The sequence below is a fragment of the Adiantum capillus-veneris genome, chromosome 3 (assembly GCF_014529385.1).
Source record: "Adiantum capillus-veneris isolate H3 chromosome 3, ASM1452938v2, whole genome shotgun sequence".
Classification (NCBI taxonomy): Eukaryota; Viridiplantae; Streptophyta; class Polypodiopsida; order Polypodiales; family Pteridaceae; genus Adiantum; species Adiantum capillus-veneris.
This window is the reverse complement of record NC_140933.1, coordinates 67804284-67876372: the sequence shown is the minus strand read 5'-3', so window position 1 is coordinate 67876372 and position 72089 is coordinate 67804284. Positions and strand designations below refer to the sequence as shown.

At 39.4% G+C, this 72089-nt stretch overlaps 1 protein-coding gene across 1 annotated transcript; it reads left to right on the top strand.

Annotated features, from left to right (window-relative positions):
• The first annotated feature begins 38517 nt into the window (after nt 1–38517).
• LOC147461048 (transcription factor MYB61-like) lies at nt 38518–68361 on the top strand. Its single transcript, XM_086500009.1, has 4 exons — nt 38518–38850; nt 39420–39549; nt 67085–67936; nt 68021–68361. Exons 1-4 carry the CDS (start codon nt 38751–38753, stop codon nt 68208–68210), a joined length of 1272 nt encoding a protein of 423 aa, XP_086356135.1. The 5' UTR covers nt 38518–38750; the 3' UTR covers nt 68211–68361.
• Nucleotides 68362–72089: the final 3728 nt, after the last annotated feature.

The following is a 72089-nucleotide window of genomic DNA, read 5'->3' as shown; positions in this document are numbered from 1 at the left end:
TCCAATTGTCCTCAATTAATCAACCAATGATGCAACAAAATCACAAATCACTCTTGTCATAATTTCTAACTCAGAATGTTGTATTTTAAAGCACTCTAATTTAGAACACACCAAGATTTTGAAGATCATTTGCGTCTATGGAATTTGTTTGTATTATTTTACTTCATTTGTCGAAGTCCGTTTACGTTTTTGAATTTTGTTTGCATTTTTTAAGTCTATTTGTGTTTTTTCTACCAGTTGCTGCTAGCTCTAATTACCTCACATTCTCTAGCCGTGCCTGACCCTCACACACCTTGGTCTAGAGGTGCATAGAAATCTGGACCACTAGGTAATAATCTCGTCTTTATTGGTCAATATATGCCTATATTGGAGGGTTCCACATAAGTACACACCCACATCTACATGATGATGCATGTACAAGATTGTTGCATTTTTTTTGGACAAGAACATTGTTTATATTGTACTACCACTGCCTGCATTTTTATTTGCATATGTATTGCATTACTGCCATGTTGCACTCGTTTGCATTTCTCTCGTAGCCATCTACACTAATTTACTCAAATGGATGCGCTTAATCTTGGTCGAGGAAGGGTTGTCGTTTTACAGTTAAGGAGCACCAAGGAATTTTGAAGTCAACGACACTACCAAATGGAATTGCAAGCTAGTGGATTATTTCTTCAATTCGGAAATTATGCGCCAAAATATGTTTTTTCTTACATTTAGACCAATTTTTCGGTAGTCGCTAAAGTTGTAAAGATCTAAAGCTAAGCCTTTTTAAAAGGAGCATGATTTACAAAATGAAATGGTGCATTGGGTTGGTATCAGCTTGTGAGGGAGAAGAGAGGCATGGGGATCCATTTCCAAGGGCTGTGACCATTTCGAGAGTTTTATGTGTGTGTGTGTGTGTGTGTGTGTGTGTGTGTGTGTGTGTGTTCATTTGAAGAGTTTCATGAGGCTTGCTTTAGAGGAAATCGAAGAGGGAGGTTCTCTTGTTGCAAAGTCGAGAGGTCAAGGAATTGAGAGAGAGAGAGAGAGAGAGAGAGAGAGAGAGAGAGAGAGAGTTTCTCTGAAACACAAGAAATAGAGAATTAAACACCATATTGGTAAATTTGGGAATTTCCCAATCCCCACTTTCAAAAAGAGCTCAAGATTTGACCACATGGTCAAATCTTTGCCAAATTTTTGAGAGTATGGCTCGAAAGACCTTTTCGAGTACTACCTTGTGGAAGGCTTTGGTCTTAAAAAAAGTTTGAGATCCGTCCATATGGCCAAATCTTCAAGCCATTGGTGATTCCCAAACTAGCTCTAAAGTCTCAAACTGTCTAATATGTTATTATTAGAGAGAGAGATGCTCTCTCTATAGAATTGGAGGGAGAGAAATCATATCTTTGTAGCACAATGCAAAGAGAGAGAGAGAGAGAGAGAGAGAGAGAGAGAGAGAGAGAGAGAGAGAGAGAGAGAACTTGGCTATGATTTCTCTGCAAAATCTAGTGGAGAGAGAACCATTTGTAGGGGCTACCAAAAACAGAGAGAGAGAGAGAGAGGTTTCTACCCTGCTGGGAAATTGAAGCGAGAGAGAGAACAAAAGGGCACCCCTTCTCTTGCTTGTAGTCTATAGTGAGAGAGAAGGAGAGCCTTGCTATCCGTAAGTTATCGTCAAGAGCGAGAGATAGGGAATCCCGTCAACATGGAAAGTCCATGCAGGGACCGAGACCATGATAAGAGAGAGAGTCTCTCTACAAAGCATAAAAATAAGAGAAAGGGTTTGTTAGCCCTTTGTTGCACGTTGAAAGATATAGGGGGAGAGACTAAAAGAAAGTGGGAAAAGTGAAATTTAATTAAAGCACATAAGGGGGACTTCCCATAGGTGCGAAAGAGGAGAGAGATCTTGGCTCTCTGTATAGAATCGAGGAGTAAAAGATTGCAGGGTTGGCTTGCTTTGAGGAATAGAGAGAGAGAGAGAGAGAGAGAGAGAGAGAGAGAGAGAGAGAGAGAGGGAGAGGTTTTATTCAAATTAAAAGGAAGAGAGTGGCTCACCACCCAACAGTGAGAGGTTCTTTCATTCTTGGCTCATTTTTTTAAATTGTAGACTTCAAGTTCCACTACAAAAGCGAACACCGAAGTCGTGACTACTATCAAACCTCTCTAGATATTTACATGCTTCACACACTTTTGTTTCCATATAGCCATTCATAGGAACTTCCGTGAACGTTTGTAATACAAAAATAATGAAGTTTTGTAGAATTCAACTTCAAGGTCTTGAGGGTCCTTTGAACCTCGCCATCAAATTTTGACCTTTGATGTAGCAGTTTCAAGCTAAGTTTTCTCTCTCTCTCTCTCTCTCTCTCTCTCTCTCTCTCTCTCTCTCTCTCTCTCTTACTCCATTTTGGCATAAAAACAAAGCAACCATGTGTAAAGCATTTGTGCTTACATATCATAATACAAACACAATTTGTGCCTATTCCCATTGTGTCAACTCGTGTAATCATTTTCTACACCATATTGTTATCAATCATCGTGCTCGTACCCTGCTTGTCATTTGTGGGTGTTTGTCTATACTGCAGCCACTCCAGCACTCCCTGACACAGCAGTCATCTAGCGCACTATCTTTTCTCTAGGTCCTCTCTACCTATCTCATTGGGCTTTGGGGTTTCTACTGCACTTTCTCTACTATGGTTGTTGGGTATCTGTGAGGGTCTTTGGGTCTTTATCCTCTTTGCCTTGCTCGTCCAAAGATTGAACAGACAGTGGCACGCCCGGTGGGACTCAACTTGCAGCATCTATGTGTTCTAGTGAAGAGCATGTATCCTAAATGGAGTTCTTTTTAACGAAAAAAAGAAATCGTCAATTCTTTTTAATAGAATGTTTTGTGCAATTTTTCTTGTTTCAAATATGACACTTCTCATTGTCACCACCTTAGTATGTGCATGTAAACTTGGACCCAAACACCCCTAAATCCCTCTGTAATTCCCATAAACGTGAGTGTTTTAAGTCATTTTTTAGAGGCCCACACTTGAGGTCATTGCAGAGCATCAAGGATCATTAGAAGTGCCAAGTCATTTCATCATTATCATGCTAAGGGTCCGGGGAGGTTGTTCTATTTTTTTTATCATCTTGTGAGTGAATGGTTTTCACCTATTTGTCCTTGATATCTTCTAGCTATGCCCAATGGATAAGGCACCATTCTCAACTGTAGTTCTAGGTTCGACAGTAGTAGCAGGCTAGTTTTCCCCAGAGGAGGCCACTGTTGGAGTTTAGTTTGGACTGAGCAAGAGCATGACCACATGAGCATTTCACTTAAAAAGAGTTTCTTATTTATCTCCTATTTGCTAGAAATACTTGCACTTGATCTACCTTAAGGAGCGGTTTTGCAGGCAATGAGAGCATAAAACCAAATGCAATGAACTTTGGAACAATCATAAATGATGAGCCAAAAATGAATTGCTTGAAGCTACTAAAAGTACATTTCAAGTTGGCGACGAGCACGGAGCGACACTAAAGAAGGATGCATGCTTGTAGTTTGTTTGACTACAATATCAAGAGGATGTTATGCCAAAATACCTTCTGTTGTTCCTTGCAAACTCTCGCTGTTCTTTCTATGTATGAACGAGGTCCATGTAGGAGTTTTTCTTTTATAGCTATAAATGTATGTAATAAAGGGATTTTATACGGCCATTAAAAAAAATACAAGGGGTCAAGCTGTGGCGACCTGAGAGTGGGTGTCGATTGGTTGAGAGGGCACCGCCGTTTGATGCTAAAGGAGGAATCGCTGGGGGGTGGGGGGGGTGGGTCGACGATCGCCATGAAGCATGAGGAGGAGTGAAGGTGGAGATGCCGAGAGGGCTGAAGCCCATGATGACGAGGCCATTTTGCATGTCATGCGGGAGACTGAGCCGAGATGAGAGAGGGCGAGCTTGCTAAGGGGGACCGCGACGGAGTCGAGATGAGGAGGGTACGCTGCAGGCCATTGACGCTGAGAGCAAGCCATGTATTGAGAGAACGAGATGGAAGGTCGCCATGGCTGAGAACCAAGAGTAGGAGGAAGGATGGGTAAGCCATCCTTTTGACAAGAGAGCCGAAAGCAAATGGAGAGAGGGGTTCTCTGCTGCAGTCCGAGCAAGAGGAATTGAGAGGGAGTTGAAAGATAGGGAAAGATAGAGAGAAGCCCCGTGTATGCAGATCGACAGAAAGGGAGAAGAGTTTTTTTTTCCTTTGAAACCAAATCCCTGTTTGATTTAGTAAATCCCTCTAGGGAGGATCCCCATAGGCAAAGTAGGGGTAAAGAGAGATCCCCTCTGAGGGAGATAGAGAGAGGGTGATAGTCGGAGGCGCACTTTATGGGCCACACTACACAATTGAGAAGGAGACAAAAAGAGAGAAGTTGTGAATAGAATTTGAGCAAAGGAGAGTATTCCTCCGAGACCGCAACGATAAGCGACATCCTTTCGATGCATGCATGAAGAAAATTTTTGGCAAGATTCAGAGTTGAAGTTAGTTTGAGTTGTGGACATACCAGTGTGCTCATAATTACTTTTGGAGAAGTATTCTTGAGTATATGCTGCCAAAGCACTGTGTGGGTTTGAGGAGAGTGGATGTTGAGTGGGACATAAGGAGGACAAAAGTTCACAGAGTATAAGTATGAAGAAGTAGCCATCGGCATGATGCCACGCCCGAAAAACTACAAATATGGATAAGTTTCTCTCATAAATTTCGATGTAAACTTGACATGATGATAATAAAACACCTAAATACACACATTTATTGTGTCTCTCTCTATATGTCGATAATAAACACTATTTTTTCTAAAATGGATGCACTTGATCTTGGTCGAGGAAGGGTTATCGTTTTGCAATTTAGGAGCACCAAGGAGTTTTGAAGTCAAGAACACTGCCAAATGGAATCGCAAGCAAGTGGATTACCTCGCCGATCCAGAAATTTTGCACCAATGTCTGCTTACATTTAGGCCAATTTTTGGGTAGTCACTAAAGTTGTAAAGGTCTAAAATTGAGCCTTTTTAAAAGGGCATGGTTTACAAAAATGAAAGGGTGCATTGGGTTGGTATCTGCTAGTAAGGCAGAAAAGGGGCATGGGGCTCCATTTTCAAGGGTCGGCTGCATACAAAGCAAGCTGTGAGCATTTCGAGAGTTTTATGTGTTTGTGTTCATTTTGAGAGTTTATTGAGGCTTGCTTTAGAGGAAATTGAAGAGGGAGGTTCTCTTGTTGCAAATTTGAGAGGGTAGGGAATAGAGAGAGAGAGAGAGAGAGAGAGAGAGAGAGAGAGAGAGAGAGAAAGAGAGATATTTTCTCTCGTTGAAACCCAAGAAAAAGAGAGAGTTAGAGAGAGCGAGAGAGAGAGAGAGAGAGAGAGAGAGAGAGAGAGAGAGAGAGAGAGAGAGTTCTATTATCGTCCTCGGAGGTCGAATATGACCTATGGGACCAAAGGAACACGTCACGTGGCGAGAGTGGAGGTAATAAGTGACTCTCAATGCTCAAAAATGACTAAAATGAGCATTGCAATAGAGAGTCCACATCGTGGTTGGGAGAGGAAGGTATGTAAGGAGAGCTCATGACTGAATATATGGGGAAAGAGGACCTAATGTGGTCAAAAGCTGAGCTCTTAAGTAGTGTGTGGTACTCACTCTCTCGCACTTGACGAGGGCATAAGGTGCAAAGTCGATGAGACTCCTCGCCACTGCACCAACGTCCTGTCTTGCAACGTAGAGAATGGGAGCTAAGACGAATGGAGGCAATGGTGCGGATCGCACTCAATGGGATGGGCCTAAGGATGTAGGAATGGGTTCGGCTACCTCACTCGGAGAAGAAGAGAGATTTGTAGTTTGGGACAACGTGTGTGGTGTAATGGCTGAAGCGAGAACGTTTGGAATTCTCCCAAGCCGTGATACATTCACGTTGTAAGAAGGCCTCATTAACTTGGGAGTCGATCGACGCATCCTTGACCAAGTGACATGCATCCCATCTTCCAAACCATTTCTTGATGTCAAGCATCCACCCCGAACTTAGTATTTTGCTCTTGCATGTCTTTTAGACCATTTGACTTGCTTCATATGCGATTCTAGGAAGTCGATACAAAGGGCTACGTTGTGTCTTAACCATGTACTCCACAACCCTTTGCATGCCCAAGACCTCAATAGGAAGCGATCCGGACTCAAGAAGTAAGAGCATGCAGGGTGTTCGTGTCTTGACTTGGAAAAAGTTGGTGAGAAAACGCTTCATTCTCAAACTCTTTCCAAGTAGACTTTTCGATGCTTCCACCCCACACCTCCACTCCATAAAGAAGCACCGGTGTCACTAATGTGTCAAAGAGGTACTTTTTGAGAGCCCAATACTTGATCTCTCCAGTATTGCACATGTTCTGAAATGCATAATAAGCCCGCTTTCCGGCTTCCAAGAAGCGACGCATTGTGCAATCTTCCATTTATGGTTGGATGGAACCTCAACCAAGGTACTTGAAGTGATCTACTAATTCATGTTGCTCATTTTTGTATACAATGCATGGATTTTTGTCATTGAGGGTCTTTACAAGCATAACCTTGGTTTTGGATCCATTCACAATCAGCCCGCTATGTAGGCAAAAGCGTTCCAAGACACTCGTAATCTTTTGTGCATCTTCTAAGGTATGTGCCAAGAGCACTACATCATCCGCATAAAGCAAAAGCATGATCATCGCATTTTCGATCTTAACCTCTTCTATGCCTTCTTGCTACATAAAATCAAGAACTATGCATTCCAATTCATCAATGAGTAGCCCAAAGAGGGTTGGGGAAAGTGGCATCCTTGTTTGACACCAATAGTGCTTGTAAAAAATTCTTAAATTCTATCTCCCATACGTAGTCGATATATCACTTTTTGGTAGATGCGAAAGAATGCATGCATAAATTCTCTCGGCACTTGAAGGCTTTGCATACGTCTCCAAAGATATCCTCGCGGTACCATGTCAAAAGCTTTTTTGAAATCCACAAAGCAGCAATACAACTATTTTCCTTTCAATCGAGATGCTTCCATAAGAACTCGAAGAGTGACAAGGTGATCAGTAGTGCTATGATGCTTTCGAAAACCTGCTTGGCCAAGCGTAGGTTTGCCATTCTTTTTAGCCCATTCACTTGTCTTCATCTCCATGATACATTCAAATAACGTTTCCATCAAAGAACCACGATAGTTGTTCACATTGTTTACATCTCCTCCTTTGTGCAAAGGTTTGATCCAATTTTCACTCCAATCATGAGTCATGCCATGCTGAAGTGCAAGGTTAAACATATCGCATACCCAATATCGTGGTTTCTTGCTTGTCCATTTAATCATTTTAGCCTTGACACCTTGAAGGTCCCCTGCGTTGCGAGTAGTAAGTTTCTGAAGTGCGCGACATACATCTTCAATGGTAAATAAAGGAGGCATAAATGGAAGGGAGCTAGAACACTCCATCTTATCAACATTGGGTTGCTCAAAGAGGTTCTTGCAATGCATATACATATCCTCAAGAGTCATGTCACCAAAGCTCGCAACACGCTTGCCATTTAGATTTTGCCAAAACTTGCCACATGCATGTGCTTTCTCTTACGCTAAAAGAAGTTGTTTTTTGACTTCCCACCTTCTCCTCTTCTTTTGAGCAAGTGCTTTGTATGTGTGTGAATGTTCCAAGTAAACTTCCTTGTCTTTGCTTGCATCCAACCTTAGCAATTGTTTTCAGGCTTGCCTAGATTCCATGTCAAATCATTTCTTCTTGGTATTTGGTGCTACCCTTCTTAGACCTTTTGCAAGACATGTGTTTCACCGAAAAGCATTCCTTCGCACAAGAGTAAATTACTTCTTTGAAAACTTTACACTTGCATTCTAATGTTGGGCCCTCTTGATGCTCTATCATGCTTAATATTTGGTCCACCATATTAGCATATATAGGTGCTCGTTTGAAGTCTAGATGTAGGTACAAATGATTCACATCGTGATTGGAGGCTACATGCTCGGGCCTTTTACCACACTTGAGGTCAATACATAACATTCTATGATCCGATTCCGGACTCCATTCACCAAGTGTAAAGCTTTGTATGCATTCTAGAGTGGCTTCTGAAAACAACATATAGTCAATCACGCTATCACCATTCTGCTTTCTACAGGTAAACTCATTGGTGCCTTTCCATAGAGATACACCATATGTGAGAGAGAGAGAGAGAGAGAGAGAGATGGAGAGAGAGGGAGAGAGAGAGAGAGGTCGCTCACGGTTGCTACCTGCTGGGAAATCAAAGAGAGAGAGAGAGAGAGAGAACGAAAGGGAATCCCTTTTCTTGCTTGTGGTCGATAGTGAGAGAGAAGGAGAGCCTTGCTACCTGAAGGCCATAGCCAATTGCAAGAGATAGGGAAGCTCGTCTATAGGGGGAGTCTAAGCAAGGACCAAGACCACGCTGAGAGAGGGACTTTCGGCAGAGAAAAAAAGAAGAGAAAGGGATTTTTATCCCTTTGCTGCACGTTGTCAGAGATAGGGGGAGAGAATAAAAGAAAAAACGAGAAAAACGCAATTCAATTAACACACACACAAGGGGGACTTGCCATAGGCGAGCAAGAGGAGAGAGAGCTTCACTCTCTATATAGAATAGAGGAGAAAGAGATAGCAGTGTCGATTTCTTTGAAGAATCCAGAGAGAGAGAGAGAGAGAGAGAGAGAGAGAGAGAGAGAGAGAGAGAGAGAGAGAGGGTTGCATTCAAACTGAAAGGGAGAGAGTGGCTCACCACCAAACGGTGAGTCCTTCTTGGCTCATTTTTTACTTGGAGACTTCAAGTTCCAGTACAACAGCGAACACGGAAGTCGTGACTACTATCAAACCTCCAAAGAGATGGTGCAATGACAATACCAAAGCAAAGATTGCTTTACCTCTAGCTATTTACACGCTTCACACACTTCCCTTCCATACAGCCACTCATAGCAATTTCTTTGAAAGTCTATATACAAAAATATTGAAGCTTTGTAAAATTCAACCTTTGAGGGTCTTGAGGGTCCTTTGAACCTTGCCATCAAATTTTGACCTTCAATGTAGAAATTTTGGGCTAAGTTTTCCCTCTCTCTTGCTCCATTTAGGTATAAAAAGCAAGCAACCGTCTATGAAATTATTTGAGCTTATATCATAATATAAACACAATCTGTACCTAGTCCCATTGTGTCAGCTCGTGTAATCATTCACTACACCATTTTTGTGTCAATCATCATCATATTGGTGCTCGTACTGTGCTTGTCATTTGTGGGTGTTTGTCTATACTCCAAGCACTCTAGCACTCCTTGACAGCAGGCATCTAGTGCACTATCTTCTCTCTAGGTCCTCTCTACCTCTCATTGGGCTTTGGAGTTTCTATTGAACTTTTTATACTATAGTTGCTGGGTATCTAGGTTGGTCTTTGGGTCTTTGTCCTCTTTGCCTTCTCGTCTAGATATTTAATAGATAGAGATCCATCCCCAAGTTTCACAACATCTTTCCTGCTTCCTCTCTGAAATCTGGCATCACATTATCAACTGGCAATATGCACTCTTTGAGCAATCTACACAACGAAAAAAATGCGATACAATTGTGTAAGTAATCTATCTGATCATTATACATTTAGAGCTTTTTATTTAAGTAAACACGTTGAAATATATCACATGAAAAGTGTTGTGACATTGGTGTCACTCCATTAAAACTTTGCCTGCCTCTTGAGAAGAACCAGAAGCGCCTTCAAATGGACACATATGCTCCACCATACAATGGCATATCAGCTTCATTTTTCATGTCATCATAGACAAGCCTTTCCGAATCTATGATTGTCTTGATCATTTCATTGATCTCGGGATCAAAAATAGCCTCGTTGAGAATGTGGTATGCATGATCACCCTTCCAGCTATCAGAGGCTACATCCGTGGCCTCACGTATGCTACTTGATCGAAGCGTCTACAAACACGTCTATTGGGTTGCAAGATTGTTGTCTGTTGGCCAATGTCATAGTACGACGAGTTGTAATTGGCAACAACTCAATCTATAATAGATGGATCAGACTCGCCAGATTCATAAACGTACTAAAGAAATGCGTCTTGTTCATCGGACAGCATGTTTGCGTTGATTACAAGGATATAAGAATCATAAGATCCTTGTTGAGAGATAGGCATTTCCGTTGGACAGCCCCACATCGTCGTCACTACTCATAGTGAATGTAAAACCCTATAACTTGAGCATATACATTTAATCTTCTATTGGCATCCTCCGTCTCTTATCTCTCTCTCTCTCTCTCTCTCTCTCTCTCTCTCTCTCTCTCTCTCTCTCTCTCTCTCTCTCTCTCTCTCTCTCTCTCACACACACACACACACACACACACACACACACACAAAACACACACACAAAATCCAACTTGATACGTTGTGAAATTGGTGAGTGATCCACTTTCCTCTTCTATCACTAAAGCTAAACAGATGGAGAACACTTTCAACAGCTAGTGTTATTGCCTACCCTTTATACATTCCAAAGCTAATTAGCTTCAAACACCTTTAAGCTCTACAAAAAAGACAGAGATGGTTGGGCCTCTTCTTCAACTCTAAACCTTAATCTTGAATTAAACCCTAAATCTAACCCTAAACCTAATTCGAAAGCTCTAATATTAAATCTACACCTAAACACTAACTTAAATATAAAACCAAATCTTAAACCTATGCCGACTCTCTCTCTATCTTTCTTTTCCTCTTTCTTTATATAGATATGTCATAGTATGTATGTAAAAAGACATACATTGACGAAGCTCTTCACCAACCAATGCACTATTTTCTTGGACTATTCGATCCACAAGGAGTTTATCGGACTAGTCTCATAAATCATTTAGAAGTTTTGAAGACATTTAATATAACATTGCATTTCTTATTTTCTATATTTTTTAATCTATCTTTATCTCTCTCTTTGTTTTCTACCCTTATCTCTCTCTCTCTCTCTCTCTCTCTCTCTCTTTGTTTTCTCCTCTTATCTCTCATCCCCCCCCCCCCCCCCCTCTCTCTCTCTCTCTTTTCCTCTCTCAATGTGTATGTATATGCATTCTTTGTTTATGCATAGGTGTGTACATCATTTGTACAATCAATGTGTGTGTATATGTGCCTTTTTTTATGCATGTGTGTACATTCTATCTCTCTCTCTCTCTCACACACACACACACACATAGACAATGTGTGTGTATGTGTGTGTATGAGAGAGAGAGGGAGAGAGACAAAGAGGGGAAAAGAACATGACAGGGAGGAGAAGGAAGGAGCATACTTGGCTCTCCTTCCTCTCCTTGTGTGTGTGGGGAGAAGAGAGAGAGAGAGAGAGAGAGAGAGAGAGAGAGAGAGAGAGATGCAGGTATACCTATAAATCGAGAGCGTCGAAATTCAAATTTGAGATCTGAGTTTTTGGCGTTGTCGGTTTGTTTCTTTACCCTGTCGGTGTCGCTATGCACGTCGCTATGAGCGTCCCTACACAACAAATAGTATAGGGAAGAGCATAGCGACGCCGTGGTTTTTACATTTGAGTGTCACTAGTGTCGCTAATATGCTCTTGTCTCATGAGGATTACTTAAATAGGACGATCTAATACAGACTTCCATTTTTGCAGATTATTTGCGTTTCTCAAATCCATCTGTGTTAATGAAGTTGGTTTGCATTGTTCTACTTTTTTCTAAAGTTCGTTTGCATTTCTAAAGCCTGCTTGTATTTACAAAGTTCGTTTGCGTTTTTGAACCTCATTTGTGTTTTTTCTACCACTTGCCACTAGCTCTAACTACATTAGATTCTCTAGCCTTGTGCGATCCCCGCACGCCCTGGTCTAGAGGCACACAAAGATCAGGACAACCAGGTAATAATCTCGTCTTGATTGGTCAATGCCTATATTTGATGGTTCGACATAAGTACACACCCATGTCTACATGACAATGCATGTACGTAGATCCAGTACAACCTGTAATCTAGTACAAGCGGATCACTTAATTAAATAGACCAATCTAATAGGTACCAATCTAATATAGACCGCCATTTTTAAAGAGCATTTGCATTTCTCGAATTTGCGTTTTTAAGTCTATTTGTGTTATTTTACTTCGTATGTTGAAGTATGTTTGCATTTCTGAAGTGCACAAGTAGTTTTTGAAGTCCGTTTGTGTTTTTTTCTACTTTAATTATCCAAACATAGCCACATCCTAACAACTAAATCTTCAACGTATTCGTACGGCCAAACATATAAGCGACTAGCCCTAGCTAATACCTCAACCTTAAGCGGACTCAAACAGCCCAATTGATTACCCTAAGCGATATGTAAGGTTTCCAGTTTCCGAAACCTTCAAAACTGTACTAAGCTTGAAAAACATAATGGAAAATGCTATTGCAGGACTCCAAACACTAATTATTTTGGTATTTTTGGATTTATAAGCAGAGCTTTACTATGTCTATAAATTTTCAGAATCCGATTCCGATAAAAACAGGAACAGTTACGGGACCTGGAAAATTACCATGGAAATTTAATTAATAACAAAAATTGAATGGTTTCATTTTAATCATCAGCAAAAGACTTCTTTACACTAAGGTTCTAGAGTTAAATAGGAAATTCCAAATTTCATCATGGAAAATCTGCAAAAATCAAACAGGCAAATTCTGGAAGGTATGGGGTGAGTATGGAAGTTGTGGAAACTGGCCAGAAGCAATGATGGCTGAAAAATGCGCCACTTTCAAGCTGGGGGGGCTGCTTGGACTAGTGGAAAGCTGCCAAAAGCTGCCAGATGCTCAGAAAAACCTATAAATAGGACCATTCTCTTCATATCTTGTTAGACTCGGAGCCTTGAGAATTTCTCTCTCATCTAGGGAGAAACACTACGCAGAAATCATTAGAGTTAAACCTCTAATCGATTAATCCTAACGGTAATTAACCTAATCCTTCTCAATTAGTAAGGTTAGATTAGGATAAATGATGAATTAATCAAAGATTAGGCCTATGCATGCTCCTTAAACCTCTTTAAATTAATTAATCTCTGCTGATTATTTTAATTAAGCTTAGTAATATTAAGCTAATTAATTATCCTATCATATTATGACTGAAATTAGCCAAATTAACCATGAATTAATGATAAATATATTAATTAAGCTTAGATTAAGATGAGGTAATTATCAGAGTTGCATTAGACATTCATTAAGCTAGGAAAATTATCCTATAATTTTTGAGTAATTTTCCTAATTAATTATGCAGAATTACTCTGTTTTTTGAGCTATTTAAATAGGGAAAATTAGTAAATTGATTTCAATTGATATATTATATTTATCAGTGGTTAACTGGGTGTTAAGGAACCGGTGATATTTAGGAAAAGCTCAGATAATGAATCTAGATAATTAATTATGCAGAATTACTCTGTTTTTTGAGTTATTTAAATAGGGGAAATTAGTAAATTGATTTCAATTGCTATAATATATTTATCAGAGGTTAATTGGGTGTTAAGGAACCCGTAGTAAGTAGGAAAAGCTCAGATAATGAATCTAGCTAATTAATTATGCAGAATTACTCTGTTTTTTGAGCTATTTAAATAGGGGAAATTAGTAAATTGATTTCAATCGCCATAATATATTTATCAGTGGTTAATTGAGTGCTAAGAAAGCCATAAAAATTAAAAAAATCTCAGATAATGAATCTAGTTAATTAATTACGTAGAATTACTCTATTTTTTGACCAATTTATATAAGGGAAATTAGTAAATTGACTTCAATTGTTGAGATACATTTATCAGTGGTTAAATAGGTGTTAAGAAACCTGTGATAATTAGGATAATCTCAGATAATTAATCTAGATAATTAATTAGGCATAATTATTGTGTTTTTTGAACAATTTTAATAGGGGAAATTAGTAAATGGAATTAAAATGCTTCCATATAATTATCAGTAGTTAATTAGGTGTTCAATAACCCGTGATAATTAGAAAAAGACCAGAAAGTTAATTTAGCTAATTATTTTAGCTAAAATACCCTGTTTTTGAGTAATTTTAATAGGGAAAATTAGTAAATGGAATTGAAAGGCTTCCATATAATTATCAGTGGTTAATTAGATGATCAATAACCTTTGATAATTAGGATAAGTTCAAAAAGTTAGTTTAGTAAATTATCTTAGCTAAAATACCCTGTTTTTTGAGTAATTTTAATAGGTGAAATTAGTAAATGAAATACAAATGCTTACATATAATTATCAGTGGTTAAGTAGATGACCCGTAACCCGTGATAATTAGGAGAAGTTCAGAAAAATAATTTAGATAATTATCTTAATTAAAATACCCTGTTTTTTGAGAAATTTTAATAGGGGAAATTAGTAAATGAAATTTAAATGCTTCCATATAAATATCAATGATCAGTTGAGTATTCAAGTACCTGTGATAAATAAGAGAAGTTCAGAAAGTTAAGTTAGCTAATTACTTTAGCTAAATTACTCTGTTTTTTGAACAATTGAAATAGGGAAAATTAGTAAATAGAATTCAAATGCTTCCATATAATTATCAATGGTTAATTAGGTGTTTCATAACCCGTGATAATTAGGATAAGTTCAGAAAGTTAATTTAGCTAATTATTTTAGCTAAAATACCCTATTTTTTGAGAAATTTAAATAGGGGAAATTAGTAAATAGATTTAAATTGGATTGAGAACTTTGTCAAAGGTTTATTAGACCTCAGGGAACCTGTGATAATTATGCTACCTCTAGGAAATTAGGTTAATTATATATCCCAATAAAACTACTCCAATTTTGGGAAAAATAAAAAAAGGAAATATAGTAAAGTAAATAGAAAACCTTTGATATCAATATCAGAGAAGGAATAGACCTTGGAAAATCTATTATAATTATCCTAACCTTAGATAAATAGTTTAGGTACATATTTTGGTCAAAAGTAACCAATTTTGTATATAATGGATAAGAAAACTGAAGAAATAAAATTATCTAAGTACCAAAGAATTAACCGAGGTCCAAAAACCTTATTTTTGGGTAATCAAGGAAAAATAAACGTTATTCAACAAATCATCTAATGGATTAAGTCTTTTTATAAGGCTGCCGAAATGGCCTGCAAGAGAACCAGGGGAAACCCTATGACGGAAGATGAAGATACTAGTAACAAACGCAGCAAAGCCACTAACGACCATGAAGCAGGGCCTAGCCATAGGCCCACAGAGGAGAGTTTACGGGCACCTGGCCCACAGCAGATGGACGACCAGTCCCAGGTGGTTTTCAATTATGCCATTAATAAGCTTTTAGAATTCATTTTAAGTTAAGCATTGCATACGAAGGTTTAAGAAGGAAAACATTGGCTGAAAAAGGAAGGTAACTTCCACGAAACCCACGATCAATGAGTGTAATTAGGAAAGGAATGATTGGGTTATTACTGGTTGAAATAGGAAAGAAATGTTTGACCATCCTTAAGACAACTTGTCTCAAGACACCTCTGATTCCTTGGAAATATTTTTACTCCAGGTAATGAGTAATGATGGAGATACCATCATGGAGGAGTCGGTTACCTCTGCACGTGTGGAGTCTTTATCCCGTGCTTGTTTATGTTAATGGATAGTACTTTTAAGTTTATCCTAGAGGAACCGCCCGGTTGTATGGGCAACTGGTTTTTGGCGTATGGGCGCCCGGACTTTGGGTGAAGACTTTTTCCACCCCGGTTGTATAAATAAGGAATGGGTGCCGTTTTTCACCCTTGTATAGGTGGTCTTGAGACAAGTTAGTACTGGTCAGTGATACCTTAAAATGACAGTACCTTGTCTTAAGTATAAAGATGTCTGTTTCTGAAAGAATGTCTTCAATGCTGTTTTAAAAGGTTGATTTAAGGAAATGCAGTTGAAAAAAAATAATAAAAAAGGAATCATTATTTTAAGTGTGGAAAGAATGTGGTAGTAAGTAAACAACAAAAAAATAAATCATGTGTGAGTGCGGGGTGGTAAGTGGGGATGGACTAAGGTTGTCAATCATGGACGGGTGGACCTGATTAGTCAGGTAACTATCCATTCCGGCGCACTAAAACATGTAGAAACTTCACTTGGATGAGGAATCCACCAATGGCTGTGCCCTCACATATGTTACAGGGAAAAAAGCGTTGGCTAAGGAGATCTTAATCTAAAGGATGAAGATTTAGGGCCGGAAATTTTGTTTTGGGTCCCGTTTCCATTGCGAGACAGGACTAGGTCATCTTCTAGGGCTATAAACCTAAACCATTGCCAATGGTAAGGGAGAATTCCCTGGAATTTTTCTTGTTAAAGACTTCGACTTTAGTAGACCTAGAGACCTGTCAACGGTTCCATCCCGCTTTTGGTGTCGGCGGGTTTGGAGACCTTACAAGTGGTATCAAAGCATGGTTTAATAAGGTCCTGACCTTAGAAGGGTAAAGTTTGGGAAATAGGCATAAGTTGTATTGCATTTTTAATTATAGTATATTGTGAAATGAGAATTTCCCTATCAATACAGGAAAATATCCGCCAAGCTTACCAAAAGTTTGTGATTTTCAACATCATGTTCGAGGCTGCTTGCAGCTCCAACAACTTTGTACTTCGCAAGAGCATCATGCAATTGTTAGATTTTATGTTTTCCCCTCCTCCTACATGGGGAATCAGTTGGTCACAGTTTGGCGGAATTTTCCTGATTGATGCGGGACAGTTAGAAGGGTTGACACTCAATCTAAAAAGACTCAAGTGGGCAGAAACACTTCGGACCATCGAAGTTTTCTTCTTTAGTGGGACTGAAGATCCAGATCAAACCATTGTGGTAGATGGGGTAGAAGTGTCACAAAATCAGTGGGTCTATGATCAGGTAGCCACAGTAATATACCCAGGTAGGATTAGGCCCATGAGGGTAGGCCCAAGATTTAGGGGACCAAAAGACGTCATCTTTTTTGATCCCCTGTCAGACCCACCAGTGGTAAAGAGGTTGTTGATTTAGGGAATCACACATTGTATATAGCATGAGTCCATCTTGTATATAGTATGAGCCCATCTTGTACATAGTATGAGTCAGTGTTGTATCAACCTTTGTATATACCATGGTTTTATGACATGCTTGTGTAGTTAAATTGAAACGATGTTAATGATTGTCAGATTTCTGTTTTTAGTATGTTAAAAAGTATACACATTAGAGAGCTGCATGACAAAACAAAAGTAGTATAAACACTAAAACCTCTTCATTAATTACAAACCCAGGGAATTGTCAAAAGCCTCTATACTCCCACCCAGGAAAAGAAACTACTGTTAAAACAAGTTCAACTCCCAACTTTCAAGGGAGAAGGAACCAATTTAGAACGTGATGCCGAAGCATGGCTCGACGCCATGGATGATTATTTCTTGGCAGCAGGAATTGCTTCAGAGAATCAAGCAATGTTAGGAATGTTCCGGCTCACCGGAGACGCCAAACTTTGGTGGAAACAATACTGTAGAGATAATCCTTCCATTAGTCCCTCTTGGGAAAGAATGAAGCAGGCAGTGAAAGAAAGATATCTTCCTCCAGCTCACCAAGCTATCAAGATGAATGAGTTCTTTGCCCTCAAACAATTAGGGCTTACTTTGGAAGAGTATTATACCAAATATGTGTCTTTACGACGTTATGCCCCACCAATGACTATGGAACAACAGATTGTTCATTTTTGTCAGGGTTTAAACAAACCCTTGAGTAACCGGCTGGAAGCTATGAGACCCACTTCTATTCAAGATGCTCTTCTAAGAGCTAAACCACTTGCAGCGGAAGGAAACCCTCCTGCCAGAAACTATTACAACTACAATAACTCTAGAGGAAGAGCAAGGGGGAATTATAATCAAGGAGGTCAGCGAAGGGCAGTGTCAGCTGCAGCCAATATAGAGCAGACTTTTCCCAACATCAGATGCTATGGATGCAATAGAATGGGACACTACAGAAGCCAATGTCCTGAGGGACAAAATCCTCAAACGGCTACCAGAGCCCCTTCTCAGACTTAAATAGGACAAGGGAATAATCAAAGAGGTAGAGGCAATAGAGGACGAGGCAGAGGAAGAGGTAGTGGAGCTAGAACTTATGTTGCATTAGGAGAACCTACATTGCAGGATGAGGAAGATGAAAGAGCTACTCTTTTTGCTGCCATTGATAATCCTGGAGCTCGACAACAGTACGTTGTCATCCAAACCACTGCAAACAGAGAAGGTGAACAATTTGAACTACTTATAGATTGTGGCAGCACACACTCTTTTCTCTCCCCTAAATGTTTAAGAAAACTTAAATTGAACCAATATCCTACCAAGAAATTAATAGTAGAATTAGCAAATGGGAAAGAGGTTCTATCTCAATTTACAGCTGGGAAAGTTGAGTTTGAACTAGGGGGAACCCTGACTTCATCCTACTTCCGAACTCTTCCAGTAGGAATCTATGATGGTATCCTAGGAATGGATTGGCTAATCAAAAATCAAGCCCAAATTCACTGTGCTCAAGGGAACATAACCTTCAAAAATCACTTAGGTGAAGAAATAATAGTACAGGGATTAAATGGGAAACCTAAGGCTCATTTAGTCAAGGCTAGCCGACTTCTGAAGGGGTTACGAAAAGGGCAACAGATCTTTGTAGTAAAACTTAACAAGGCAGATGATTCAATGGACAACCCAACTCCAGAATGGCTTAAAGAATTTTCGGATATATTTCCGGAAGATCTTTCGAATTTACCTCCTCCTAGAGATATAGACCACGAAATTGAAACCTTCCCAGGTAGTGAACCAATTTCAATAAGACCCTACAAAATGTCCCTCCCTGAAGCTATTGAATTAAAAGAACAGCTTCGTCAGCTTATTGAGCAGGGATTCATAAGACCAAGAATTTCACCTTGGGGAGCACCTATTCTATTCCAAGAGAAGAAGGACAGATCGTTACGTCTCTGCATTGATTATAGGGGGCTTAACCAGGTATCAGTAAAGAATAAGTACCCCATTCCTCGCATCGATGAATTGCTTGACAGGTTACATGGAGCCAAGGTGTTCACAAAAATTGATCTCAGATCAGGTTACCACCAAATCCGGATTAAGGATGCAGATATTTACAAAACTGCTTTCAACACCCGGTATGGGCATTATGAATTCATAGTGATTCCTTTTGGCCTTACGAATGCTCCAGCCACTTTTAACCGTCTCATGCAAGATATATTCAAAGAATATCTGGATGACTTTGTGTTGGTGTTTTTCGATGATATCCTAGTATATTCTAAGGATGAAAAAGATCATGAAGACCATGTACGTAAAGTACTCCATCTTCTACGCCAACATCAGTTATACGCCAAGATGAGTAAATGTGTGTTCTCCACACCAGAAGTTAGTTATCTTGGTTTTATAATTAATCCTGAAGGAATTTCAGTAGACCCCGCAAAGGTTAAAGATATAATAGATTGGCCACAACCCAAAACAGTCAGTGAGATTAGAGGATTTTTGGGCATTACAGGATGGTATAGAATCTTTGTCAAAGATTATGCAGTTATCGCCGCTCACCTGACGCAGCTACTTAAAAAGTCAGCCAAACTTACATGGGGGAAAGAACAGGAAGATTGTTTCTTCAATCTAAAACAAAATCTCACATCAGCTCTCGCTCCCGTACTCAAACTTCCTGACTTCACTCAAGAGTTTGAAGTAGTAACAGATGCCAGCGGTCTTGCTATAGGAGGAGTCTTAAACCAAGAAGGTAGACCCGTCGCCTTTACTTCACGAAAATTAAGAATCCACGAGCTGAACTACCCAACTCATGATTTGGAACTTCTAGCTGTCATCCATGCTCTAAAACTATGGAGGCATTACCTTCTAGGAGGAAAATTTCAATTAATCACCGATCATCAGAGTTTAAAATGGATTTTCTCACAAGCAACACTCAACATGAGACAGAGAAGATGGATTGAACTGCTACAGGAATATGACTTTGAGATAAAGTATAAACCAGGGAAAGAGAATGTGGTTGCTGACGCTCTTAGCCGTAAGGTTTTTCTTGGGGCTATTTCCACAGTTGACAATCCCATCCTCTACAAGGTTAAAGAAGCTTCCCTGGAAGATAAGGATTATCAAAAACTTTTACAGGTTATCAATCAACCGGATCTAAAAGAAAAAGAGAGAGACAAGATCAAGGATTATTCACTTGAAGAGGGGCTTCTCTATTATAAGTATCGGCTTTACATTCCTAAAAATACGACGTTAAAGGAGTTAATCCTTTATGAAGGACATAATGCTCCAGTTGCCGGCCATCCCGGCTATGCAAAGACCCTTAATGCCATAAGGAAAAGCTATTTCTGGCCAGGAATGAAAGGAGATATACTTCGCTACATCAGACAATGTCTTTCTTGTCAAAGGATTAAGGCTGAACGGGTCATGATGCCAGGAAAACTTCAACCTTTGGACATTCCTCAGATGAAGTGGGAACTCATAAGCATGGATTTTGTAACAGGACTTCCCATTGTTCAAGGGGGTTATGACTCCATTATGGTGGTAGTAGATATGTTGACTAAAGTCTCCCACTTGATGCCTGTAAAAACAACTTATACCGCATCAGACATAAGCCGTCTCTTTATCAAAGAAATCTTCAGATTGCACGGGCTTCCTAAGAGAATAGTCAGTGACAGAGATGCAAAATTCACCTCAAAATTCTGGAAAGCTTTATTTGAATCATTAGGAACTCAGTTATGTTTCAATACATCCTATCACCCCCAGACAGACGGCCAGACAGAAAGAGTAAACCAAGTCATTGAAGACATCCTTAGAGCCTATTGTGGCAGAGAACCCCGGAAATGGATCCAATTTCTTCCTTTGGTGGAATTCGCCTATAACTCCACTTTTCATCAAAGCATTGGGATGTCCCCATTCAATGCTCTTTATGGGCATGAGTGCATATCACCCCTAAATTTTTCTGACCCTACTACAAGGGTAGAAGCTTCAAAATAGATGTTAGAGGAAATGGATGCCCAAAGCAAAGCCATAAGGAAAGACATTCAGGCAGGCAAAGATCGCCAGAAACAATATGCTGATAAAAAACGGTCTGATCGGGTTTTCAAACAAGGAGATAAAGTGTTTCTAAGGGTTCGGCCAAAAAGAAGCACTCTATCCTTGGGAAAATACAAAAACCTAAGCCCCAGATATTGTGGACCGTATGAAGTGATTAAAGTAATCAGTGATCAAACTTATAAACTAAAATTACTTGAGCATCTCAAGGTCCATAATGTCTTCCATATCAGTCTTCTAAAACCTTACATCCCAAATCCAAATCATACCCTAGATGACGAACAAATTGTGATGCAAAAGCAAGGAATTCTTGAACTCCAACCAGATTGTACTCTCGATACCAGGGAAAGGAGTTTAAGAAACAGGGTTATCAAAGAATATTTGGTCAAATGGAAGGACTACCCTACAGAGGATGCCACTCGGGAGGATGAAGTATCCCTTCACAAGGATTTTCCCAATTTCGGTTGAGATGAGGACATCTCAAATCCTTAAGCTGGGGTGATTGTAAGGTTTCCAGTTTCCGAAACCTTCAAAACTGTACTAAGCTTGAAAAACTTAATGGAAAATGCTATTCCAAGACTCCAAACACTAATTATTTTGGTACTTTTGGATTTATAAGTAGAGCTTTACTATGTCTAGAAATTTTCAGAATCTGATTCCGATAAAAATAGGAACAGTTACGGGACCTGGAAAATTACCATGGAAATTTAATTAATAACAAAAATTGAATGGTTTCATTTTAATCATTAGCAAAAGACTTCTTTACACTAAGGTTCTAGAGTTAAATAGGAAATTCCAAATTTCATCATGGAAAATCTGCAAAAATCAAACAGGCAAATTCTAGAAGGTATGGGGTGAGTATGGAAGCTGTGGAAACTGGCCAGAAGCAATGATGGCTGAAAAATGCGCCATTTTCAAGCTGGGGGGGCTGCTTGGACTAGTGGAAAGCTGCCAAAAGCTGCCAGATGCTCAGAAAAAACTATAAATAGGACCATTCTCTTCATATCTTGTTAGACTCGGAGCCTTGAGAATTTCTCTCTCATCTAGGGAGAAACACTACGCAGAAATCATTAGAGTTAAACCTCTAATCGATTAATCCTAACGGTAATTAACCTAATCCTTCTCAAACGGTAATTAACCTAATCCTTCTCAATTAGTAAGATTAGATTAGGATAAATGATGAATTAATCAAAGATTAGGCCTATGCATGCTCCTTAAACCTCTTTAAATTAATTAATCTCTGCTAATTATTGTAATTAAGCTTAGTAATATTAAGCTAATTAATTATCCTATCATATTATGACTGAAATTAGCCAAATTAACCATGAATTAATGATAAATATATTAATTAAGCTTAGAATAAGATGAGGTAATTATCAGAGTTGCATTAGATAGTCATTAAGCTAGGAAAATTATCCTATAATTTTTTGAGTAATTTTATTAATTAATTATACAGAATTACTCTGTTTTTTGAGCTATTTAAATAGGGGAAATTAGAAAATTGATTTCAATTATTATATTATATTTATCAGTGGTTAACTGGGTGTTAAGGAACCCGTGATATTTAGGAAAAGCTCAAATAATAAATCTAGCTAATTAATTATGCAGAATTACTCTGTTTTTTGAGCTATTTAAATAGGGGAAATTAGTAAATTGATTTCAATTGCTATAATATATTTATCAGCGGTTAATTTGGTGTTCAGGAACACGTGATAAGTAGGAAAATCTTAGATAATGAATCTAGCTAATTAATTATGCAGAATTACTCAGTTTTTTGAGCTATTTAAATAGGGTAAATTTGTAAATTGATTTCAATTGCTATAATATATTTATCAGTGGTTAATTTGGTGTTAAGGAACCCGTGATAAGTAGGAAAATCTCAGATAATGAATCTAGCTAATTAATTATGCAGAATTACTCTGTTTTTTGAGCTATTTAAATAGGGGAAATTAGTAAATTGATTTCAATTGCTATAATATATTTATCAGTGGTTAATTGGGTGCTAATAAAGCCATGAAAATTAAAAAAATCTCAGATAATGAATCTAGTTAATTAATTACGTAGAATTACTCTATTTTTTGACCAATTTATATAAGGGAAATTAGTAAATTGACTTCCATTGTTAAGATACATTTATCAGTGGTTAATTAGGTGTTAAGAAACCTGTTATAATTAGGATAAGCTCAAATAATTAATATAGATAATTAATTAGGCATAATTACTGTGTTTTTTGAACAATTTTAATAGGGGAAATTAGTAAATGGAATTAAAATGCTTCCATATAAGTATCAGTAGTTAATTAGGTGTTCAATAACCCGTGATAATTAGGAAAAGTCTAGAAAGTTAATTTAGTCAATTATTTTAGATAAAATACCCTGTTTTTTGAGTAATTTTAATAGGAGAAATTAGTAAATGGAATTGAAAGGCTTCCATATAATTATTAGTGGTTAATTAGATGATCAATAACCTGTGATAATTAGGAGAAGTTCAGAAAGTTAGTTTAGCTAATTATCTTAGATAAAATACCCTGTTTTTGGAGTAATTTTAATACGGGAAATTAGTAAATGAAATACAAATGCTTACATATAATTATCAGTGGTTTATTAGATAATCAGTAACCCATGATATCCTTGTATAGGTGGTCTTGAGACAAGTTAGTACTGGTCAGTGATACCTTAAAATGACAGTACCTTGTCTTAAGTATAAAGATGTCTGTTTCTGAAAGAATGTCTTCAATGCTGTTTTAAAAGGTTGATTTAAGGAAATGCAGTTGAAAAAAAATAATAAAAAAGGAATCATTATTTTAAGTGTGGAAAGAATGTGGTAGTAAGTAAACAACAAAAAAATAAATCATGTGTGAGTGCGGGGTGGTAAGTGGGGATTGACTAAGGTTGTCAATCATGGATGGGTGGACCTGATTAGTCAGGTAACTATCCATTCTCGCACACTAAAACGTGTAGAAACTTCACTTGGATGAGGAATCCACCAGCGGCTGTGCCCTCACATATGTTAGAGGGAATAAAGCGTTGGCTAAGGAGATCTTAATCTAAAGGATGAAGATTTAGGGCCGGAAATTTTGTTTTGGGTCCCGTTTCCATTGCGAGACAGGACTAGGTCATCTTCTAGGGCTATAAACCTAAACCATTGCCAATGGTAAGGGGGAATTCCCTGGAATTTTTCTTGTTAAAGACTTCGACTTTAGTAGACCTAGAGACCTGTCAACGGTTCCATCCCGCTTTTGGTGTCGGCGGGTTTGGAGACCTTACACGATATACCATAAGCGGATAACGCTAACGGCCTGAATACCGAGACTAGCCTTTGGCCGCTAAATGATTGAAATACACCTAATCGATTAGCCCTAAGCGGTTAAGCGGCTAGATAACAAATCAAGTAAACAGTATGGCTAAGAGATTGATTACCTAAGTGGTTGGTTCTAAGAGGAAATTCCTAAGCGGTAAGCTCTAAGCAATGTGAATATTGATTTGCCCTAAGAAACTAGTTCGAATTAAGCAGCAAAGCCTTAAGCGGTAAGCTCTAAGCGATCTGAATATCGGTAAGCCCTAGAGACTTTCCTTAATTAAGCAGCAACCCCTAAACGATAAGCCCTAAGAAGTCTGAATATCGATATTTCTCCCTAAGCGAGTAGCCCTAATTAAGTGACTAAATGGCCAAATAATGAAGCGAGTATGCCCAAGAGGCACGGCTAAGTGATTGAATACCTAAGAGGATAGCCCTAAGTGGCTAACCTTAAGCGGTCTTAATATCAATTGTCCCTAAGTGACTAGTTTCAAGCGGCAAAATAAAGAAGTGGGTAGAACTAAACGGTACGGCTAAGCAATTGAATACCTAAGCAGCTAGCCCTAAGCTACTAGCCGAAGGCGACTAACACTAAGCGATTAGCCCTAAGGATTTGGCTTTCAACAACCTAAATACGGACTAATCCTAAGGGGCTAAGCGGTTGAATACTTAAGATATACGTCCTAAACTATATGAATACCAATTAGCTCTAAGCGGTTAAATGGCTAAATAAGAAAGTGGGTAGGACTAAGCCGCATGACAAAGGACTGAATATCTAAGCAGCTAGTCTTTAACGGTGTAAATATGAACTAGTCCTTAGCAGTTAAGAGAATGAATAACTAAGTGCCTAGCCTTAAGGGGTGAATCCTAAATAAGTGGATAGCCCCAAGAGGGCAACTACGTCCAATGGACATAACAACCTCAATTTTCCATAAGCGATCAACATAACAACAATGATCGACGATTTGCAAAATGCATGAAGTTAATCAAAGGTAATTAGAGCCTAACACTAAAACGTAACTAAAAATATTATAATTTACATTTACAACACTTGCAACAAGTCACAATTTAAAAAACCAGCATAATTTATTAATTTCCAAATTATTTTAGACAAAATAACAAAATTATTTATAAAATGACATAAATTAAAATAACTCTTTTTTTATGATCAAATATCATTATCTTTCTTTGTGTTGGACGAGAGAGACTCACACACCTAGATCAACATAATGTCAATCGAGGACACATATGACACGATAGGCACACGGAGGAAATCTCTTAAGCTTGTCAGGCTGAGACCATCCTACACATACAACACTCTAGAAGGCCAACTAAACCACAATCAAGAACCTCACTGCTCTCAACTACACCACCTAGCCACATACACACATACGGAAGGTAACTCACCTAATCATGCCAGATTCGTACGAAACTTAAGGAACACCATACCCTCACTAGGATACACCTGTCCCTAAGCTTCTACACTCAAAACCCGTCTGCGGAAAACGTGTAGGATGACATAGCAAAATTTTGAAAGTTCCCGAAACTGAAATTTATGAGTATCTATGCGTAGCTTATGTTGCCACAATTCTATAGACTACTAGCACGCAAAAAACAGACATCGTTTGATACACTTACGGCCACAATTAGCTCATAGATGCGTCGGCGTGTGCGCTTTGTCTCGCGTGGAATGCTTGGCGTCGTCGCGTAGCTCTCCTCGAGCCTACAGCAATGGTGCAGTCGGATCTCCAATGTGTTGAGCGAGCCGGGGGTAACGAGAGGATGAAACTCACGCTCACTCTCTTTCTCTCTCACACACAGTAGACGGCAGCGCTAAAGTTTGATTATGATTAAATGTCTTTTTACAAAATGACCTAGGTACCTTATATACTAAGGCTACCTTAGGTTTAACAAAAAATGGGGTTGAAAGGGTCAAATGGCTTTGTATTTACAATCTGGAAGTGCCATTGCACCCCGGCTTCTGAAACTAGAATAACTACTCATTACAAATGACGTTTATAGCCATAATCCGCAGCATTTCATAACTCGCAAAAGATAAGATTTTGGTATGAAACTTGAGTTATGTTGTGTTGTTGACCCAGCGGTCAACATTCCCCCCTTCCGCGTTTATGTCGTCCTTGACATGACCTGATTGTCGATGGCGATGTGGTCTTTGCTGTCGTTTTGTTGTTGTAAAGAAAGTAGAGACTATAGCCTTTGCAGTAGCTTGTCTTGTTCGTCCAATCCGATGTACATAGTCTTCACATGATTCAGGAAAATCATAATTGATGAAGAACTTTATGTCTTTCACATCCACGCTCCGAGCTGCAGCATATGTTTCTGTCATTATAGGTCTATTGCCAGATCTAAATTCAAAAAGAACCCAATGTCGTTTAACTTGACTCTTATCATCATGGATAGAGAAAGCTCCATCCATCACTTGCTCCAGCAAATCTGTCAATTCGGAGTATTTGTGATTCTCAGAAACAACTTCTACAATCTGTAGAATTGAGTGATTGGATTTCTGATCTTGTGAGCCAATGACAACTTTGTAAGGAGTTATGTTGTGTTGTTGACCCAGCGGTCAACACTTTGCTGTTGTTTTGGCTTCATGTGTTGCACTGCTTGTATCTTTGTCGAACCACAACAAAAACTATGATCCATTAGAGCGGACGTCTATCATCGGAACCATTCATCTGTTGAGATCCTCTGATTACTTTTATGTCTGCTCTTCGTCATTGGGGACTTCTTTGTTCCTGTGCAATCATGTTGTTAGTGTTGTCTGCAGCTTTGTCATTGTAGGCCATTCTTCGACTCGCCATTGAGGAGAAGTATGCTATGATCTGAAATTGGTGCTCCAAATCATTTGTCAATTGATTTGAGTAGCATTTCCTTATTGCTGATGTAGAAGGAATATGTACAAGATGATGGTGATAGGTGTCTGTAGATTAGGGTCTAAAACCTGGATGACCAAAGGGAAAAAAACCCGGTGGGGGGAAAAAAAAATTGCCTTTGGTATACGCTCTTATTGGAGTTGAGCTGTTGAACGTGAAGTACATGTTCATGAAAGGTGAGTGCTTGGGTGAAACACGGAAAGAGTGTCTGATGCAAGTGCCAATTATGGGACACTCTATATGCATATGAGAAATTTGTCAACAAAAGCATGCAATGTGAAAGAAGGAGATGATGGGCGTTCGAGGAATAAATGTAGCACATGTGACATCAAAAGATGTCTCAATAGATTCCACCATTCCAAGAAGGGTTTTCGATGTAGAAGTTTCTCCACTCGTATCTCACTGTGCGCAGTACGTGAGTGTCTTTTGGACCTTCTCCTTGACTTCACCAGACTTAAGTACTTAGACTTCGACTCTTTTGCTCACCTATACCAGCATGAGCGACACAACGTAAATATGCTCAACTCTTCCAGCTTGAGCAGTACCTAGAATAGCTAAGACGCTTAGACCACAGAGAATATTACTTGAAGATTTGGGACTAACACCTCACTCATTTTGTGGCTTAGCTACTCGACTCTGACTTGTATGACTTGTCGGTTGCATGTTGACACTGCTTTGTGACAAGTTCTTCGGCTGTTGTAGTAGCTGCTGAGACATACTTCGTGAAGTTTCATTGTTTTCCTGTACCTTCTTCTCTTTGTAATGCTCAGGCATCTCGTCAGTCTTTTCTTCATGTGGATTATGGATTTTTAAATTATTTTTTTAATTAATAAACAAAGAAAATCTTTAAAAAAAACTTAACAAACGAAAAATCATTCAAATAGAAATCCAAATGCTATGTACACTATACACATGTCCCTAGGGGCTCATATATGGATTTTGTCCCCATACTCCTCTTTAACATTACTATGAGGGCATATACTCTAAATTTCATCAAAAAATTATCACAATAAAACACAAAAATTCAATGCCTCTCACAAAACATTGCCCTCTAATAGTCATAATGTTAGGTCCGCATTCAGAATGCCTCCCCCCTTCCTATTTGGAGTCATCCTTTACGACAGGGTATCGCAAAGGGTATGTGTTGTGCTTGGGAAATTAAAAGTTGTGCCAATGTAGGCCTTGTAATGTAGCCCTATTATGCATACACAGTCAATGCATGGAAAAGATTTATGTTGTGCAAGGTGTGGGTATAAGCAATTTGCTTATTGGCATTTGTTGGCGAGGCTTCCTATTCTAAGCAATGTAATGGTCTTTGAAGCTCCTGTATCGTTGCTTGATTGAAGAGACTTGCTCTCTTCTAACTGTACTGTAATCGTAGGAAGAATTGTAAGAATTCAAGCGGCGATGCACTGACAGCAGTTTTGTTGTTCTTCTTTGGGACCCATTTCTTTGTGATTATTGGCTGTTTTGTTGCTAACGCTCGTTTGGGAACCCATACTTTCCCGTGCTTCGTTTGTGTTTGAAGAGACTTCTTTGGGATCCACCTTTTTGTTGTGTGAATCGACAGTGGTCTTTGCTTCGGCCCTTGTACGCTTGGTTGGTGACGGGATTTAGGCTTTGAGAATTGATACTGTGGTTGTTTTGGAATCCAAATGAATTCCTGACTTTTTGGTGCTTGAATCAACTTCTTTGGAGCCCAAACCTGAGTTTTGAAAGCTTGCGACTTTGTGATATTCTTACCCGTTCATGCACGCTTTCCTTGTTTTTGTTTTGGTGTTGGATCTTGTGATTTGTCATTAGAGATCTTTGTCTTCTTGATCCATATCTGTTTTTGGCCGATCTGGTTTTTTGGTATCCAGATTTGTCGAGCTTTTTGGCTTTGGCTTGTTGTCCTGTTCTTTTGGCCTGTCATGGTTGTTGCTGAAGGGGTTGGTGATAGGGATGGCCTGAGTTGATGATAGGGGATGTCCTAAGATTCATCACTATCGCTACTATCCTTAGCAAGGTTGACTTCTTGTACTTTCCCTTGATTTTTTGGCTGGTAGTGGAAAGTTACTATCTGTTTGCTCGTGGGTGTTAGTTTCTTGGAGGACTTTTCTAGAGCATTGTTAGCTCGTTGCTCTGGTCGTATTCCTCCTAGCTGAGTCTTTGCATCCTTATTAGGAACCATGTATGAGGATGCTTGTCGTGGCTGTGTCTTCACGAAGGACTTTGGAATCCACTTTTGATGCACTTTATTCGTGTAGCGATGACATTGATTCCTGGGTCGTCGATCTTCTTGAAGCTCGAAGTGTTCTACAGAGTCATAGAACTCGTCGTCTTATTCATCTTTTGATTCTCCACATTTCTTTGTTTCCTCCTTATTTCGAGAGCTTGTTTATGTCTGGTTCTCTTCGTTTTCTTGGATTACACTCACTGCAAAATAAGGAACGACAACATATCCATTTTCATCACAAAACTTTGTTGTGGGAGCATCCTCCACGGCGCACACGTCCAGAGTAGCCAAGATGTGTTCCCATCCAAAAGGCTCTAACTCTTCTTCAGGAAATGGTTTTGGGATATAGTCCTTATCCTCTATAACCCGCTCTAGGATACATTCCTCAAGTTTCAAGCTACCACATTGTGAAGTTCCACACATCCACAGTTCTTTAGGCTTACCTAGCCAAGCTAGAAGTTCTGATCCTGCTACTGTGGCGGAATCAAACTCCTCAACCGGTGTTCTCGTCACATCCCTATAGCTATGGTCCCTCTAGTTTATCTTTGTTATGGTTTCCATATGTCTCAGGTATATATGGTCATAACCCCAATCTTGGACCATTTTCAATTGTTGCATGAATGGTCTTCCCAGAATGATTTCATAGTTGTTCTTCTTGCCAAAGTCGACAACAAAAAAAGTGTGTTCATATTCAATGCCACAAGAAGTAACAAGTACTTTTTCTAGCAATCCTAGGGGATTTTCCTTGTGTCCGTCTGCAAGCTGCAGGGTCATTCGTGTGGATATCAAGGCAAGTTGTCCCCATTTTTTCCAAACCTCTTTGGTTGCAATGGCCACACCAGCTCCACTGTCAAGGATTGCCATGGTTTTTACATTATTGAATTCCATAGGAAGGGTGGTGTTTCCATCTTCTCCCTCATAATACTCGCCTACCTTGTTTAATGGCACTGGCCTAGTGTTTAGTTGAGGCATTTCAAGCTCTTTGATGCTTTCCTCGATTCGAGTCATTGGGATTTTTACACCAAATTTCTCTAGAAATTTACCACGGAATTTGGTCTTTAAGGTTTGAATCATTTTATGGCACATTTCAAACCTTTGCTTTTCTTGTTCCGTATAGGGATATGTCATCCACCTATGTTCTTGAGTTTCGTTGTTTTTGAGCCTCGCATCATAGGATTTCAAGAGGGCATCTAATGTCTCATTAACCTTCTCTGCCAACACAAATCCTCCTGAACTAGCACTTCTCGATTTCTCATCCGTGGATGGTTCTTCTAGAGGTTTAACCATCTATGTAAGAGAAGGTGCCTCCTTTTCCTCATGTTGTTGTATATTCTTTTCAGGTTCGGTAAGCTTCTTAGCTAGGGATTTTTTCTCTCGTTCCCTGCGTGCTTTCATCCTAGTCTTTCTAGCTTTCCAACTATTTCGTTTGCTCTTGGTTTTCTCACTAGGTGCGTGTGTCTTTGGTCCATCATATGTCTTTGGACTCATGTCACTTTCCGTGTTCTTTGTCTCTGGATTCTCATCAGCTTTCTTTTGAGCTTGTGCTCTCGTAACCACTTGAACTAGTACGACATTTTCATTTTCTGAGCTACTAGGTAGCTAAACAATCCCTGATACATTTGTTGTGATTTTCCTGATTTGGTTTGGGTTTTTTGGGAAATCGGGGATCAAGTGAGTGATGCCGCACTCAAGACTATAGGCATTTACTTCAGTGATCTCCGTATGAGGACATTGTTTGACCAAGTGGTTGTCACGACTTTTGTGACAATCTGTCTCTAGTTGAGGAGATTCTTTTAGCATTTCCTCTTGGCTATAAGCAAGCTTTGACCTAGATAAACCGCTATTTGCAATGAATCGCAATATCCTTTTGTCTATTTCATACCTTCTTTCTTTTGACTGAAACCCAGGAGGTGGAGGTTGTACCGGCCTCACCACTCCATGTGTTTCTCTCACATTTTGTTGCTCCGAAGGGTAGTACTCTCTTTGGTTGCTATACCACATTGTAGCTGGTACTGGGGTTGGTTTATTTGATGCTTCCATCATTGGCATGTATCTCATGTCTACCTGCATTCTAGCACCTGGAAGCAGCGGAGGTTGTTGTCCTAAGACAAGCTGTGGCCTTAAAACTCCTACTGGTCCTGGCGCATTCCCCGTAATGTATCTAGGTGGAGTAGGTTCTTCTGGAATAGGTTGTGCATACCTCTCCCTAGCATTTTCCATGCTATAATAGCACTCTTCCCCCGTATGGTTCGTCGATTTTCTCTCAATTTCACACCACTTCGGCTCTCCCGAATCAGACCTTACAAGAGGAATCAACCGCTTGACCAAGTCATCGATAAGCTTTTCTTGATCAATAGGAGCTGTTGGCTTGGAAATGGACTCACTTATCTGTGAAACACTGTGTTGAGAGGATGTGTCATCTCCTTGACTCTTTAAGTCCTTTTCTTTGTATGCCTCACAGTTATCCACTAGATAAAGAGCTTCTTTGATCAACTCGTTTAGCGTCATCCTCCTTATCATATGCAGATCCTTCTGAAGGCCCTCATCTCTCATTCCTTGGATAAAGATCAGCATCAGTCATGCTTGCATAGGTAATTCTGCTCTCGGACAGAGCTTAACATATCTCTTGAGCCGTAATGATGCTTTGCGTACTGATTCATCCTCTTTCTGTTTGAATCTATGGATTTGTGAGACCGTGTTGTGAGCAATGCCTTTTGGCGAGAATTCTTCAATAAACTCCTCAAACAGCTCATCTAGGGTCTCAAAATCCCATTTTTCCACCGAGTCGAACCATGTAGCTGCATCATCTTCTAGAGTCAATCCAACTCCCGCAAACTGTGTCGCAAAATCTGAAACTTCCTCTGCTCTAATCACTCTTCTATAAGCCGTTACGTGATCTCTAGGATCTTTATCTCCGGAGTATTTTCTGTTTACCCATTTCTGGACTTGGGATGGTCTAACTCGTCGATTGTCTACAAGTCTAACCAGAGACTCTCCCAATCCTTCTCTCGTTATCGCTCTTGAAGGGAATCCTGGTGGCTCTCTTCTTGGAATTCCTATAGGAATTCCCGTGTTTGGTGGAGGCATTTGTGATCCTTCATTGTCCAAATATCCACCTCTTTCTAGTACAGTTTGTGGATTTGTGCTTTCTACAACTCTGTATTCTCGTCCATACTTGTCGACAACTATAGATCTCCATTGACAGTCGACTCCGTATGTGTAGACATATAAGAGCTTGTAATCCGTTATCTCTTCTAGGTATGGATCTAAGCACCTATAAATATTGACCTCATTGTCATCAATGTATCTATATAGTCCTTTACTCTCATGACCAATCATCCAAACTCTCTCAACAAGATGGATCTTTATCAATTGCAAGTTTGGAAGATCCATTGTGGGAGGATATTCCTCTATCGTCGGGATCTCCAAGCTTGTGTAAGCTGCGTTTGAATCTAGGGTAGACATGATTTCTGGGCTTAAGAGCTTTTGCTTGGTTCAAGTAGACTTAGTCTACTGTGTTCAAGTTCTTTGGTTAGGGAAAAGTCGAAACTATGTCCAAAACCGCAACCATTTCGTCACAATTCGCAACAATTGTCGCTTTCAGACACCCCTAACTTGCGGATCAATTTTGAGGCCTCAAACGATGTTTTTTTCAAAGTTGAACTAAATGGTTGTCGTTGGCATGCATTTAGTTCAAGTTTTGCTCTAAGATCTGTAGATCCGCTCTCAGGCTACGTTTTGATATAAAAACTTTTCCAATCCGATACCGTTTGTGAAAGTTATGGCCAAAATAGTGAAATGCAGTTTAGACTGGTCAAAATGATTTGGGATCTCTGTGACACTGTGAACACTCCTGTTATGGTCAAAAGTACAGTTGGACCCTAAAATTGGCCTGGAGACATCCTACGCGTAGTATGTTTATATGCTCAGAATTTAACAAAATTTGGTCTAGAGACTCCCCTTGAGTCCAACAACACAATGGTATGCTCAGAATTTAATTTGGACCTAAAAATGGCATTGAGACATCCTATGCGTAGGATGTCTTTTTGCACAGAATGACTTGAAATTTTCACCCCAGCTTCTCCTTGATGTGCTGATCACAGTGGTGTGTTCATAGGTTGGTTTGGAGTCCTAAATCAAGCTGGAGACATCCTACGCGTAGGATGTATAACTGCTTAGATTTTGTCCAAACTTGCACTGTAGCTTCCCCTTGATGTGCTTAACTCACAGCTATTTTTACTTTTTGATTCTGACACCTATAGGTTGGTCAAATGATTAAGAATCTGCTGCAAAAGCCTGATGTCTGTTCTGATGAATTCACCAGTCAAATCCACTCCAAATTGGACCAAATTTTCTTAGGAGGCTTATCTAAGGCTATATGACAGCATGGTATGGTCACAGTAGAATTTTGGTTTTAGAATTATGTTTTAGATATCCTACGCGTAGGATGTCTTTTTGCTCAGAATTGCCCCAAATTTGAACCACAGACTCTCCTTCAGGTGCTGATCACTGTGGTATGCTCAGATTTTTGTTTAGAGTCCAAAATCACACAGAAGACATCCTATGCGTAGGATGTCTTTTTGGCTTGTTTGACCCCAGACTTGTCCTACAGCTTCCCCTTGATGTCAGTAACCCAGTGGTATGCTCAGATTTGAGATTGGATGTCAAAAGACCCCAAAACTAGCTGTTCTTGTCTTTTTCAATAAAAAATACTAAAGTTTGCTCAAAACCCAATGTTCTCACCCAAATGAGCTGAAAACTCTCACATGCACTCAAAACATCATGTATAACATGCACATGAAGTCACCCTATGGTTTGGTCTCAAAATTAGGCCTTGGACACAATTTGGGTAGGATGTCTGGGAATTTTCGTTTTTTGGCTTTGATCTGTCAAAATATGGTCAAATTTCCACTTTCTAGGTGAAAATAGGGTAAAACCTACCTTCTAAACACACTGGTAACCTCAGATTTTCAAAAAAGTGCCCAGATGACCCTGTAGACATCCTACGCGTAGGATGTCTACTACTTATTTTTTTCAGACTGAAGTGTCCCTGATGCTTCCTTATGCTCTCAGCAAGTGCAAGTATGCTTCACAATTGCAAAAACATGCAAAAATCACTCAATTTAAGCCTTTTCTGAAATTTTACGTTTTCTGACTCCGCCTTTTGGTTTTTGGTCAACAAAAGTAGGGAAAAACACCCAAGTCAATATGTTACTAGGTAAAACCTACCCTCTGAACCCACTGGTGCAGTCAGAATTTTCAAATTTAGTCTCCAGAACCCCCTTGAGACATCCTACGCGTAGGATGTCTATGTTTACAGAATTGGAGGTTTTCTTCACAGAACCCTTGCAAATGCTCTTTTATATGCACAGCATCAGTCAGTCATACAAAAATATCCACAAAAGCTTGTTTAATGCATTTTTACCTTCAAAAGCACACTTTTCCGTGATTTCAAATGCAATCAAGCACTTTCGCAAATAATTCAGTGTTGAATAGCTCTAGATCAGAATCGGATCACTTACCTAAAGCTCCTCCTACAAATCATATGGGGTTTTGCATCTATGACTAGAAAAACGCTTCACTGCCACACACGGACTAGTAAACGCTTTTATCACCTCACAAATCACTCGACCACCAACAACTACTCTAATCCACAGATCCTATCTAAACATATCTAGTCGCAGACCCTCGGCAAGACACACGCTTCCTGGCTATCCACTTGATCGCGGAATATCCTCTTCCGGATCCACTTAAGAAAAATGCTTTCTTTAGCCGAAACTAAATCAAGCAACCATCACACGAGTGTTAGTAGGAAACCTACTTAGATCCTTGCGTCCCCGGCAGCGGCGCCAATGTTGGACGAGAGAGACTCACACACCCATGAAGTGCATGCAAACACTACCTAGATCAACATAATGTCAATTGAGGACACAGATGACACGATAGGCACACGGAGGAAATCTCTTAAGCTTGTCAGGCTGAGACCATCCTACACATATAACACTCTGGAAGGCCAACTAAACCACAATCAAGAACCTCACTGCTCTCAACTACACCACCTAGCCACATACACACATACGGAAGGTAACTCACCTAATCATGCCAGATTCGTACGAAACTTAAGGAACACCATCCCCTCACTAGGATACACCTGTCCCTAAGCTTTTACACTCAAAACCCTCACTCAAAACCCGCATGCGGAAAACGCGTAGGATGACAGAGCAGAATTTTGAAAGCGCCCGAAACTGAAATTTATGAGTACCTATGCGTAGCTTATGTCGCCACGATTCTACAGACTACTAGCACGCAAAAAACAGACATCGTTTGATACACTTACGGCCACAATTAACTCATAGATGCGTCGGCGTGTGCGCTTCGTCTCACGTGGAATGCTTGGCGTCGTCGCGTAGCTCTCCTCGAGCCTACAGCAATGGTGCAGTCGGATCTCCAATGTGTTGAGCGAGCTGGGGGTAGCGAGAGGATGAAGCTCACGCTCACTCTGTTTCTCTCTCACACACAGTAGATGGCAGCGCTAAAGTTTGATTATGATTAAAAGTCTTTTTACAAAATGACCTAGGTACCTTATATACTAAGGCTACCTTAGGTTTAACCAAAAATGGGGTTGAAAGGGTCAAATGGCTTTGTATTTACAATCTGGAAGTGCCATTGCACCCCGGCTTCTGAAACTAGAATAACTACTCATTACAAATGACGTTTATAGCCATAATCCACAGCATTTCATAACTCGCAAAAGATAAGACTTTGGTACAAAACTTGAGTTATGTTGTGTTGTTGACCTAGCGGTCAACACTTTGTTAAATGATGATTTTTAATTAATAAATTTTTTGAAATAACAAAAGTTATATTTTATCTCAATTTTTCCTTTGCTTCAAAAATGTGTGTGTGCCGCACAATGTGTATAGACAATTGACAAACTAACGTGCATTTTTTTAATTTGTGTGCATGTTTATGTGCATGTGTGTATGTGTGTGTGTGTGTGTGTGTGTGTGTTTGCAAGAGAAGAGAATGAAACAACACTCACATATGGGCTATTTGAGCAAGAAGCACTTGAAGAAATGTCGTCAAACATGTTAAAACACACACACACACACACTATGTTACGAATCTTACTTTGCTGATAGGAGGGAGCGTGTAAGTGGAGATCTTGACTCCAACAAGCCCGAGAGCACCAGATTTGCAGGAATGGAGGAGGAGGAGAGCAAGGGAGGAGATGAAAAATAGACAAAAATGCATAGGAAAAACCTGAGGGTTCTGTTTTTGCAGAATCTGTCAAGATAGGTGCCGATAGATCATAGAACTATCAGAATGCGTGCCTAAATGGGCCTTAAAATATGCATCTAAATAGCAATCAGAATTTGGATTGAAATCATTGTTGGAAATTCAAATTTTGATTTTTTTATATAAATGGTTATACACATATATTGATGCCCGCCACGAACGTCGTTATTTAGGTGATCTCTTTAGTAAAAGTAGGCCTCAAAAAGTGCCACATTGGAACAACATTTTGCTCTCAAGAAGAAATATCCCACTTTTGTTTTCGAAAATGAAAATGTTTTTCCAAGGTGAGAGTAATGTGAGATCAACGATTAGGCCAATGCTCATTGGAACTAGCACGGATCCTCCTCTCTTATTAGTGGAGGAGAATGAATGGGTGAAAGTGAGGGCTCATGCCCTTATGCCTCACATTTGATACTAGTGCCATCTGTGAGAAAGAATCATCGGATACTAAGAGCATTGGGGCTATGATGTAGCACTCAAAAGATAGGTGAGAAGACTACCTTTGATGGGAGAATGGCCTTCCGTCTTACCAATTGACCTCAATTAAGATGAATAGCAAACGATGCATCCATGGGTATTTCATGTAATTAGAGAACTTAGCTAGATACACAAAGTTAATAACAGTAGCATTAAAAACAAACTTGCATGTGGTTGTTCATGCAATCTCCAAAAGACTACTCTTAACACATGCAAAATGAAGTTCACACAATTGCTATGTCTACTTAAGTTTGCATATAGGTAGAGAATATTCACACACATAGAGGGTGCAACAAAGCTCACACCCAACATTGGCACAATTCTTCACTAGAGGTAGCTTTTTTCCTTCCCTCTTGCAATTGAAAGGAAATTATCATCAACATTCTGTCAATCTAGAGAGTTATCACTACGAACTATATAGTCATCTAGCTGACAAAGGTGGATAAAAGGCTTTTGTAAATATCACTTTTACATTAGAAGCTAGCTTTTACAAACATGGAAAGATTGGCATTCATTACAAAAAGGCTTTCTTTCTTGTTGCTAGATAGGCAAAAATTGTCAAACTTAGTCTTTGGTGGTGCTTTTGTATGATATTCCTTGTCTCATTGGTTGTTATATCTTAGCCTTACATTGCCAACATGTAGTGATGGTCTTGGCAAGTCAAGTTTTGACTTAGACACAAAGTTTTCACTTAGATTGGTCTCTCTCTCTCTCTCTCTCTCTCTCTGCTTCCATAGCAGGTTTTGTAACCTTTTCTTATTTATAATTGAGCCCACCTTATATCAATATTTTCCCTTGAGGGTACTGTGTATGTTTGGGATATAAAATTTTCACCTAAGCACTCCTTGCGAGCATTAGAATCTAAAAATTCCGCTCTTCACAAGTCCCACCCAATGTTTTTTTTTTCCATCAAGGCGAGAGAAATTTATATTAGAAGAAATAAGACATAACAACTACACATCATCATCATCCCAATGGGGCATAGTATGTCCACAACATCGTGCTGGTTATCCAGATTACAAAAATGCTCTAGGTTACAAAATGTACCAACACAAAATCGCAGCCAATGTTTTGCCATTCTACATGACAAGTGCTAGAGTAACTTGTATATGTTCGACCAAGGAGCTAGATACGTGGGGCCAGGGAACAAGGAACATGCATGTCCCTAACTAAAAGCAAAACTCATTGAATGAGAATGGATACTACGTCCTTGTAGAATGCGTTCAAGAGTGGAGCCATGATATGGACAGAGCAAATTCATCATTGAGAAATCAAGCTGGAGACACCGCATTCTCTCACAAACATTCTCCTTGCGTGCAGAGAATGTGAGAAAGAGAGCGACGAGAGTGTCGGCATATGCCCTCCTCCCGCGATTAGAGCCTGCTTCATTATCATACATAACATATCTAGGAAGCGAAGCGCGTTCTTTTGTAGCAGCTAGCCTGTCCAGCCCTGCGTCGATTTGCACCAGTGCTAGTCTCTCTCTCTCTCTCTCTCTCTCTCTCTCTCTCTCTCCACACACACGGGCGAGCAGGCTCACACAGCCACACCGTGTCACGCGTCCAGCCCCAAGTGCAGGCGCAGCAAATGAGGAAGGTGCTATGGTCTCCAGACGAGGACGAGAGGCTGGTGCGCTGCATCACCAAATACGTTCATGGCAGCTGGACTGACATCGCCCGTAAAGCTGGTATGATTAATGCTGCTACTCGATCACTTCAAGTACATATTGCACAGTAATACCGCTTAGCTACGTTATGTAATATCACTATGGCGGCATGGCGTGTCTATCGAAGTAAATTCCTCAACAATCGGTGGTGAAAGATCAGATCTAGGTATATATTACCCAGCTTTGAACAGCACGCCTGATGACTTGATGAGCAATAAATATGGTTTGGTGTTCCATAGATATCTTTATCTATTCTTGAGAAAATTTGCATCTACAGACCTTTCACAGTAGTTTTGTTGGTAGTTCCTCCATGACTCCGTTTTGCTCCACAACAACAGCAGCATTTTTGTTGACCGCTTGAATATTAGCACAATAAAATCACATCAAATGGCAAGGTGCTTGAATATTTTCTTCAAGGGTTAGGCTTGAAGCAGTACTGCACAGCCAATCACGATCAAAAGATATTCAATATTTGTAATTTTGGAAATATTGAAAATACATAATCACTACAAGATGCTCTTAAAACCTCTTGCAGAAGATGGTATATCCTTCGAACCCTAATCGAGGCTCAAAAAGCATGATTTTTGCAGGGCTGGATCGTTGTGGAAAGAGCTGTAGACGTAGATGGCTGAATCATCTTCGACCAGACCTCAAACATGGAAAGTTCTCATTGGATGAGATTAACCTCATAGTCGAGCTCCATGATGTACTGGGTAATAGGTGATGAAGTTGACATCTTGCTCCCCTTGTTTTTTAAGCGCTTCACTATATTGCTATTATTTTACTTTACAATGCTAAAGTTGGAATCAAGTTGGAATTTTTAATGCTACCCAGACATTGTTTGAACCGTGGGTTAGATCAGCCCTAGATTATGATAGTTCCGTTAGGGTAAAGTGGTCAGTCAAAAACCGGGTCCCGACTCCCTATGCTGGAATCTGTTCGCCCTTTTTAATAAAGCAACTCTACGTCAGAAATGAGACACATTCAATCACGTGGTGATAAGTAAGACATGGTGTGATGAAGGCACGGCCGTCCGATTTCGAGTTCAAGCCTCGCTGGCTTATTGGTTTTATTGGTCTTGATCCTACTCGTAGGTCACACAAAAAAATATCTCCGCAGGTTTGCATGTCTCGCCGCTCGCGATGCCGATTCTATCCCATATAGCGCTCACAGTTAGCTCTCGAATGCGCCCTTTCATGTTGAAAATAGTGCAGAGGATTGGTGGCAATTTGTCGCCTCTTTGAGGTGGTACTATATTGGGGTGTTTTACCCTATGGATTGTTGACACCTCAAGGCACATGTCCTTGAGGGCCATTGCGTTCTTTTTAAGTTAATATAATTTCACTCCACTCACCTGTGTGAGTATGGCAGAAAGAAAAAGAAGAAGAAGAGAACAGCTCTAGATCTCCAACCTTTTGTGTCACTCTCTTTATTGGAAATTAGAGCAGTTTTCTCCTTCCTTCAAACCTCGCACATTGAATGATAGAATGGTGTATAGCTATTGCATTATGTGGACAATTTGCTACAAGTTTTAGACAGTTTTCGAAGTGCAAATATTGAGTGGGAGTTTTGTTTTTGTTGCCTGAGAGTAGAAATATGAGTTTTTACAGCTAAAAAATGTGGCTTTATCGATCTTCTTTCCTAGCTATTAATTTTTCATAGATACAAAAAAGAGCAACAACGTCGAGTGTCACTGGGAAAAGGGAGCAACAATGCCGGAGTCATTGGGAAAATGGGTAGAAAAGTTAACCTTTCTAACTTGCAAATCTTCCCAGCACTTGTTGAGCTTGTTTACACATTAAGGTGTAAAAGAGAGTGAAAAAGAGTTCTTTTTGTCAAAGTGACAAAGGTCTAATACTTGTAGTGTGAAAATATAACATTCACAGACTTTTGGCCTAATTTGTAGAAACTTCCACTAAGTAATACTTCTGCACAACTTGACCCACACATAGCTAAGCCTAGGGTACAAGAGCCATATTAGAGGCACTTAGTTGAAAATACTAACACTTAGTCCCTCCACCAATCGATGATTATTGTCTAGTGGTTCTAAGTTGTGCCAAATCTCAAGATATTCAAGCACCTTGACTGCACTCACTTCTTTCTTCTGCCTCGGGTCCACAGAGTGTATTATTTCCTTACTCATGGGGTCTTTTCAAAACCTTAGTAAGTCCATTTAAAGTTGTATCAATTATCCTTGAAAAATCATTCAAGCTAAAGGTGTGATGATTGCGTAGAAAAGGGCTTATATAGGAGGCATTGGATGCTACATCAAAGGCAATTAGAAAGGAAAAGCAAGTTGTGAATCAAAGTAATGTGATCGTCAAGAGATTTGGTCGCCATTGCCGCTCTCCATTAAAGCCAATTCTAACACCTCTTTTATATTTTTTCCTGGTTTGTTTAACACATCTTTTCGTCTTTTTAAACTCCTTTAAGTGAGATTTGCTTTTAAAACCTACACAAAATGAAAAAGACCAAAATCAAAAGCAACTTGAAATCAACATGAATCAAAACCAAAATATGTATGGGATTGAGGCATAGGGGAAGAGAAGGATGTGCCATCCCGTGAGTAGTATGAGATAATAGTACCAAGGGTAGGTAACATTGAAATACACTTACAGACTTCTCTTTCTACTCTACATGGTCTAAAAGATCAGATGACTAAGTTAAATGACTGCCTACAAAAGGGAAAGCAGTTGATGACAAAATTATTTGTGGCATCTCATCCAAATATGCCTTCCAACTCTAGCGATGGTGGAACCCTATATAGAGACATTGTTATACCTTCTCTTGATACCCAGTCAATACCTAGAGAAAACCCTTTCCTCAAAGACGTGAAACCTCCTCAATTTAATGGTGGAGAAAGAGATAGAAATAAAGATTCTATCTAAAATTTTGTACATACATGGCAAGACCTTCATAGGTTGAAAATACCCAACGTGAGTATTTACCACTTGAGGTTAGTTTGTCATTGGGGCCAAAGGAATGGTGGATGGGCCTCAATGCACTAGGAAAGATTCCATGGGACTGGGATCAATTTGAAAAAAAATAAATTGAAATAGTTTCTTCCAATTAAAAATGAAATTGGGAGGAGTGGGACAAAGCTATGCAATGGGTTAGGCCTTTGCTTACATTACGGAGTACAGAGAAATAATCCTCCAGCTTCAGGGGATACATGATTTTGACAAAACAAGAGGGTATATACAAGGATCAGATAGACACTCCAAGTAAGAGGTGAAAAGAAATGCACCCAAAAACTTAGAAGAAGCACTTAAACCTGCATAAATTTATGAGGATAATCTCACTTGACAATTGCTAATACCACACAACTTCCATAGATATGGGGATATCGAGGACTTTCCTAAAAGAAAAAAGGAAATTTCCATGTGAAACATTGATTAAAAAGAGGGATGCACTACGGCCCATGCTAAAGCAAGAGGACTTTGTAGAGGCAAAAAAGAAAAGTTATGCTTCACTTGTTTTCAACCGACCTTTTTTTTGTTGAAATTATCACTCAAATGAGATATTTAAATTGAATTAGAATCTACTTGACTTACAAATCACCATGCTCATAATGAGCCATGGATCCAAAAAAAAATTAAAAGAGATTCAAGAGTTTCAACATGCAAATGATCGGGCTATACACATGCACCTACCCATACATACCTAAAACCATACTTTGAGTAAAAACATTCCTGGCGTGGCTGCCACAAACAGCAAGCCCTTTCCACAGGACATGAAGCCTCCCAAGCACAAGAATCTAACACATCTGTTCGTGGGAAAATAATGTTTGGGCTTTAAGTAGGAGCCCCAATCTCATACAAAGCTAGGAAATAAACATAAACAACCCAATCTACGACCAAGGAGAAAACACCACAAAACCATCATAGATACATCTGCTAAACTACAAAGCATAAGAGAAATACCATCGGGAGGCACCAACGAGAGAAGTTCCATCACACAACACATCCCAATTGATCACAACCAGCCAACCACGATTTGTAGGGGAGCCTTACACCTTCATATAGAATCTCGAAGTACCACTAGAACTCACAAGTTTGCCACACCTATAGGTCCCGCCGTCAAGCCAACAACAACTACTCCACAATCAACCATGTCGAGTGGTTTTTTTTTTAGGTCTGGAACAGGGATACCGCCAAGCCCGCTTCGCAAAAATAGGCCAATACTACAAGGGCAAGCAAGTCCCAAAGGCAAGCAAGGGCAGCCAAGAGCCCACACTAAAAACTCTCCTTTCCACGACCATCAGCCACTCTTGCCGAGGGACTCCGCACATGTAGCAGTACCCACGTGCATCTGCAAAGAAATAAGGGTGTCACTTGGACAAGCCGCCCGTGAGGTACCCCCAACCTTGATGTGTCACTGCCAAGGCAGGCACCACATCCTTTGCTGCAGACCGAACCCTCCCCTGCACTCATTGCACAGAACATTCTTAATGGAATTGCCCAAAGAAGGAAATAAAAAGGACCATGAAAAGGATAAATGTAATGACAAGAGTCATAAAGATAGGAAAATCCATGTAGCTCGAACACTTCTAATAGCTTGTAATGAAAACTTTAAATTTATAGAGGTGTTGCACTAGGACAAAGAGCACCATTGTTGTTTGTCAACTAGCTGCACGTGGAAATCAAGTTTTGATCGAGCTGGTAAAAAGCACGGAGTTGTGAATGGGATAAGCGTTAGTCATGATTGATGACTTTGCCACACATAACTTTGTAAATTATGCTCTTGTCAAGAAATAAAAACTTTTTGAACAACCAATTGCTTACTAATATGTCGTCTCTGTGATGCATGGTGAAGACAAGAAGATATGTGATACACTAGTATCGAGTTTGGAAGTTGAGATATAACTTTATAAAGACGTTCTTGACTTCAAACTAATGAATATGGATTGTGCAGACTTGGGTTTGAGAAGGGATTGGTTTTGGTCACTAGGACCTTCTGTGGAATTTAGAGTTACCAGCAAGACTCACTAGAATTGGTAAAAAAGGGTAAAACGTTTTTTATACAAGGTGAACATGATGTACAAAATAGTTCTTTAATATGTTCTCTTGAGTTGCAAAACCTTGTAATTAAAAGGTCTTGTGATGTATATATGTTCTGATGTCAATTCGTTGTAAATAACGACTTTGATGTGGCAATGAAACGTCACGTTCCTTTTTTGTCTTTGTCTTCTCGTAGTGATTACGAAAATTGAATGTCTTGCTATATGAACTTAAAGATGTTTTTCCTATTGATTTTCCAAAAGTTTTACCTCCTAAAGAGGTGAATTATATCATGCTATTGATCTAGTCGAAGGTGCAAAGTCAATCTAAAAACTACTTTATAAACTAGGCCAATGTAAGGACATGGGTCCTACGTGCAAGGCCACCGACACAGCCGGATAGCGTGTACGCTAGGGAGAGTCTATAAGATAGCACGGTTGGGTGGAGACTAGCACACGCATTACCACTGTCCTTTCACTTATATACGAGCTAGTTGTGCATGTGGCACGTTGCTTGTCTCCCATATTTCGTAGATAGCAACGTCTTCGCTGTGCAACAAAAAGAAGGCAGACATAGTTACCCTATTGACAGGCAACCGTAACTGCCGACTGCAGCAGCTATCCTCTAGAGCGCATGACCAAGGCCAACTTGACCGACAACTCGATGGCACCGAGGCTCCGAAGGCTTCCGTTGTCGGTGTTGATTGCGCGTGAAGGAAGGCCCGCTTAACCCTTGCATGGTGGATGGTTGAACCCACCCCATGAGAGTATGAGGCCAACGCTTACCATCAAGCTATTGACCGTTGTTGTGTATAACAAGGAAAGATAGCATACTTGTGTTGAAAAGAAAGCTAGAAGGAAACGGAAAGCTTCAAACTTCAAGGAAGTAGTTTCACTCTTCCTTTTCACTTCTTGGAGGAAGGCAAGTTTTGTCCTCCAAAATTCTTTTTTCCTCAAGGAAATAGCTTTAAAGTGAACAAAACCCTTCACAAAAACACCGAGTTTTTGTGAAGATTCAACAAAGGTGTTCTTATATGACGAATGACACGTGAAGCGCTACAATTTTTGCAAGGCGAGGCTCGCATGCAACGCAAACTGCTGAGCATACAAAACACAAAGACTTCAATTTCACAAGGTACAAGTTGATGTTTTTCTCTCTTTACATTAGTATGTGAGATGTCCCACCTACACACACTTTTTATTTTGAGCACGTAGATCAAAATCAAGGCACCACAAGGGTTGCTGACACTAATATGCATGACGATGATGAGCTAGGAGTTCATGGGCTTGTAGATATGGCTGCTTTCAAGACTTTGGAACATCGCCAAAGCGTACTTGAAATCAACCTCCCTGCACTCAATGCAAATGCTACCAATCTTTCGGAGTTATGAATTCACAGACGGCTCAAGGAGCCACAAGTGGCATAGTTCAAGGGAACCAAGCTCACACGACTGAAAGAGTCCAAGAGACAAGTGCTGCAGAAGATGCAAAAGGTAGCAATGCATTACTTAACAATATCACCATTCTTGAGTTCCATGGGGAAGAGCGTGATGGCAACAAGGATGCGGTCAATACATTCTTACACAAATGGAGTGATATTCATAGATTGAGACATACCCCGGATATAAAGACGGCTGGTGGAACAAGTGTATCTCTGAAAGGCAAGGCCTATAAGTGGTGGATGACATTTCCAATAGATGCTTGTATTCTGTCTTGGGATGCATTTAAAGCTTCTTTCTCCAAAGAGTTTTTGTACTCCAATGAAGAAGTAAGAATTGGTTAGCATGGGATGCATGCCGCATGTTTGGCCCTTCTCACATAGTACCTTTTAAGTATCGGGAAATCATATAGAACTAGAAGGTCTAGATGAATTCCAAAAGATACGGGGTTTTAATAGTTGTCTTGACAAAGACTATCGTCTTCATATCAAGATCCAACATCCAAAAACTTTGTAAGAAGCCATCAGCCATGCCCAAAGATATGTTGATGACCAAGAGAGGAAAGGAAACATTCCCTACAATTTTTCTAAGAGCAATGTGGCTAAGAGCCAACGACGAGGTAGATCTCCCATACATTTGAAGAGGAATAAGAGACAATCTACCTCTCCACGCCCACAAGAAGCTAAGAAGCCTAAGCACTCACGAGATACTTCATGTGGGTCTCTCCACACTGTTGATTTTGAGCGTGCAAAGAAACACAATTTGTGTTTTAGATATCTTTCAGAGCAACATAACAAGAAAGATTGTCCTCTTTTGCAAGGCAAACAAAAGTCCATGAACACAGTGCAACACCTCACATTAGATTCATCTCCTAAATATTGTGTTGTAGAGGTTCTTCATATGGAAGAAAACCACAAGTGTTGTGTGTCTGCTTCAATGTGATAGCCCACCTTTGGCCCCCATGATTTGATTTGCATGCAAGACACTAATAACGGACAACGTGTTCGTATTTTAGTGGATGATGGTGTAACTCATCACTTCTTGAACTATAAGCTAGTTAAGAAGTTGAAGCTTACACATACTCACTGCTCTCACAAGCATGTGGTGGAGCAGATGTTTAGGAATGATAAATAAGTATGGGACACGGTAGTTCAAGGGGTTGAGCTTATTGTTCAAGATCATACGATCACCCTTGACTTCCAAGTTATGAACATGGACTGCGCTGATGTAGTTTTAGGATGGGAGTGGCTGCATGGTTCAGGAAACACTTTGGACACTAGTTATAAACACAACTCTTTATCCTTCATGGCCAATGGTAAACATGTGCTTTTGGTTGGTGAGAAAAATATACAATCTGTACCTCTTATATGTACAGCCGAGGTTTCTATTTTGCAAAAAGAAAATTTAATAGATGAAGTCTGTTTGTGTTACTGCTTGTCTCCGAGTCTTGTGAATTCTCGAGAGCAAAGTGAGGTGAATTATATTAATGGTATGCAAAGTGCAAAGAATTCTAATGATAAGCGAAGTGTTAAAAAATCTAACGAGCAAAGTTCTCTCAATTTTATTTCTGTAGAGCAACGTGAAACCGTTGTAAAACAAACATTACAGGAATCACAAGATTCTCTATCCCAACCTAACTCTAGTTTACTTTCTCGTTTTGCACGAAAAAAGCTGACTCACTTAATCACAGAGTATAGTAATTTGTTCTCAAGTGATTTACCACCGGCTTTACCCCCTACACGTGATGTGAAACATGGCATAGATGTCTTGCCAAGCACTAAACTGGTGAGTGAACCACCTTATCCTATGATTGCTAAAGAAGATAAGTAGGTTGAGAGTCAGTTGGCTGACTACCTCGTTTGTAGTTTCATCAGACCTAGCACTTTGCCTTGGGCATCACCAATTCTATTGGTTAAAAAGAAAGATGGTACTATAGCATGTGAGTAGGTTATCACGTATTAAATGCGATAATTAGCAAGAACAAGTATCCTCTACCTCGAGTGGATGAGTTGTTTGATCAACTCCATGGGGCAAGATACGATCCAAAGATAGATCTTTGTTCAGGATACCACCAGGCACGTACTTTTTTGTAAGATATCTCCAAAACTGCCTTCAGAACACGGCTCGGGCATTTTGAATTTTTGGTTGTCTTTTGGTCTAACGAATGCTCCAGCTACATTTATGAAACTCATGGATAGTGTCTTATGTTCCTATCTTGGAAAATTTGTTGTGGTTTTCCTTGACGACATTCTCATTTACAGTAAGATTTAAGATGAACACATAGAACACTTACAATCAGTGTTCCGACAACTACGAGCTCACGTGCTGTATGCTAAGCAAAGCAAGTGCAATTTCTTTAAAATAGAGATACATTACCTCGGTCATGTGATCTCTTATTCTGGCATCAAAACGGACACTGATAAGGTTGCTGCCATTCTTCGACATCCACATCCTAACACGGCTGAGGAGCTTCAAATATTTTTGGCATGGCTGGATTTTATCGACATTATATCCGTGATTATGCAAAAATTGATGTTCCTATGTGACGGATCAACTTAAAGCAAAAGGTAAGACCTTTTCTTGGGAAGAAGTCAAAAAATGTAGTTTCAAACAGCTCAAGGTAGCTATAGCCACCTCTGCCATCCTAGCAATCGTCGACCCACTTAAGCCATTTGTGGTAGAGACTGATGCTAGTGATAAAGCAATTGGTGTGGTACTTCTCCGAGAGAGAAGACCTATAGCCTTTGAAAGTAAAAAGTTAGATAGAGCTCAACAATTATTATGTCTATGAGAGAGAGCTCTATGCCATAATTCATGCTTTACAAAAGTGGCAACACTATTTATATGGTGCTGAGTTTGAAGTATTTTTTTACCATGAGAGTATCAAATGTTTCACTACTCAAATGGACTTGAAGGGTTGTAAAGCTAGATGGGACGAAATCCTTCAAGATTATGATTGTAAGCTATAATATCGCACGGGGAGATATAATGTAGTAGTGGATGCACTAAGTCAGATGCCTCATATTAATTCACTTGCTTTCACGGAAATAAAGAATGGAGTGTTAGAGTCATTACGTGGCAAGTGTACACAACATCAATCATATGCTAAAGTGTGGAGTGCAATTTTAAAAAGGGATCCCTCACACCCACATGTCTCTGTACAGCTAGATCAACATGTCTCTGCATGTGCAGATAAAAACTCCAATACACAAAGCTTCACCCCTACTCAGAAAGAGCTTAAGCGATGGAAGAATTTTTCCATTGATGATGGCTACTTACTTCACAAAATTAGAGTATATGTACCAAAGGAATCAGACACTAGGCGCCAAATCTTATTTGAGTGTCATGATAGTCCAAGTGCTGGTCATCCAGGTATTAATAATATGTATGCCTTAGCTCGACGACAATTTTATTGGTCGGGCTTACATAATGATGCTCAAGAGTACATATTAAACTGCCAGTAGTGTCAAGTTAATATGGCAGAGCGCCTCAAGGTAGGTGGCCTTTTACATCCTTTAGAGATTCCACAAGGTAAGTGGGAGAGTATCTCTATGGATTTTGTAGTAGAACTACCTACTACAAATTGTGGCCATGATGCCATATGGGTAATTGGAGACCGTCTCACCAAGATGGGTCGATCCATTCCCACTAACACTATGGTTAATAAAACGGAATTAACACGGCTACTTGTAGAGCATATATATAAACTCTATGGTCTTTCAGCTAGTATCATTAGTGATAGAGATCGAAAGCTCGATAATCACTTCTAGAGAGCTGTGTTCCAAAAGTTGGAAACTAAACTTAATCTAAGTATGGATGATTATCCAGAAACGGATGGTCAAACAGAACGAGTTAATTGAGTGCTAGAGGATATGCTATCAGTGTACGTTAGCAAGAAGCAAACCAATTGGGAAGACTACTTATCTATATTGGAATTTGCTTATAATAGTTCAAAGCATGTGACTACAGGGTTTAGTCCATTTATGATTTTGTATGGATTTCAACCTAGATCACACGTTACGGTGGGGTTGACTGAGGAGAAGATGCAACAAGAGAAGGATTTTCTCCAAGACCATTTTGACATGCTTGGAGTTGCTCGATAGAATGTTAAGCAAGCTCAAGGTCGATATAAGAAGTACGTAGATGAGCATCATCATCTTACTACTTTCGAAGAAGGAGACAAGGTTTTACTCAAAGTTCCGGAGCATTCAAAAAGTCTGAAGACGAAAAAAGTTGATAAACTTTCACCACGTTATTGTGGACTGTTTACCATTCTTAAACGTATAGGTCAAGTGGCCTATAAGTTAGCTCTTCGAGAGCACTCACGAGTTCATCCTATTTTTCATGTTAGCCGTTTACAAAAACAGCTAGGACAGAATGATAATGTCATTGACACAGGTGTGTTAGTTGACCTTATTGAACCGCCAAGCATCCCTCATGAGCCTAAAAAGATTTTGGATTCTCATGAGCTTCGCACCAGACATCATGTCACACGACAGGTGTTGGTAAAATGGCTAAATAGACCTGAACAAGGTTCTACATGGGAGAATGTCTCCACACTTAAGAAACATTTTTCTACGTTCATTTGCAAGGACAAAAACGATTCTCCAAGGGGGGGTAATGTAAGGACATGGGTCCTACGGGCAAGGCCACCGGCATGGCGCTAGACAATGTGTACGCTAGGGAAGGCTATGAGATAGCACGGTTGAGTGGAGACTAGCACACTTATTACCACCGCCCTTTCAAGCAAGCACAACACATAGAAGTAGAAAAAGAAATTCCAGGGCTATGTACATAAAGGCTGTACTAAACTTAGAAATTCTCTTTGGGCTTTTCCAATTTTATTTGTGAAGAAAAAAATGGTTTTATTCAACTTTGTGTCAACTCTAGAGCAGTAAATAATCTCAAAATGAAGAGTAGGCTCCCTATGCTTAGAATGAAATATCTTTTTGATCAATTAGAGGGAGCCAAGTAGATATTGGAATTATTTAGTGTTGGGTAATGCTTTTTGGGCTTACCAATGCACCAGCTACTTTTATGAAGTTGATGAATAGTGTTCTACAACCCTACCTAGGAAAACTTGTTGTAGTCTTTCTTGATGATATCCTCATCTACAATCATACTCTTTCTTGATGAATGAAATATCTTTTTGATCAATTAGAGGGAGCCAAGTAGATATCGGAATTATGAGTTTTGGGTAGCTAGTTCTTTTTGGGCTTACCAATGCACCAGCTACTTTTATGAAGTTGATGAATAGTGTTCTACAACCCTACCTAGGAAAACTTGTTGTAGTCTTTCTTGATGATATCCTCATCTACAATCATACTCAAGAGGAGCATCTATAAGATCATAGAGAGTGCTCCAATTTCTTAGAGATAATTCCCTTTATACAAAGGAATCTAAATGTGAATTGTTCACTGAAAAAGTGAAACATCTTAGTCATATAATTTCTATAGATGGAATGAAGATGGATCTAAATAAGTACTAAGATAGTTTGCAATGGCCTGAACCCAAGAGTCTAGAATCCTTGTACATCTTCATAGTAATGTATGTATTTTTTTGTAGATTAATTAGGATTATGCCAAGATATCAGTCTCCATGATGGAACAACTCAAAGGAAAGGGGAAAACCCTTTTTTTCTCTTTGGGGGGAGAGGGGGGATCAAATGAAAAGTAACAAAAACTTAAAGGTAGAAATAGATATAGCTCCAATTTTATACATAGTGGATCCCCCAATAAACCTTTTGTGGTTGAGATAGATTCTATTAATTTTATTACAGGTATGGTTCTATAAACACAAGTGGTCGACCATTACTAAATTTTTTGTAGGTATGGTTCTAACGCAAGAGGGTTGAGAAATAGCATTTGAAAGTAAAAAGTTAGACCCACCCAACCTAATTACTTAGTATATGAGAGGGAGTTGTATGCTATTGTCCATGCATTAAAGAAATGGAAGCACTATTTGTATGGTGCTAAGGTTATGATAGTGTTTGATCTCGAAAGCATTAAATGGATTCCCATGAAACAATCTTGAAAGGTCGTAAAGCTAGATGGGTTGAACTCTTACAAGAGTTTGAGTATGAGCTTAGGTATTGCAAAGGAAAATATTATGTGTTAGTAGACTCACTTAGTAGGATATCTACAATAAATGAATTGAGATTTACAAGAGTTTGAGTATGAGCTTAGGTATTGCAAAGGGAAATATTATGTGGTAGTAGACTCACTTAGTAGGATGTCTATGATAAATGAATTGATCTAGATGGGTTGAACTCTTAAAAGATTTTGAGTACAAGCTTAGGTATTGCAAAGGGAAATATTATGTGGTAGTAGACTCACTTAGCAAGATGTCTATGATAAATGATTTGAGCTTTACTTGACTCGATAGTGATCTAATTGAATGATTAAGTGGGAGATGTTAGGCTGATCTTTCATATTTTAAATATGCAAAACCACTCAAAAAGAGGATCCAAAACAAGGGGTTTCCAATGCTAATGAAGCATCCATGGGTGCTTTAGACGGATTCAACTGGAAAAATGCTACCATAGATAATGGATATCTAGGCTAGAAAGGTAGAGTATGTGTCATGAAGGGACTAGGGACAAATACTCTATTAGTGTCATGATAGTCCAATTGTGGGACCACTAGGTGTAAACAAGACTTGTAGTCTTGATAAGAGGAAATTTTATTTGTACGAAATGTATAATAATGTCCTAGGATATGTATTTAAATTTAAAAAATCTAGATAAATAAGGCTAAAATGATTAGGATGGGAGGACTACTCCATCCATTAGAAATTCCTTTATGGAAATGGGAGAGTATCTCCATCGATTTTATAGTGGGATTACCTAAAACATAGAGGGGGTGCAACTGAGCGTGGGTAATAGTGGATAGATTAAAACCACAATGGTTGGAATTATTACAAATAACTATGATGTTATCAATTCTATATTGGCTAGATTATTTGTGAAAAATCTCTATTTACTAGATGGTTTAACTATACACATTGTGTTGGATAGAGACGATAAGTTTGGGCAGTTGTATTAAAGATGTTGGATACTAAACTAAGCATGAGCATAATTGAACATTCTCAAATAGATGGTCAAATGGAAAGGATTTATCAAATCCTAAATGATATGCTACAAGTATATGCAAGAAAACAAAAAACTAATTGTGGAGAGTACTTACTAGTAGAGTTTGCATATAATAGTGCCAAGCACTCTTCCATGGAATATAGCCCATTCATGTCAATGTATGGGTTTCAGCCTAGATCTCCCTATTTAGTAGGATTGAAAAAGGAAAAAGCTCACACAACTAAAGACTCTCTATAAGATATGAATAAACTTGCTAAGGGCTCAAGATAGAGCAAATACATGTTCTAATTTTCCTAGAAGGTCTCATACCTTTGAGGAAGGGCAACAAGCTTATTTAAAAGTGCCTAAGAAGTATGAAGCCATGAAGACGGGACCATGTCCAAAATTATCACCAATTTATTGTAAACCTTACACAATACTAAAGAAAGATTCAGATATGTCTTACAAACTCTAATTACTAGAGACAAGTTGCATACATCCAGTATTCTGTGTGAGCAAATAAAAGGAAACTGGATCAGTCTGACAATGTTATTCAAGATGATCAGATAGTGGAACTCATAAATACTCAATCTCTTCCACATGAGCCAAAGAAAATACTAGACACTAGAAATACAATTTATAGAGAGTGGTTAGTTAGGAGTCTAGAGATTGTCCTAAAGAGATTTGAACCTGGAGCGAGTAACCACCATGGGTTTCATATTCTCATGATAACGTGGAATTTCTTGTCATCACAATATTTATAATCACATTCACATAATCAAATTAACATAATCACAAAAAATCCGATAAGTGGTGATGTAGCAACCCATCAAAAACTCACCAAGGTATGTGTTTTTCCCGACGTGCTTACTAGGAAACTATATATGAGCCCTAAACCAAGCTAGTTAAGAATTGAAAAACTCCCAACGGGCTTATCAAATTGGATGACTTCTATAGGTCAAGGAGAATTTAACGTGATCACTCAACGTTATTAACATGTTCACATGTTTGTGATCGCGTTAGTAAAATTCCTGACTAACCACACTCCACAAAAGGATTCCTTTCTTTGGGAATGTTTCTTTCAATCAAAGTTTTGAGGACACAAATTCTTCCGAAGGGGGAAGGAATGTAAAGAATCCTATATGTGGGGAATGTGCATAGTACAGCTAGGGGTCGGAGATCGTGGGAATCATCTCTAAGTGCATGGATAAGGGCCAAGAAGGACAAGTGTCAGGGATGATGAGTCTACCATGCAAGCTGGTGACAACCCTCATGGGTCTAGAAGCTGGGAGTGATGGAAACATGTGTGTATGTGAGTGTGAGCTTGCTAGAATCTTCGGACTCGCCATCACTATGTTATAGTTTCCGTGCAAGACAATGCCTCATAGTGGCCTCTATAACTTAAAACATGCTTAGGAGGACTAATGTATTTAATTTTTTTCAAAGGAACTGGCTCTCTTTTTAAACTACCACTCTCTCAAGACTTGCAACCCTCTTCTTTGAGTCTAAAACTTTTAAAGAGAGACTCATTGAAAATGTACCTCCTTCAGTCTTAACATATAGAAAATGTTTTAAATAAGATGTAAAATCTAGTTTTAGCTCTATTAAGAAATCTATGGCCACTAAGATTACTAACCCTTTCTGGTTTACATAAAAACAAAAATAGAAGGATAAAATCTAGTGCTAACACTGGACTTCGTAGGAGTATTTCTCTTTGTTCTATGTTTCTTCTTGGCATAAATAATCTTAACTTCAAAGCCTTGAAATGCGTGTCATTTGTACATGTTTGACTCTATAATGAGTGTTTTTTGGGATGCTTTGTTTTTGTGAATCCTTCTTCTACTTCACTTCCATTTGGGCAATCTTTTCGGTAGCCATGTGCTCATAGTCTTCATTTTTGTTCATGAGCATGGCTCCCTCCACTGTGTGAGACTCAACCCTTTATGTGAACCATGTCTGCTTTCTTTTGTTCAACATGCGTGTTATTGCAAAAACCATCAACAACATGTTTTCTACAACAAAATCTATTTGATTCTGTGATAAGATAGTTGGAGAATAGTTTAAATTAAGCATACATTCTTTGAATTTTATTTTTAGATTGGGGGCCAGATAGTCAAGGTTAGACTTTGTGGATCTCACATCCGTGCTCTTTTTCACAATTTTCAAGACTAATGGCTTCAAGTATGCACTGCCATGCTATGGCACATACATAGTGAGAACGGATGCTAGGAGATTTACCTGGTGACTTGTTAGATACATAGGTATATTTCCCATAATGTACATATGCATATCAATGTATAAAAATAATCTTCTTATATCATCCTATTATTTATCTCAAGGGTAACATATTCTTACTTTACCATTAGAAAATACTATGGAAAAAAGCGTCAATAGCTCCGCCTCTTTAACTTAGGACAAAAATCATTGGTTCTTGTTTTCTACTATCTCAATATCATCTCACACTCTAGCTAGATCCTATATCTAGGGTAATTCTCAATATATTTATTTTTTATGTATTCTATTTTTTTTTCATATTCCTTTTTTATAGCTACTAGGAAGGTATCAAATCCTAGTGGGACACTAGCTTGCATGATTTTCAAAGATACAACTATTTTAATGTATTATTGCAAGTATTCCTACAAAACGTTGTCAAGGAGCAAGCTCATTCTTTTATATTGCATGAGATATCCATTGGAATAAAATGAAAGTCTAGCATAAGGGGACCACAATAAGAATTTTGTTGCAAAAAATGTTTCCTATTTTGATGATTTTTCTACTCAAGATTCCAATCCAAATTGGAAAACGTATATTAAATTGGGGTTGTAGCTTATGCGCTAAGTTATTTGTCCCTTTTTTTTTTTGAGCCACGTTTGAGGAGATATGATCAAAACGGTGGACCCCAGTCTATCCACATCATTCTAGGAAACCCTATTTCAAACTTTGTCAGTTCTTGTTCACATTGGCTCTTCTCTTTCTTGTGTAATCCTTGGGGGTTACCTTCACCTATAAGAGGGGACGTCTTCTTCCTTGAAAACCATTCATTAGGCAGTGAGAGGATTAATGCCTAATTTTACTTAGCCATAATCATAAGCCTAAGTCTACAATCTTGTAATCAATCTTCGGAAGATCAACGTTAATCAAAGAAGGACTTGAACTTGGTGCATCAATCAAGGCTTTAAGTCTTCCCTCTTCTTCTCTCTCCATCAAAATGACAAATAACTCCCGAAGGGTTTGTCAAGTAAGATGTGTTTTACTTTGAGGTTTTGTAGGTTTTTTGTTTTTTTCTTTTTCATCTCTAATACAACCTATGTCTCTTGTTGAACCGGAGGAGAGAGCGCATGTAGACAAGAGGAGAGAGAGACGACACCAACATGTACAAGCCCCAAAAGTGTGTAGAGACTACACACTGAGCACACATATATAGTGGGGACTCCTAGCTATATATAGCGTAGGGGTTAGTATATATTGCTCCAACACCCCCACTCAAATAGGAGTCCCTAACTGTGGATGAAAAAACCCTTGGGGATACAAGGGAAAAACCCATAGCACCATATACATGCAGTGTTATATTAACAATTATCAAAGTTTACAAAATTCATTTTTAAGGAGCTACATCACTTCATAATATACAATGTGCACTTTCAAGTGTCTTTTAATGATCCTACATATACAATTGAATTGATGGAAAATCTTCAATAACTTTGAGCAACTTAAATATCTTTGAGCCCTGTACATGCTGCTTGATGTGACTTTTATCCTGTAAACAACATCAACTCAAGAAACATGTCGAAATATGAAGCTTAGAAATAATTACATCACATTCTCCTTAGAGACGGTTCGCGATGCCGCTCTAGAGATGATGGAGAAACAAATACTAATGCCACGGGTACACATAACAAGAATGCAATACATGTGCACACATGAACACAAGCCGGCACACAAATGACATGAAACAATAGTGCTGTATTATCATATCTCCCAAATCCCTGATGATGACGAGGGTGCAATAAGACGATAACAACCATAGCACCAATGACGACGATGGTGCAACAAGACAATAACAACAATATCAGCAATCAAGAGGACGATAACAGGCTCCCAAGTACGCTAAACTTTGTCACATTTCTCATCCTTAATGTCGAGAATATCTTCACTTGAAATATGACGAAATAAACATGATACGAATGGTAAGTACGAGGCACCGAGCTCCCAAGTACACACACAAGGTCTCTGTCACATCCATCATCTATCACATCATTGAGGAAAGTATTAGTAAAATCACGATGTAAAATTATCGATTGACCAAATATAAGTGACAAACTCCACCAGAGCCATAGACAACATTCATGACAGCGTTTTATGATGTAAGAGGTGAACAAGTTGACAAAGGCATATATATATAGAGCTCAACACATACTTGACAACTACACTAACTTATATAAAAAATAAAAAATAGAAGGATGGACGACACTCATTCAACTGCAGAGAAAAACCAGAGAAAGAGTGTAGGTTTGCGGCAGAGAAAGAGTGTAGGCTTGCGTCTAGTATAAGGAGGACCGTTGAGCAACACGTTGACGATATAAGCTTGCCATTGGCACGCTTATAAGCCTGGATAGAATCGCTGTGTATCCAAGCTATGCGATTGATGGAAGACACTCTTGATTTCCTGTTAAAAGAAATAGATTCTCTAGATATTTGATTTTGTAAGGTAGCAGGAGATAGATAGTTTCAAGACTCTGTTCTCCTAAAAAAAAAAAGGGATGATTTGCATCTGGTGGAAATCCCTGACTAGCTATCATGAGCATCTGCCTCGAGCAGGCCGCCCATATTTAAGAAAAAGAAAAACATCGCATTATTTGAAGAGTGGTGCTAAATTGGGCCGTAACCAGTTCAATAAAGAATGTCAAAAGCAGTCGATGCATGCATACGGGCGCCATCGCCAATTTGTGCAGATGAGTAGTGCAAGTGAATATGAAGGGCTGCTTTCTTGGCGAGTCTGCAACCTTGAGGGGCGACAAAACTTTTCAAATCCAAGAAGCCTGAAAAATCCTTGTCCCTAAAGGCGCTACTACAGAGGTCGCTTGTCACTCTAAAAGCCTGCTCACAATAATACCTAAAATTACACCATTCGACTTACAGTGTTCAGCGTTGCCTTTTAAAAATAGATGACCTCGGGTGCTAATTATATCAATAAAGGCCTAGGGTGCTAATTATATCACTAAGAGAAGCTTTCGCATACATGCAGTGCGCAGCCACACACACAAAGGCTCAGTCGCACTGAGAATCGGCAACACATACATGGAGGCGCACACAACTAATCAAGGCTCTGCTGCAGTGAGAATTGGTAGCACATATATGGAGGCGCACACAGCTGATCAAGAAGCAATTGCACTTCAGGCCACCGGACATGATGCCAGCCCTCTGACGCACTGAGAACAGTACGGAAGCACACATAGTTTGGATGAGGAGCATATTGATATCAATCTACAGCTCTTTCAAAAGAACATAAGTAGTGCAGTCATGCAAGATTTCTAGCTCTTCTTTCTTTGTTTCTATCATGCTCACGGATAATTACCCTGCATGCACTATAGCTTTCTTCTATAGTAGAGTTTCCATGCTGACCAAACCTTGTCAAAATCGACTAACCTCTATGGTTAATTAACGCTATTGTTTTAAGTTTTCCAACCAAGCATACATCAATAATAAACAGAATTTGATAAAACTTATAGTGATATAATTGCGTTCGCAACCACTCGCATCCAAAACACCAGCCATGTTTTTTATCTGACACGTTAACACAACAAGAAAGCAACACAAATACAAAGATTCTTCAAATCACTTAAGGAAGAAAGGACATCACGAGTGCACTTATCTTTCATGTCTATGCACTCCATAGCTCTGATACCATGTTGAACAGGAGGGAGAGAGCGCATGTAGACGAGAGGAGAGAGAGATGACACCAACATGTACAAGCCCCAAAAGTGTGTAGAGAGTGCACACTGAGCACACATATATAGTGGGGACTCCTAGCTATATATAGAGTAGGGGTTGGTATATATATCTCCAACATCTCTAACTTTATCTCCTTCTCTGAACAAATCTATCTCCCTCTCTCTCAAATTCTTTGCCAACTTCTATCCCTCCAACTATCTTGCTCCATAATCATTTATCTTCCTCTACATAAGTCTCTACCTCTATCTCTAGCTATTGGCCATAACTAGATCATTTTCTATATGCTTATATTATCTTAAATGAATAACCCACACGATGCCAACTTTCACCCTTTCCATAATGTACAATCTCTCAGGGTTAATGTGTATTTAATTTTAAAAAAATCACTTCCAACAAAGAAGTGTATTTCTTTTTGGACCTAAAAGGGTTATATATAAAACGGAGACTCAACAAAGGCTCACACAAGAGTTTCATGAGAGTCTATGGGATAGACACAAGGGTGTGTGGTCATCCTTCTCCATGTTGAAATGAAAATACTAGTGGAATGGTGTGTATAAAGATGTATCTCAATTTGTAGATTCTTGTGTAGCTTGTTAAATGTATTCTAATCTCTAACATCGTGATGAGTTGCAACCTACATATCCGCTAGCCATGCACTATAAATGGGTTGTGGATCTAGTCACAATGCCTTAGGACTCAGGAAAATGAGATACTTAGTTCTTGTACAAGTGGACCTAGCTAACCAATTTGAAGGGTGAGCATTAAGAGAAAAAACCATAGAAGCTGTATGAAAATTCCTTCTTGATGAGGTTATTTGCCGTTATGGTTGTGCAAGTCGTTGTGTGGGAAAGATCACTGCAGGTAGAGGGGAGTTGGATGTCGAGGAAGGAAGGGAGTTCTTTTCTAGATTAGGAATCAAGCTTTCTGTTACTTCATCTTACAACCTTGAAAGAAATGAAAAGAGTGAAAGAGGGCATCCTCCGATCATCAAATCTTTGACCAAGGCTTTCGAAGGAAGAGCTGGTGAGTGGCCAAAGTTATTGCCTTATGCTTTATGGGCTGATCGTACAACATGTAGCTCAGTAACTGGCTATTTGCTTGTGGAACTAAAGAATGGTCAAAAGCCAATGATTCCATTTGAAGATACAACTCCCACATGGAATGTACTACCTTGGAAAGAGGGACGTAGCAGGAAAGATCTCCTTGCATTGCGTATAAGGCAACTAGAGAGAAAACATGGAGACATTGAGGCTGCAAAAGAGCGATTGAAAAACGCAACGTTGAAAAACAAGGACTATTTTGATAAGCCACATTGGCTCAGGAGAAAATCAATAGACAAAGATGACAGGGTTTTAGTGTATGATAGTAGCATTGATAACCAACACACAATCATGCGTAAGTTCTCAAAAAGATGGTTTCGATCGTATGGTGTAAAGCATGAGCATGATGCTTATAGATTGTCTGAACTAGATGGTACAAAAGTGAAGGTTCCCATTGTAGGGAAAACGATCAAAGTGTTTAAGAGAAGAGAAGATAGTGATCCACACGATGTTGAGGAAGAGGAAGAGAAAACAACAGGTGAAGATGTGTTTTACTTTGAGGTTTTGTTGGTTTCTTATTTTTTTCTTTTTCATCTCTAATCCAACCTATATCTCTCCTCCTCTAATCAAATCTATCTCTCTCTCCCTTATACTCTTTACTAACCTATCTCTCCAACTATCTTGCTCCATAATCACCTATCGTTCTGTACATAAGCCTCTGTCTCTATCTCTAGCTATCGACCATAACTAGATTCTTTTCTATATGCTTATATTATCTTAAATGAATAAACTAGATAATGCCAACTTTCATCCTTTCCATAATGTACAATCTCTTAGGGTAAATGTATGTTTAAGTTGCAAAATTTGCTTTCAACAAAGAATTGTATTTGTTTTTGGACCAGAAAGACTACAATAAATTCTTCTCTCTCCACTCCGCATTATTCTACCACTCCATGATTATTCTAACTCATTTGATGTGCACATATTTATTTTGCTCTAACTGGTGAGTCTTGATTGATTATGGACCATGAAGACTTATATACACATCTCATTCCAATCGCTTAGGCAAAACAAATACATCTTTGTGAGTAAACAATTTACAGTTTCAAAGAACAAGTTGGAGTTTGTTTAGAAGACAAAGATTAGCCTCTATAAATGCATCAATAAATCCTTTCATCCTACCCTTGAGTAGATATGCTCAAAGCTTGGATGTTTTCATCTTTGTCTTATTTTGAGAGTTCTATGTGTACATGAGAGGGTGAGAGAGTTTTCTATGGCTACACTTTATGTATTCACCATCAAACACCACACTTCATGGAGTGAATACTTTTCTACATCCTCACAAGCTCTCACAACCAAAGGTCCGGTACCTTCCAGGCAAGCACACCAACTTCTTGAGAGTGTTTTCTATTAACTTTTATTTTGATCACTTTCAGTATTTATCTGACTTTGAGCTTATGGTTTAATAAGATATATCTTGTTATTATTCAAAGTCTCTCTTTGTCAAGATTGTCTAGGAGAAATACTAGTTTTTAGCTAGATTGTAGGGCTTGTAAGATGTTATGATCATTTCCATGTTCTTGTGGCTTCTTTACATTTTAACATTTTGAAGAATAGTTTCTCTCTTTGTTGTATATTGGCCTCTTTAAGAGTGTGACACTAGAATTTTAAAGCTTGTAGCTAGAAAATTAGTGAGCCTATGAAAGCTATCAATGAGGGTTTAAATATCAAATTCAAAACATTGACCTATAACCTACACACCCAAGGGTTCCACCATTGAAAAGTTACCTATAGAATATGCAATTTCAAGATTCTTCTAAGTACTTGCACTTCAAAGTATAATTAACAACCTCTTTTCCTCCATAAATCTATTTCTTTTCAGAAGAATTTTGTTTTATAATCGATCATGTAAATGTAGTTTTCAATATATTTAAGATTGAAAGTACTAGTCCCAATGAGCTAACATGATCTACTTATACTTTTTGGGAAATCTTTCTCATACCTCTTTTGATTCTTTCCACTAATCTTAGTATAAAGTTTTACCGTTGTTGTACCGCTTTGTGGGCACTGGATGAAAGACGAGGATCTGCCTGCATTTCCAAGGTTTTGGCAAACTGTTTATTTGGGCCAGATTCTGCCATGATATCAGTAGATGATTGCAATGTATGCATTATGTGGGTTTTGTAGACCATAAGTACTTCAAAGTGAACCAATTGGGCTGACAAGTGAAGATTGAATAGAGAGCTTGAAGTGTTGAAGGAGCAGGTCCAGACGGCTCATCAAACAAAGCTACGAACCCCAAGTTATTGAAGGTTGAAGGTTCAATGTGTTGCAGATTCTTGCCGGATAGGGCAGCGGGGTACATGCGGCCCAAGTGGATGTTAGGGTACAGGTGTGTACTACTCAATATATGGAGCCTACCCATCTTTTTAGATTGCAGATCGGAGCCACTGATTGCAGTTTATGGTCAGTTGAAGTTTTATCGAGGGCTAGGTTGGTGCTCACCTGACCACATAGGGAGGTGTGCCATCTGGCAGTTTTTGGACCACGACAAAGTTCGAGAAGGTGCTACATACTGTATGGAGCTAAGAGGAGTTGACTGTTTGTCAAACGGAGCTCGGAGCGGAAAGATATAGAAGTCTGAAGATTGGGTGCATTTGTCCGGGGTTGGCCACATATGGTTTTCTCGGTTTTTGCAGCCTCGGTTCGGGGGACTTGAGGAACCTTGAAGTGCAGCTAGAGCTGGGGGGGTTCAAGGTGACAAAATGAAATTTAGGTTGGGCTTTGCGGTTGGAGAATCCAACCCTGGACCAGGATATTGTAGGTTGGTGAAGTGTGGGGGAAATAATTGAGGGTTTTTTTGTAAACAGTTTTTTAAGCACTGGAAGGCATCCAAAGAGGGGGCACCCCAACTGCTGCCACGTGGCCACATATTGTCCCACATGCGAGAGTTGCAGGCAAAAATTTGGGGTTTTTAGCCTGGGCCATGAGGCCATTGTAGAATGTGGTGACGAGAGAGAGAGAGAGAGAGAGAGAGAGAGAGAGAGAGAGAGAGAGAGAGAGAGAGAGAGAGAGAGAGAGAGAGAGAGAGAGAGAGAGAGAGAGAGAGAGAGAGAGAGAGAGAGCTCTTGTTGTGAGGCTATGGTGTTGCTTGTGAGCTCTGCGCTGGTGGCAATGCGGGCGCGGCGCGACGGCCCTGACGTCCAGGCGGGCGGGTTTTGGAGGACAGGGAGGTGTGCCGGTGGCGTGCTAGCGGTGGCGGCTGTTGATGAGAGTGATGATGTGGTAGTTCATAAGGTCTTGTGCCCGCGCCCGTTGGGCCAAAACGTTTTTGAAGGCAAAATTCCACCCCCAATAGAGATGTTGTTATTGCTTAGAGGAGGGGTCTTGCCGCAGAAGTGAGAGAGAGAGTTTGAAGGTGTCAAGGGGAAAGTCAAAGGTGGGGTCCCGCGGCAAGCAAGCAGTGGAGCAAGTGATAGAGAGGCAAGAGAGAGAAAGAGAGAGAGAAGTTCCAAAGGTGGCTCAAGGAGCCTATCCCACCACAAGATCAAATGAGAGAGGGAAGGGAGGTATTCAAAGGTCTAGAAAAAGGATAGATGTGTGCACCATGCAAGAGTTACCAAAGGTGAAGTGTGCCAAGTGTAAGAAATGCAAGGAATTCTAAATGAAGCTACAGGTGAAGTGCATGAGATGAGAGATCACCCATTTTTTCCTTTTCTAGGTCTCCTAGACACACCCTATAAAAGAATGTAAACATGATTTTGTGGGGGCTTTTTTCCATTATGCTTTTTTGCCATGATGCTTTTTTGCCATGATGCTTTTTTGCCACAGCTTTTGAGTCATTGTCTTGCTATCGAGGGTTGTGCTGGCAGAGGGTCGGTTCGATTCAGTTGGTTCTTTTGGGAGGAGTCAATTTTCAAGCATTCTTAGGAGGGATTTTGGGGAACTGGCTAGAGCTGTGGGGTGTTTTTTTATTGGAGATCAATTGGAGAAACGAGCGCACAAGGAAGCTGGATGGTGAGACAGCTTGGGAATAATTCTGAGGCAAGGGTTGCAATTCAAAAGGCATACCGAGTAGGCGTATGAAAAAAGATTGTAAAAGAGCAGTCAGAAATCTTACAGTGTATTTGTTGTACCACATCTCCTACGTTTGGAAGCTTTGTTTCTTCATCGCATCAAAAAATATTGTTCTTATTTGAAGTCTACTCTCTCAAACTCTCTTGAATCTTTAGTATTATGTGTATTAAACTATTAATTAAATCTATTTGCACTCTATTATCCTAGTTTGGATGCCAGCTAAGCTCCTGTCTATAGCCAAAGGCCCGGTGCTTTCCCGGTCAACCCTAGAGAACCGTGCACTTTGACAACATGCTTGGATTGTGCTTACATAGTCTACCACACCATCATTAGGACTACACCATGCTTGGATTGTGCCTACATAGTCTACCACACCATCATTAGGACTTCTCTACTATGCTATTAGAGAGATTAGAGCTTTAGTTAGGACTAGTCACTTTGAGCCTTCAAGAAAAACTATCCTTGATGCTGAATTGATATATTTTATTGTAGCTGATTGTGGAATCTTGAGTCCATTGATTTGGAAGCTTGGAATTCTTGATTGAACTTGTACTTAAGATATATTGCCTTTATGGTCTACAAACATTAGAAACAAAAGATGCCTCTATGCCTTGATAAGTAGCATCAAGTTTGAAAGATATATAATAGCATATATTAATGGTAAACTACAACTATCATAGAAGTTCTTCATAAATGATAACAAAAATTTGAATATTGCCATGAATTAGTATCAATATATTTTTATCTTGAAGAGATAGAAGGGAGAGAGACTAAAAAATTTGAACAATGATATTCACAGACACACACTTTCGATGCCATGTGACCAATCTAGTCATAATCCAGTACCTATCTATTGAATAACTTCAAAAGACGTAGGGAAATGAATGGCACAATTTCTAAAGTTTATTATGTTGTGTTATGTTGGATACAAAAAAGGAATAAAGAAGACAAAAATTATCAATACACGTTGTTGCGAGTCACCAAAATACTTAAATATTATCTTAGCTATGATGGATAAGTGCTTTACCTCCATGATCTTTTATTTCATTATTAAAAAAATTAGGGTTATTCCATGCCAAAGTAAATTTCAAGTATCTAGTGAGTGATCATAGTTTCTAGGAATAGAGTTGCTACAGTATAGTGTTTTGGAGAATTTTTCACATTAGATTCCCCATTTCTATTTTGTTTTATGTTGGAATTGATTGGTGGAGTCACCCTAGACATTGAATGTGCATCCAATTGATTGCCTCCATGAAGAGGTGCTCTGCGGGATGGACCCCCCTTCCTAGATTTGAAACTATCTTGAATGATCTGAAGGTTGTTCGCTCTACTAGCTTCTTTGAGTTTATAGCAAGAGTACGGCTACCTTGAATAATTTAGAGTTCAAGATGTTATTGCACACACATCTATGGAGATTACTCAGGATCAAGCTCTTTTGATTTAATTTTGCTCTTGACGTGAAAGTAGATATAATAATATGTTGTCAGCATTGATGCCCTTGCGATGTGACAAGCCCATGGGCCAAGTGCCACTTTGTAAACATTTTCCAAGGCATCCATGTCTAGCATGCATTTATTGATTTGGTATCGCTAAAGCCCAATCTTAGGCATAATACACGGTCATAGCTTCACATATTCCTTCATTACCACCTAGAACCCAAATCCAAGTTCATGAGATACCTATAATCCAAGCATGGGAATGCTAGACACATGCTTAAGTTGTAGGGTTTAATATTTTCTTTTCTGGGGTTTGGTAATCTTGTATCTTCTCAACACTATGATCTCTTTGCAATAGAGGTTCATGATTTTTTTCTCCAAAGGGTGTCATGTCAAGCTCACTTGGTGCTCTCAATAAGGTCCATTAAGGCCTTAGGATGACGAAATTGATATTTTTTATATGAGTGCAGGTTCATGCGGTTGGGTTGGAGGTTCAATGAAATCAACCAAAATTTGTTGGTCAATGACATTGTCGTCCCCATGCAAGCATTTAAGTAAATGGTTTACATGAGATTCTACTTGAGCTTTCATTGGTGGTCTTTCCAATAGTTCATGTGAAACAATAGGTCTACCCCACTCTCGGTTAAGGTCATCCTTGCGAGCATATGGCGATAACGAGATTTGTGTCTTGACTAAACTCAAAGACATACAATTCCTTATAGTCTACCTTGCAATTATTTCTTATACACGCAACTTTGGGTCAATGAATTGCAACTGACATTAGCCTAAGAGAACACTAATTAGGCCTCTCCATTCTTATATGGAGCCTTCTCTCTCTCTCTCTCTCTCTCTCTCTCTCTCTCTCATGGGCCATGCTGGTACACATGATGAGAGGGGAGGCAATGTGGAAAAGAGAATATAGAGAAAGGAAGCATCAGGGAGCACTTTGGCATGCTATGTAGAAGTGGTAGAGCAGACAAGAGATGCACAAAATGGTAAGAGTCCTACGTTCATCCTAGGAGTTTAGGTAATGGAATTTTATGCAATGCGATTGACTAATGTAGCCTCTAGTTGTCTATTGGGAATCAACCACACGACATTATATGGGGTAATTATGCTTGTACCATTGTAATCAAATTGTCACCATCATCACAAACTTTAGTTATGAGCATCATGATGTTCTAACCCCTAGCACGACCTCTCTCCAGCCTACTAGTAAGCAGTTTCCCATGCACCATATGACAAGTGCAACTTGGTCGAGTAGGCCTTGCTCGCTTCTTTTCTCAAGCAGTTGTGATGTTTTGTAAACTACATAAAAAATACATGCTATTAGATTTATGCATGCCTTCTCTTTTGAGTTCTCTCATGGTGGTTGGTAAGTTATGGGCACATGATATTTTGTTGATTTGTCCAAGACTTTATAGGGTTTCCTGCAACCATTTGGAGCCATGAATTATTTCTCTCTCTCTCTCTCTCTCTCTCTCTCTCTCTCAATGTCATGCTATTTAGTACATTATTGTTTTAGTCCAACATGGTGCGGATACCTCAACTTCATTTGTAGCTAGGTGATTGTCCCAATGAACAGGTAGGAGGTGTTCGTCCTTATGCATGAGATGGAGATGCGAAGGCCACCCCCCACTTCTCCATTTTTTTTCCTCTTTGCTATAGTACCTTTGGCATAGCGTGTCTTAGTAGTGCCCAGTTAGCCATAGCTTGTTTGACAAAGCCATTAAATATCTATTATATTTGCACAATCAAGGTTGCAATAAGAAAGCTATATTTGAAGCTGTTGGTGTACAAAAGTGTATATATCCGTAACCATGGAAGGAGAAGGAGGAAACCAATTTGTATTAAGTAAACAAAAAATATGAGGGGGAGTAAAGTAGTAGAGACCCTTAGCTGTAAAGGGATGCCTTTTAGGTATACAATAGATAACGTTACTAAACCATCCAAAATGAATCATCTGACTACCTTAATTATGGATGTGATGCTCTTGTGTATCTAATGTCAAAGGTAGGTTTACTTTTATGTATCTCCTTTTATTTTGAGAGGAGGGAGGGTGAAATTAGGGGAGGATGGAGTAAAGCCAATCATGTTGCTCACATATATAGCGTTGAGATTGTTGAGTTCCAATGATATAGTCCATATGATTTTTACTTTGTGTTATTGTTTGTTTTGGTGACCATGGTAAGCTAATGAAAAAAGATGAAGCATATTCCCTGATGTGCACTTGTTGTTTGTAGGTGGTCCGATATTGCAAGCCATTTGGAAGGGCGCACCGACAATGATGTCAAAAACTTGTGGAACACCCAGATTAAGAGAAGGAGGCTAGCACAACAAATTAAGACCTCAACCTTCTCTTCTTTGCCCTCAACTTTTGGTGAGACAAATGAGACTACTACTATTACGAATGCAATGAAAATAGATGTGGCAAAAAATATGGTCGAGAGTGACACGACCATGATGAAGAATGTGGATTGTACTATGGAGTCATCTAATGTTGCTGAGTATGGGGATGATGATGATCTTCTACCAACGGTGGGTGGATCTTTTTGTGAGGCCTTATATAATCAAGAGAGTATGTCCTTATTGTTTAGTAAGCCCAAGCATGCAGTGAGTTTGCAGCCTATGCACGAGAATTCCATCCATATAAACTCGGGCAACCATCCAGACAATGGCATGCATTCTGTTTGCATGAAGGAAGTTACCTTAGATGAGCTTATCTGCACACAAAAAGGAGCTCTTGTTTACGATGTCCCACTGATGCTGACAAGAGCTTGCCGCGAAGACAGCAGCAGTTGCGTGAATAGTTCCATGGGCGCAAAAATGACCCATGATTTGGTGCAGCAGCGTCCGGATTCAACGTCCATTAATGCCACAACGATCTCCATGCCTGATCAATCTACTGTCCTTAATGATCAACAAAATTTAAATTCAGCAGGCTTAATGCAGAGTTATGCAAATATTCCACTGCAGAGCTCCGCTACAAACCAGATATCCTCCCTCGCAGATTATACACTTGAAAGAAAATTCACCTGCAGCCCAAGGTCGAGCTCTGGCAGCCACACCACCCACGACGAAGTACTTGCTAGAAGGTATACAATGCCATCGTAACGTCATAACAGCATTCATAATTCAGTTCAAGGAGCAGAGATTAATGATGGCCTTGTCATGAGCAGGGTATCTCTTGCAGCTCAGGATACAGCTTTCATGCCGAGCGAGAGTGACGTTTATGTCGATATTATGGCTGCGTCGCTGGGCAATTTCGATGATATTAGGCCGCCACAAAGAGCTGTGAACAGCATCGAGGAGTGGGATAAGAATATGCTTGGATTTACAGATTGGTGGAAGCTCCTCCTTCTCAACTAGCTCTCGCTTTCCTTAAGGTTATGCATCGTTGGCTTCTTAAAATGCAAAACTATTCATGCTTCGTTGGCCTTTGTACTGGTCTATATTTTGTCGTGGTACGACACAATGCACTCTTTTAAAATTTAAACTGTTCTTAAATATAAAAAAAATTCCGCATATATAACAAGTTTATAGATCAACGTGGATATTCTGGACGGTCTTTGCCAAACTCAAGTTATGTATGCTTTAGAGATAGATGGAGCAAAATGCATCTCTAGTCCACTATGGAATAGTGATATACACTTTATTTTTGGTCAAAAACAAGGTTTGGTGATTAAAAAAAGGGCATTTTTTTTCACATTATTGGTACTAATAAAAAAGTGAGGATCAATAACTTTTTTGTAGTTTGTGTCAAAACTTAGGATTTTGTTTTTTTATGTTCTTCTTTTCAAACTCTTTCCAGTGATCTCTTTTAAGACTTTGATAGATTGCATTGTAAATATTTGTCAAAAGTATAGTCAAGGGCAACCACTTTTGTACCATCATCCTTTGTGTTTAGCAAAAAAAAGAAGCTTCTTTTTTCTTCCATAAAGGGCGAGAGCATAATTATATTAAAGAAGAAGCACAATTACAAAAGACTACCATAAGGGGTATAGTTCGATCAATAGATACAAAATTTTTGTGTTCAGAATTACATTCGAGGGTTTTAATTTGTCAAGGTAATCAGGAACTCGTGCAAGTGGGCAACTAGCCAAATTCCATTACTGTGTAGACTTCTTAATCTTTCCCCATCCACTCGCATTCGTCCAGCATTCTCTGTAAGTGTGTATATGATCCATCAAGAAGTACCTCTTGCTGTTTGTTTATATTGGCGTTGTTGTACCATGGCATATGCATAATGTAAAAACTAAAATATCTACCTCACTCTCAATGCTTTTGTTATGTGGGACCGAATGCTATAATGTACATACTGTGATATATGCGAGAATAGGTGCCACGGTTGCAGCCGTGTGCATACCTTGCCAGGTGGGCCAGGCCCTAGATGTGGCACTATGGCATGCTTTTTAAGATAAATATATGCTTATTTTGCTGTATCGAAGTGGCACGCTCGTTTTTCCTAGAAAGTTCAATGCGGGCAATCTCGGCCAAAAATATCAGGTTTTATGCGCTGGCGTAAAAGACGTGTCCAAAGTGCTTACCAAGTGGGAAAATGACGTTCAACATGAATTTTGAGCCCAATGTGATTTTTCCATGATTTTAGGGATTTTTCGTAGCTCGTTTGGGCTTTTTACAGACAAAAAGTGGTATTTTTGGGCTAAACATGGCCTTAAATGGTAAAAAATAGCCTAAAAATAGCTCAAAAATGCCACATGAATGACGGTTCCGTCTTTGCTCAAGTTGTGTGGGAAATGTTAGAGCCAATAATGAGCTCATTTGGGCACATGAGCAAGGCGATACAGCCATTCCTTTACAAGGTGCTAGTGCAGTCCCGTGCTGCTTCCACTACATGGTTGAGGCTATGGGGCCTCCAATTAGGGTTTCCCCTCCTCAAGTAACTACTTGGGCTTCTCCAATGTAGTACTGAAGCTTCCATGAAATGGTCACAACGAAGAATCAAAGCGTAAATTTAGGGTTTTTAACAGGTCGAATGAGCACTGCATCTCTACAATTGGGAGCGAGGCTACACCTAATTTTCACAAACATAAGAATTTTGAGTTGGTCTTGGTTCATTTTCAAAGTGGAACTTTGATGGCTGGAGTTTTTTTCTTTTTTAGTGTGTTTTTGGCTTCAAATCATCTACGCCTTGCTTGAATTTGCTACGAATCCTCACAGGCAGAGGCCCAGCGCTTTCCTAGTCACACTACGCACTTCATGAACCCGACGCGAAGTAGGCTAGAGTGAGGGTTCAAAAGCTTCATAGTAGGTCTCAAAACAAAGGTTCAAAGCTATGGAGCAACAAGAGCAACAGGGGGTTCAGTTTGATTCAGTCACAATGCAAATGTTTCAAGCTTTTGTAGTGTTTATGCAGCAACAACAAGCTGTATAAAGGAGGGAGCTTTCCTCAACCAAAGCGCTTCAATCTGTGGTAAAGAAAATGGAGAAATTCAAAATTAAAGATGTAAGAAAGTATCTTTTTGGATATGTAAAGGAGATGGAGCTTCATCGAGTACCCGAAGTAGAGATGGTGCAAGGTTTTGAACTACCTGTGGTTCCCAAGATCAGAGAGCATGTAAGGGGAATTAGAAATGAGAATGGGGCAACTTGGGAAGCATTCAAATTAGCCTTGAAGAAAGAGTATTTCATGGAGGACTCCGAAAGGTTAACAAAGAGGACTTTTTTAGAGTGGGTAGTTCGGCCAAAAGAGGGGATTTTGCCTACCGAACTGCTAACAAAATTTGAACGCTGATATGATCAATTGTCAAGGACTAAAAAGGCTACGCTAAACTCAAATAAGAAAGAGCTCTTTTTGCAGGCAGCAGGTAAAGAGATTTAAGAGAAGCTAGAATTACTGGTTGAGGATAAGGATACGGAACAAGGATTAAAGACTAATTGGAATGAAGTGGAAGACGCAATTTTGCTGCTAACTAAGCGACAACGACGAAGAGACAAGATGATTGTCGACCCTACTCAAGTCCCAATTGTTCCCGAGAGTCCTATAAGTCTTGTTATTGTGGTTCCAAAGAGTGACAAGTCCATTCTAGATGATATTGTGAAGGGAATGCAAGAGCTCAAGTTAAAGCTTACAAGGCTAGAAGAAAAGGGGCAACCATCAGGACAATCTACAGGGCAAAGACCTCAAAACAGAGAAGGCTTTGTAAATAGATGCATATGGTGCGATAGTACTAACCATGGAAGGAGGGATTGTGAAAGTTTTAAAGATGCTTTGATAGAGGAGCTTGTTTTCTTTAAAGATGGAAAAATTCACCTAAGTGAAACAGGTAAGCTCTTGGGAACAAATTTGGGCAAAGGTGGGATGAAGAAGCTAGTTGAGGACATGGCTACTAGAAATGCCATCTCAATGGTTGAGGCAGCCGCCTATGGGTTGAAAGTGGATCCTATTAAGAAAAAAGGACTAGTCAAAGTTGGAGAAGAGGAGTCTAATGGTATTGGAGAGCTATGGCCATGTGCTATAGAATCTCCCATGAAGGGTAAAATGACTACAGAGGTTTTACATAAAGCTGGAGATTGTATTCGGCTAGAAACAGGTTGGAATGACCCTGTGGACTCCTTGTTAGTGCATGCATACATTGTCAAATGTCAAGCAAATGAGGCCATTGTCGAAGAGAAACGTAGGCATGAGAATGGGATGAAGGGCCTTCGAAACAGGCGACGAGGAGTGGAGGTAGAAATGATACAGTTCCTCCTAGATCACCTTCCCCGCAACATATGCCTCTCCCCCAAGTGCCTATGCAAGAAGCCTCTAAATAAAAGAAGAAAGATGCAACAAAATCCAAAGCAAAGGGTCCGCCGGCCTACAAACTCCAATCCGATATAGAGGCAGCAACCGATTTAAAAAAGAGAGGATTCTAAACAGTAAGGTGGGATTTACCTTGGGTGAGGTCCTTGGTATAGCAAAGAGGGATTTCCACGAAGAAATAATTGATATCATAAAGAGGAAGTGGCAGTCTCTTAATGAATCTATCCATGTACAGCGGAAGACTTTAAATGCATAGGGTGTATAGGTCTATGGCGAGCAAGGTGAAGAAACTATTGTTGGATGATGCAAGTCTAGCGGAGGAGTAAAACACGTTCACTTCTTGGATAATGAAGATGAAGTGGAGACCACTCACAAGGGATACTACTTGAAGAGTCACTGGGCAAGAGCAACTACTGAGACCTTGGTAAAAGTTGGAGACTTTGCAGAGCCATACATTGCATTGATAGATCATGGGTCGGAAA

Coding starts and splice junctions, on each gene's coding strand:
- LOC147461048 (XM_086500009.1), top strand. CDS start 38,751: ATGAGGAAGGTGCTATGGTCTCCAGACGAGGACGAGAGGCTGGTGCGC. Junction 38,851..39,419: donor TGACATCGCCCGTAAAGCTG/GTATGATTAATG, acceptor TGATTTTTGCAG/GGCTGGATCGTTGTGGAAAG. Junction 39,550..67,084: donor CATGATGTACTGGGTAATAG/GTGATGAAGTTG, acceptor TGTTGTTTGTAG/GTGGTCCGATATTGCAAGCC.